At 39.0% G+C, this 72,089-nt stretch overlaps 1 protein-coding gene across 5 annotated transcripts; it reads right to left on the bottom strand.

The window, feature by feature from the left end:
- Positions 1 to 42,005: 42,005 nt before the first annotated feature.
- On the bottom strand, positions 42,006 to 63,790 carry MED32 (mediator of RNA polymerase II transcription subunit-like protein). Of its 5 annotated transcripts, none has more exons than XM_087373417.1 (4): positions 63,309 to 63,790; positions 62,993 to 63,138; positions 62,592 to 62,642; positions 42,098 to 42,852 (listed from the first exon to the last, which is right to left on the bottom strand). In XM_087373417.1, the coding sequence occupies exon 4, from the start codon at positions 42,814 to 42,816 to the stop codon at positions 42,370 to 42,372; it is 447 nt and encodes a 148-aa protein (XP_087229543.1). In that variant the 5' UTR covers positions 42,817 to 42,852; positions 62,592 to 62,642; positions 62,993 to 63,138; positions 63,309 to 63,790; the 3' UTR covers positions 42,098 to 42,369. The 5 variants fall into 5 exon arrangements, with proteins under 5 accessions (XP_087229545.1, XP_087229546.1, XP_087229544.1 ...); XM_087373416.1 differs by having other exon boundaries at positions 62,993 to 63,093; XM_087373419.1 differs by lacking the exon at positions 62,592 to 62,642 and having other exon boundaries at positions 42,006 to 42,852; positions 62,993 to 63,093.
- Positions 63,791 to 72,089: the final 8,299 nt, after the last annotated feature.

Here is a 72,089-nt window from a genome sequence, read left to right as displayed (position 1 = left end):
ACTGCCATTCTCCGCTAGTGGTAATCTAGACAAACTGAACCTATAGATTTACATTCCACTAATTTTATTGGCTGTAGTAGGATAATGGCAAAAGTGCCAATGCACATGTGAGTTTAGGATTCCTTCTGCATGTTTTCAGGTCATGGTATGAGATTGGCACCACTACCATTCTCCACTGGTGGCATTCTCCACAGAGATTGACACAATTCCATATGATCTCTACATAGCGAAGACAGTGATCACTACATAGAAGAATGCACATGTGAGTTTGATGATCTCAGTGTCATTATGTAGTTGCCAGCATGAGATTGGCATCACTGCCATTCTCCGCTACTGGTAATCTAGACAAACTGAACCTATAGATTGACATTCCACGAATTTTATTGGCTGCAATAGGATAATGGCAAAAGTGCCAATGCACATGTGAGTTTAGATTGGCATCATTGCCATTCTCCACTAGTGGTCCAATAATTTTATTGGCTGCAGTAGGATAATAGCAAAAGTGCCAATGCACATGTGAGTTTAGAATTCCTTGTGCATGTTTTCAGTTCATGGTATTAGATTGGCACCACTGCCATTTATTGGGGCCTAATAAGAGATTGGCACCACTGCCATTTATTAGGGCCTAATAAGAGATTGGCACCACTGCCATTTATTAGGGCCTAATAAGAGATTGGCACCATTGCCATTCTCCACTTGTACAAATGTTTACCCTATTATTCTAGTAGGGGTATTCCAGTGATCATAGGAGAGTGGTGTCCTATTCCATTCCACATGTGAGTTTCATGATCTCAGTGTCATTATGTAGTTGCCAGCATGAGATTGGCATCAATGCCATTCTCCGCTAGTGGTAATCTAGATAAACTGAACCTATAGATTGACATAACACTAATTTTATTGGCTACAGTAGGATAATGGCAAAAGTGCCAATGCACATGTGAGTTTAGAATTCCTTGGGCATGTTTTCAGTTCATGGTATGAGATTGGCACCACTGCCGTTCTCCACAGAGATTGACACAATTCCATATGATCTCTACACAGCGGAGACAGTGTGATCACTACATAGAAGAATGCACATGTGAGTTTATGATTCTCAATGCCATTTCTTAGGGCAAGCATGAAATTGGCATCACTGCCATTCTCTGCTAGTGGTAATCTAGACAAACTGAACCTATAGATTGACATTCCACTAATTTTATTGGCTGCAGTAGGATAATGGCAAAAGTGCCAATCCAAATGTGAGTTTAGGATTCCATATGATCTCTACACAGCGGAGACAGTGATCACTGCATAGAAGAATGCACAGTAGGATAATGGCAAAAGTGCATGTTTTCAGGTCATGGTATGAGATTGGCACCACTGCCATTCTGCACTGGTGGCATTCTCCACAGATATTGACACAAATCCATATGATCTCTACACATGTGAGTTTAGGCTTCTCAATGCCATTTCTTAAGGCTTAATAAGAGATTGGCACCACTACAGTTCTCCAATTGTACAAATGTTTACCCTACTATTCTAGGAGGGGTATTCCAGTGATCATAAGAGAGTGGTGTCCTATTCCATTCCACATGTGAGTTTGATGATCTCAGTGTCATTATGTAGTTGACATCATGAGATTGGCATCACTGCCATTCTCCGCTAGTGGTAATCTAGACAAACTGAACCTATAGATTGACATTCCACTAATTTTATTGGCTGCAGTAGGATAGTGGCAAAACTGCCAATGCACATGTGAGTTTAGGATTCCTTGTGCATGTTTTCAGGTCATGGTATGAGATTGGCACCACTGCCATTCTCCACTAGTGGCATTCTCCACTGGTGGCATTCTCCACAGAGATTGACACAATTCCATATGATCTCTGACAAAACATGTGTGCCTCAGGATCTATGGAACGCTCTAAGGTGGATTGAACCTATGTGGAAACATGATGAAGAGAGTGCTCATGACATGTATCTCAAGTCAATTAGGTTCCAAGATAGATTAGCTTGGACTCATAAAGAGAATCTTGAGATAGTGCAAAGTGCTTGATTGATATTCCTTCAAATGAACCTCCCTTTTATAGGTGAGGGTACTTATATCCATTTGCTTGCTCACATGTGGGATATCTCCTCCATGCCATGTGGCAGCTTATCCTTTGCTCATACCTTTGCTCTACATGTGCTCATGGCTTTTTCATGAAAGGGTCCGTCATGCCATCAGAGTCTGTGTTGGAGCAACGTTTGTTTGGAGCTAGGAGGTTCGTCGGTGCACTGGCCATGCAGAAGAGCTGTTCTCCATTGAGGCGGGTGAGCCTTTGCTAGACCCTTGGAGCTTCTCGGTGGTCATCGATGCTGGGCTTAGCATTCTTCAAGAGGCAGAGAAGGCGTTTGCTTGTTTATCGGGCTGGCATGAGAGTTTGTGGAGCGGCCGTCCGGGCTGTTTGGAGTCGAGGCCTGTGTGGCTGCTGGAGCATTGGCTGAACGAAGAGGCAGGCTTGTTGTCTCCTTGGAGATGCCTGGCGTTGGGAAGGTAGGCGCTAGTGTAGAGGCTTTTCGTCGATGGCGCGTTGGTCTGCGTGCATGAAGGCTGAGGCTGCCTGGGCTTAGAGCCTTAAAGATCGAGTCGATGAAGGTTCGGTTGAAGGCCTTGGAGCTGCAGACCGTGACTGAAGCTTTGATGGTCCGCTTGGAGACTCAAGGCACTGTTTACTGCTATCGGCTATGGAACCGCTTTTATCGCAGGGACGTTAGGGCTGTTGGCTCGAGTCTGCATTGGCTTTTGACATTGGATGGCTTGCTTGAGGCTAGATGCAAGCTCTAACCTCTCAAGACTTGCAGATGGTCCTTTTTCTCTCGATGAACTCTCCCTATATCCAAGCTTTGAAAGCTCTCACTCTTCTCTCAATAATGAAAACAATCAAAAAATCTGTCTCACTCTCACATGGATGGAAATCTCACAGTGGCGGAAACTTTATCTCAAAGACTCTCAAGGACAGAATTCCCTCAATGTAAATCAATGGACGGAATTTTCTCAATCTAAAACTAAAACTAACCTAGGTGAAAACATGTGCTCCGATGGCAAGCCTACAACTAAACTAGGAATGGGAGCAATCCTAGTGAACTACTAATGAGCTAAACTAGGAGAGCTAAACCTATGCTCTGATACCATGACAAAACATGTGTGCCTCAGGATCTATGGAACGCTCTAAGGTGGATGGAACCTATGTGGAAACATGATGAAGAGAGTGCTCATGACATGTATCTCAAGTCAATTAGGTTCCAAGATAGATTAGCTTGGACTCATAAAGAGAATCTTGAGATAGTGCAAAGTGCTTGATTGATATTCCTTCAAATGAACCTCCCTTTTATAGGTGAGGGTACTTACATCCATTTGCTTGCTCACATGTGGGATATCTCCTCCATGCCATGTGGCAGCTTATCCTTTGCTCATACCTTTGCTCTACATATGCTCATGGCACCACAACTCTCAACAATCTCTACACATGTGAGTTTAGGCTTCTCAATGCCATTTCTTAGGGCCTAATAAGAGATTGGCACCACTGCCATTCTCCAGTTGTACAAATGTTTACTATTCTAGGAGTGCTATTCCAGTGATCATAGTAGAGTGGTGTCCTATTCCATTCCACATGTGAGTTTGATGATCTCAGTGTTATTATGTAGTTGCCAGCGTGAGATTGGCATCACTGCCATTCTCCGCTAGTGGTAATCTAGACAAGCTGAACCTATAGATTGACATTCCACTAATTTTATTGGTTGTAGTAGGATAATGGCAAAAGTGCCAATGCACATGTGAGTTTAGGATTCCTTGTGCATGTTTTTAAGTCATGGTATGAGATTGGCACCACTGCCATTCTCCATTGGTGGCATTCTTCGCAGAGATTGACACAAGTCCATATGATCTCTACACAATGAAGATAGTGATCACTACATAGAAGAATGCACATGTGAGTTTGATGATCTCAGTGTCATTATGTAGTTGTCAGCATGAGATTGGCGTCACTGCCATTCTCCACTAGTGCCACTCTCAAGGACTTCTTATGAGGTCTTTCAATTTATCTCAAGGGATATATTTAAAATTAGAATTTCAATCTCTAAATTTGCCATTCAATCATGAAAATCAAATTTGAGATTGAAGTTTAACTTGAAATCAAAATTTGAAAACTAGAATTTCGGTTTTGAAATACAATTTCAAACAGAATAATTTCAATTTGAAATACAAATTGAAATTAAAAATATCAATATGAATTTGAATTTGAATTTAAATTCGGAGAGAATGGCATAAGTGCCACTCTATATATCCAAAATTCAAAAGGGAACAATGGCGGGAAGAGCTATATTTCAAAATTTTATTTATCTCAAGGGATATTGGCACTAGTGCCACTCTCAAGGACTTCTTATGAGGTCTTGGAGAATGGCACTGGTGCCATTCTCCATTTAAAATTAGAATTTCAATCTCTAAAATTGCCATTCAATCATGAAAATCAAAATTGAGATTGAAGTTTAACTTGAAATCAAAATTTGAAAACTAGAATTTAGGTTTTGAAATACAATTTCAAAAGAATAATTCAATTTGAAATACAAATTGAAATAAAAAATATCAATATGAATTTGAATTTAAATTTAATATTGGAGAGAATGGCATAAGTGCCACTCTATATATCCAAAATTCAAAAGGGAACAATGGCGGGAAGAGCTATATTTCAAAATGTGAATTATTTAGTAGTTTCAAACTATCACTTTTAACTTTCAATCTACATTTCAGACAAATCAAGACCTTTTCTCTCATTTCAATTGATGCCTTTCCCTTATTCACTTTCTATTCATTCCAAACAACTCATTTCAATTTAGCAGAATTGGAGAGGAGTCTCAGAGTTTTACTCACCACAGCTCTCAGAGGCAGGGGCAGAATCGACTTTGTGAAGTCCCTTTTGAGGTCGGTGACTTTGTGAAGTCCTCTTGTGGGATTTTACCACTGAGATTGTTGTGACCAAAGAGGTGGTTGAAGGACTTGAAAGAATCGGCTGAAAGGTCGAGCTGCTCTAGGGTGAGAACGAGAGTTTGCAGTTGGCGAGAACGAGAGCCTGCTACTCTAGGGTGAGAATGAGAGTTTGCAGCTTGTTACTAGCATTTTTTCTACCATCTTCTTCTTCTTCATCGTCTCTTTGCTTAGGCGGCTGATCTAAGGAGGCAAAGCTCCCATTATTTGGTTGCCTCCATGCAAGATGTTATGAACGGAAATCGCGTTGAAGAGCTCGGGCGGGAGAGTACCATGGATGCTGTTTCCTTGAAGAGCTCAAGCGGTGCAGCTGATCGAGCGCTCCAAAAGCATGGACCGTATGGCTCAAGCGGCGCAGCTCATCGACCGATCCAATTGATATGATGGCGCAGCTTTCTGTGGGATGTTGGCACAAGAGATGCCACTCCAGTAGCAAGGCGTGTCGTTGCTCACGAGAGCGCAAATCCCCACGAGAGAAAAGTCGATCAACATAGGGCAATGAGCGTAATCATGACAGAGAAGGTATTAGGGTATTTTAATTTTTTACCTTTCTAACCTTTTGCTTTTTGTTAAAAAACAAATTCAACAATTTTTTACCTTCATTAGTTTAAGCTTTTGCTTTTTGTCAAAATTGCATTCAAGGCTTCATACCACATTTTCCTAGCCTATAATTTGCCATTATTGCGATCCCTTTGCTGTTACTTTTATTCAAGTTTTATAACTCTTTAAAAATTGTGAGAATGCCTTAGTTTGTGATTTCTTTCAAGTTTTGGAAGTATCTAAGATCCTTTCACACTACATAGTCTTTCTTTGTATAGCTCAAGTTGTTGGAGGTCCTATTACTTGAGAGCTCTTTGTTATAGTTTTTCATAGCTCCTTGCTTTTTTGTTATCTTGGAAGCACCTTCATAGAGAGTTCTAATTGAGAGACACATTCTCTGAATAGCAAGGCTTTCACCATAGCGATGAAGCTTGAGCAACTAAAAACTGAACCTGCACTAAAGTGCCTTAAGATGTTTTCCAAGTAAATACTTGCAAGACTTTCTTTGGCAATTTCCCATTCCTTGCATTTGCATTCTAAGCAGCACATGCTTCAACATGTAATCCTTTGATAAGTCTTGACACATTTCTAGGGAAGCACTTTTTTCCAATCAGAGCTTGGAAGCACTTATTTTTGTGTGCAAGAGTGTACATGCTATCTTTTATCACCTGCAAGCTCGTTGAGTTGCAAGCACACCTTAAAGCTACATCGATTATCGAGATACTTGTCACCATCAAAGTATATGTTGCTTCCATGTTCTCTAGCAATTGCCTTTTTTGAATAATGTAGTAATGAGTATCATAGAACCAAATCACACTAGTTGTACAACAAACACGTGATCTTAACTTGAAAAGATGAGTATCTTAAAGCCAAATCACACTCCTTATTTTGTGAACCACCATGTGGTCATAACTTGGAAAACATGAGTATTATAAAGCCAAATCACACCCCTGATCTTAGACATCATAATGATCCCATATTTATTCTCTATTATGACACTAAAGCAGATACGCTAAACCTTAAGATTAAACAAGCACACACTCAAAAGAAGTACAAAGCCATTAGTGGCTACAAAGAATTTCCCAACAAAGCTTTCATTAATGTTAACATCATTGATAAATGAAGGCAATTCCTATTTTGTGATAGACGATCTGTTTCAAAGTTTTTAGTATATGCTTTTCAAGTTGCTTTTTAGTATAAACACCAATTAGCCAACTAATGGAGGAATTGGGACATATCTAACATTTATTTTATTTCTTTCATTTAACATATCTAACGTATGCATTTCTTTTATTTCTATTTTACATTGTCCACACTCATTTTCTTCCTTTTTTACATTGTCCTCACGCCTTTTATTTAACCTATTCTCATCTTCCTTTAAAAAAATCCATAGCTTGTGATCTAATGATGAGCATGATTACAATTTTTTTAACATGGAGAAAAATCACATTCTCATCAACTAATTCAATCTATACCTTAAAATTTTACATTACTTGGACCTTGATCAAGAAAAACATACTCTAATATAAAAATTTGTAACTTAACCAACCTAGCATAACCAAACTAACGTGGATAAACTCACATAACGAGCTAGGTTTCATAAAGTAATATCGATCAACTTTACCACATATATGAATAAATGGAAGTAAAATAATGTATGGTTTCAAATGAATACCACGTTCACACACACACACACACACAAAAAAAGTCTATGGTCTCAAGTTCTGGCATTGCAATGGGAGAATGGCACTACTGCCATCCTCCAATCTCCCCATTTTGCAAAGCTAAAAATTTCTAAATTTGCTCCACTTCCATTCTCCCATTACAATGTCCCAATTCAAAACATTGGCTTTGTAAAGGGGGAATGGCACCAGTGCCATTCTCCCATTGTGATTTCCTGAATCAAATCTTGGCTGTGCAAAGGGGAAATGGCACATGTGAGTTTGATGATCTCAGTGTCATTATGTAGGTGCCAGCATGAGATTGGCATCACTGCCATTCTTCGCTAGTGGTAATCTAGGCAAACTAAACCTGTAGATTGACATTTCACTAATTTTATTGGCTACAGTAGGATAATGGCAAAAGTGCAAATGCACATGTGAGTTTAGGATTCCTTGTGCATGTTTTCAGGTCATGGTATGAGATTGGCACCACTGCCATTCTCCACAGAGATTGACACAAATCCATATGAACTATACAAAGCAGAGATTGTGATCATAGGAGAGTGGTGTCTGATTCCATTCCACATGTGAGTTTGATGATCTCAATGTCATTATGTAGTTGCCAGCATGAGATTGGCATCACTGCCATTCTCCACTAGTGGTAATCTAGACAAACTAAACCTATAGATTGACATTCCACTAATTCCAATGGGAGAATGGCACCGGTGCCATTCTACCTTTGTGAAACCAAAATTTTGAATTAGGACATTCCAATGGGAGAATGGCACTAGTGCCATTCTCCATTTTCCTATTACAAAGCCAAAATTTTTAAATTTTAAATTTGCACCACTACCATTCTCCCGTTGCAATGTCCTGACTCAAAACTTTGGCTGTGCCATTCTCCCCATGCAATGTCGTGATTCAAAATTTCTACTTCACAAAGACAGTATGGCACTAGTGCCATTCTCCCATTGCAATGTCACGATTCAAAATCTTGGCTTTGCAAAGGGAAAATGGCACCAGTGCCAGTCTCCCAATGCAATGTCTTGATTCAAAGTTTGCCTTCATAAAGGGAGAATGGCACCAGTGCCATTCTCCCATTGCAATGTCCTAATATAAAATTTTGGCTTTGCAAAGGGAGCATGGCACCATTGGCATTCTCCCACGGCAAAGTCCCAAGTCAAAATTTTGTCTTCCAAAGGAAGAATGGCACTAGTCTGTTCTCCTCTTATGAAGACAAATGTTTTTCTCAAGTCAATGCATGGGGAAAATAGCACTGGTGCCATTCCCCTTTTCAAAGATGGGATATGCAATTCTCCATAGGAAAGCCGAATTCACATGGAGAATGTCACCAATGCCATTCTCCACAATCCCACATGGAGAATGGCACTGGTGCCATTCTCCCCCCGCTACAAGGACAACTTTGTTGGGCTTATGAAATTCTTTGGTTGTAGTTTGTTCATAATCAATTTACTGTCATCGTAATGAGAGGGGATGGCTACTATCAGATGCATGAATCAGGTCATGACGATGGTGAAAATAATTCATGCTTTAGAAAAAGTTTTATGAAATTGCTAAAATTTTTAGGGCAATAATTCATGCTTTCATGAAAATTTTGTATAGACTCATTCATGCATTCTAGAGATTTGCACCAATGCCATTCTTCCCCTCTAGATTGACATGTTTGATGGTCTTATGAAATTCTTTGGTTGTAATTTGTTCATACTTAATTCTCCATAATCGTAATGACAGAGGATGGCTATCAGAAGCGGGGACAAGGTCATGATGATGGTGGGGAATGAAGTGGTTGGAATTGGTGGAGTGTGTGCAATAGATCCGGAGGCCTACTGTAGTGGTGTGAAGATTGGGACAAAAAATTTATCGGTGATAGTGGAGAAGTCTATCAATAGTGAAATGCTCTTGCCATTTCCCACTATGGATGCAGTGCTTGTTGGTGAGGCAATTTGGAGCATTGTCAAGTGGCCGAAGGGCTCTCTAAAACATGTTGGTGATTCTTTAGATGATCGATAACTGAAGAAGCTGCACCAAGTGAGCCTGAGTGACCTTATGTTGAGGCAATGCCAATTTCTTCATTGGAAACTGACAATTTCATTCGTGAATCTTGGAAAGAGAAAAAAGTTGTCTTATGGGATGAGAGCAAAACAAAGACCGTGGGGGAAGGTGTGATCTTATTTGTTTTCCCGGGAGACTCTATAAACTTTGACCTATTGGGTAACGATTGCATTGGTGTGGGTATTGAAAAGAAAGAACAAATTAGAGGAAGTGACTTAGGGTCTTCTATGCAAGATGTCGGCTCTCTCAGCCTAGTAAAGTGGCCCATCAAGCAGATTACCTTACTTAAAGGAAGCCCATTGCAACAATATGTGCCCATGGACCACGTTGCTGGTATAGATGAGTTGGTCAATGATCAAATGTTGAAAAGGGATGATCCAACATCAAAGAAAAGAAGGTACACTTTCATTAACAGGGTGCCTAAACAAAGAGAGCCTCCAACACCAATGTACAAAATGTCACTAGATTCAGTGCAGCAGGTTTCTTCCATCGATTGTTGTGGGAGTAGGTGTTGCCAACATGCAGAGTGAGATCTCTTAATGAATCTAAGGAAGAACTTTTGGGGCAGCTCCTTGGAGTCTCGTACAAACTTTATATATGATGTGTTGTCAACGGCTTGGCATCATGACTACAGAGGGAGGATATGCTACAACTTCAAGATAAACGGTCGGGATGTCTGTTGTAGAGCATGGTATGAGATGCATGGAATTCCAAGGACATCATTTTATCGATACAAGGAGCAATTTGAGAGTGGTGTGCAGCGATATGTGCATGGCAATTCAGGGATTATGAGGAGGAGCAGGGAGCACATAGGTATGGGAAGGGCTCTCATTCAACACTTTGTGGATAATAGCACAGAGCATATGCCTCACAAGAGTAGAACCATCCAGGATGGTTCTAGAGAGACACAGCAAGTGATACCTGAAGTGTATAAGAAGATAGACATCCTACGTGAAGTCAACACTTCACTTAATCAACGTGGTTATCAAAGCCTATCCACATCCACATTTGGTAGGATTTGGAAATCAGACTTAAAAAATGTAGCCCTTGCTAAGACGAGTGAATTCTCTAAATGTAGCTTGTGCAGCCGGATCAAGGCTCAATTGGCAGCCACAAAAAGTCAAGATGAGCACAATTCGCTGATGGAAGAGAGAAAGATGCATATGATACAGCAACAAAGTTGTAGGAACTTATACTATGCATGGCGTAGGTACTCCGAGATGGATCCAAAAAAGTATGTATGCATAATCCATGATAAGATGGACCAAAAAAAGACAACAATTCCAAGACTTCGGGTGAGGTCCAAGGACACTGATTCTGCATGGCAATTACAGGTTTCACTCATTGGAATGATTACCCATGGGCATGGAAACGGTCATTATGGACACTTCACCCTCAATGGTTTGTGGCCATCTGATCCCAACCTGACGATTGGATCGCTCTCAATTTGTTTGTGCAACCTCGAGAGGATGGATATGCATGACCTTGGAGACCTTGCTACTAATGGGATTCCTAGAAGCAATGCTCGCCTTTTGAATGCTCTATGTTCAAGAAACGCTTTGGACTCCCATTATAGTTCTAAAGGTGCACATGTTTCCACAAGTGGAGCTAGCTTGTCTGAAAATGTAGATGTCATGATCACAGATGCAAATCTAGAAACTGTATCGGAAAGTGACCTGAAGTCTATCACGGAGGCCATGACAACTTCCATTGCAAGGGCTACAGACACATGTATGAATTTTTTTCCATCAAATACAAGAGAAAACCCACCCTCTTTAGAGGAGAGTGTTGCTATTGAGCCACCATTCCAAAAGTTGCCAGAGAACTTGCTACTCCAACTAGATAATTGTGGGTCTGAGAACAAAAATAGATACTTGTTTGCATAACTTTCTCTTCTTGTAGCAAGGGGCATTTTCAAGACAGTTCAATTGGGCTTCTTGATGGTAGGGCACACACATGAGGACATTGATGCAATGTTCAGCAGGTTTTCTAAGAGCTTGCGGGTGGGACAAACATTCACTTTCCCGCATCTGATGGATACATTCAAAAAATGTACATCATCTTCACCGGCACCATTTGTTCTTACACGGGTTCCTAACTTCAAGGATTATGTGGATGGCTACCTATGTGATGGGCAAGAAATGCTAGTTGGACATACAAAGCCATTACAATTTCGATTTTACATGCAAGGTGATAGACCAATGATGCAGTACAAAATCACCGAATTGGATGCCCATTGAAGGGGGAATTGAGCTATGGAAGAAAGATAGTGAGGGTCGATCATTGTTGCCAACAGGTTGTCCGGATATACTGCCAATGGCTGCATTTGTGAGATATCACTTGCAAGTAATATCAGGGATAAAGGATTACATTAAGTTTTTGGAGAGATGTGCAAGTGGAAAGAATGCATCCTATGAGTCCTACATTAGGCCAGTGATAGACTATTGGAAAACCATGATCGGTGAGCTCGAACAGGAAAACATCTCAGAGATAGGAGTGTACAGAGAGTTTTGGCCAAGAACACAATCTCCTGATGAGGAGGATGATATAGATGCTTGCATTAATGATTTCCAAGGCTATGAGGAATGGAATGATCACTATTGTGGGCCTCTAAAAGGTAAGCCGAGGGAAGAGTTTAGACCAATGGTGGATGTTAAGCAAGGTGACTTCGTCTTGGTGAGGCCATCAGATCCTATATACCTCATATGGCTTGGGGTTGCCATATCAAGTGCCGAGATGGATGCTGCTTCTCCTAATTTCAAGAAATTATTAATTCAGTATTGGGCACCATCAATTAAGAGAAAGGGGCTCAATGATGCAGATGCCTATGTTGATTGCTGGAACAAGTATCGGCCAGAGAATAGGTTGGATCCATAGGTATGGGAGTGTAATGATGCAATTGTCTGGTCATGGACATCAAAATCCATAAATAGACCCAAGAAGATCAAGATTCCACAGAGCGTATGTATCAAAGCATAGGAGAGCTTGCTTGGTATCAGAGCATAGAAAATGGTGTCGATTTTCTCCCTCTTAATCTCCCAAACTTCCATTTTAAGGTGTGTTCTCATGTGATGTTTCTCAATTGTTGTTATCTTGTCAATGGGTATTTGCATATTATTAATATGATAATTTTCAGAAGCTGACCTTCACCAACAAAACTGCTTTGTTTCTAGTGGAACTCACCATGCATGGTGTTTGTTAACACCACCAACTATGTTTATTAACACCTCAAGTAAAATATACATGTTGTCCCTAGACGGTGTTTATTAACACCACCAAATACATGATTTTCAAACTCTGCCACAAATGCTTTATTTCGATTTTTATACACAATGAACTGTTTCACAACAGATGAAGTTTTTCATAATCATTGGAATTCCAAATATTAGCTTATTCAATATTGGTAAAATTCCCACAATTAATGGAAATTTTCCCAAATTTAATGAAGCCTTTCCCAATTTTAATGAAATCCACCCAATTTCAAAATTCCCAAAATGCAACTTTTGTCCCACTTTATCTAATACTACTGTGTTGATAGATGTTTGAGCCATGGACATCTATGATCGAAAGCATGAATGACTATCCATGGACATCTATGATCGAAAGCATGAATGACTATCCAATATGAGTTGTCAAAAGGCAATGACTGACTGTTATTTCCCACCAATAACAAGAAAAACATCAAATTCAAGTCGATGAGCTTCACCCACATATAGTTTTATTCAAAGTAGCTTTTAATAGATTTTGAGTGCTCCTTATTAGGATGGAATACACTCTAGACTTCGAATGCTCCTTATTAGGATGGAATATACTCTATGAAAGAAAAATATCTAAAAATGTATAAATCAATTACATATCTCAATTTAATAACGTTTACAGATTTGGATTCTTTGAAAAAATGCAATTGAATTATATTCCTTGCAAGAAATACAATTCAATTGTTGCATAATTATCTTCAATTCTTTTAGGTGTATTTAGACTTTGGAGCAAGAGATATATGCATCTTTTCTTCTTTAAATAATTGTGCATGTTATCCAAGACAACCATAGTATGAGAGAGACACAATAAAATCTATGGCATCATAATTTAAGAAGGAAAGGTCTAACACAAATGTGAAAAGAGATTCTTTTGGTGCAATTAATATGTGTACCAAAGATAATAAATAGATATAACCAAGAAATAAACAGTAGGGCATTCATTCTCAAAGATCCAATCTTCAACAATGGTCATTATTAATCTTACAAAAAAATTAATCTACTTGCCATGTGAGATTGCAAGGAATAAAACTCTCTTGAAAAAAGGTGGATCTATATTTGACAAAGTATATTCCAACATAGACCATGTTTTTTATTGCTCTCAAAAATCACATTCTAAAAGGTTTAATAGTGTAGTGCTCACAAGTCCACAATTCAATGCTAACTAAACTCACACTAGCAAAGTTTACCTCACAAGTTTTGAAAGCTATTTCAACCATCCACAATGTGTAGTTTACAATATCTATAACTCATGTCTTGTTTGATCTGTCTCAAAAACATGGCTTTGAGATACAACTCCATCTACTGACCCAACATATGGGAACAACAGAACAATGAGCCCCCTTTTTGCTACTTCTAAAAGAATACAAAACACAGTGTAATTCAAGTATATAATGAAGCAAAAAAATTTTCAACCACCGCACTGGTTTCGGACAGTCACAATTTCAATCATTGGGCTGGTTTAGGACACATTTAGGACAGTCACAATTTCAACCATAGGGATAGCTTAGGGCACTATCATAATTTCAACCACCGGGATGGTTTAGCTTGATGAGCCATGAAATTGAGAAGTTGGTTTCCATGTACATGCCTATGATAGATATAACTATGAACGTTTTGTTCCAAGACCTTGATCCTCTAGTCCGGTCTCTTGCCTTCAAGTTGTGCCAACAAATGGCCTCTCTTAATTCTAAGTTGTGCTTGGAATGATTGGGTTCTTAAGATGTCAAAAAAATATCGTAAGGTAGAATGTAAATTGCTTCATATCAGAAGGGCTTCCAGTCGGGTTGATTAAAAAATTTCGTATCTAGAACATTAAAAGTACGGCGACATTTTTATTTGTTTTTGCCTAACAAGAGTTTTTTGGATGTGAAAGTACTTTGAAATGCTGAAGCTGCAACATTGCTTCTCTTTTGGGTTTCGAAGTATTCCATATGGTGTCTTCCCTACATGGTGAACCCTCAAGGGTTGCAAATGGATGAAGACATCTCATGACTTTCAGTGTCCTCAAGCTTTCTTTCTACAATCTACAAAGACGGCTAGCTATTTGAACCTTGGAGATGTCCCTTTTGTTGATATTGCTTCATATCCAGGAATAGCATCAGACATAAATGCACTTGAAAAGATAGGTGAACTGTTGAACCTAGAAAAGGTTGTGAGGTTATTTATTAGGATGGAGCTTGCAAAAATCTACTGATCAAGTACATGAAGCTATAGTTAAGAGACTCTACAAGTATTGCTTTGGTAAATGGAGGCCTAACACAATGGAAGACCAAAGCATTAAAGTGTGGTCCTACTCACCATGGGAAATCAAAGCATCTTGGACAGAAAAGAATGAGTGTGTGATTTATGAAGGAGGTGTATTTGCAGAAGAGATCATAGTATTAGAAAAAGTATACAATAAAGCATTGCTGAAATTCTTCAAGCAAAGCATTGGAATAAGTGTAGAGGCCCTTGTAGAGAAATATTGTAAACTTTGGTTGAATAAAGTGAGCAAGGAGGTGAAATCCAAGCATGAGACAAACCTAAAAGTATGGAATTTTTGGTTCAATGCTTTAAAAAATGTAAGAAACAATGTGGAATAAATTCCTCGAGCTAAGTTTGGTCCCATATGGGCACATAGCCATGTGAGAAACAGGACCAATAGTGCAGATTTTACATCCAAACAACATGGTTATTCTAAACGATATGGTGAAAGAGCACTTACTCACAAAGTAGACCCATGTCCTTCGTTTGCATGCACCCAACAACACAAAACTTTGCCCACAAAAGAAAGGAGGCATAACAATATTCGAGGTGAAATTTTTGCACACACCAAAAGTTGTGTTAACAATACCACCACCTCCTAACAATCACAGGCAATTGCTCCAAGATGCCCAAAATCTGCTGATACAAAACTCTAAAGCTGAACATTTGTGTTGATGGTTCAGTCCCCTCACCCATGGCTAACGTACAAAAGGTGCATGGTGTAAACTCAACCCTATGCTATCCTCTCGAAAAATGCCCTCTTGCAGCCCTTAGTATGATGTGCTCAGGTGATAGAATAGAACATTGACACTCAAAGTTTGGGGTTAGCTATTGCAAGAGAACCATATGGTGATATAAGAATATTGAGTTACACACACTCTTAAAGAGTACTAAGCAATTCATTAACAAGGACAAGTAATGGAATCAACTTGTATTGAATCCACTTATATTGATTTGTGTACAACCAAGGCACCTTAGCTTGCAATAAACACTTAGTCTCGCTCCCTATCATAGCAAGCTTAGCTTAGAGGAAGAGAACTTGACACACTACTCTCTTGTTCTCTTCTCTTCTTGTTACAACTGCATCATCTATCAAAACAAAACCACCTTCTAAGTGTGGTGGCACTTGGTGCATCATGCTGCTATTACTGATTGGTCAAACCACCACAATCTTCTGCACCTCTATTACAAAATGGGCTCGGTTCAAGACTCCACCACTTTTGAGCTCGGCACTCAATGACTACACTCTAACCTGTGGCTCCATGTTATCCTAACCTAATGGCTAAGATTTTGCCACGGCCACACTTAGTTGTGTCCTCATAGGCTAGCAAGGACTAGCCAGGTTGCTCAAACATTGGGGCTCTTGGATTGAAGCCATGTGGGCCATCGATGACAATGAGGGCCTTCGTCGTCGAAATGGGGGACAGGGGTGAGAGCTGGCAAGTGAGAAGGGCCAGCTTCATCTGTTATAGACACTTGAGGAGAAGAGGTTAGTGCTTGGCTTAAAATTTTTATCATCCTTGAGGCCATGGATATAGCGAGCTAACGTCGACAAGAGGCTGGTCGGGTTGGTGATCCAACAATTTATAGTCCATGCTTTGGCCATTGATTCTTCATGCAGTTGGTGATGTTCAGTGCCATTGCAAAATTTGTAGTGTAGCATTGGACCTGGGTTACGACCTGGGTTACCCTCTCCTACCACTTAGTGCTTGAATCCTTACACATGTCACATAAATTAGTTAGCATTGCCACTACCTCTATAACATGACTACTTATAAGCTTCTCGAGCTCTTACAAAATGTTGGAGTAATAAGAAGGGAGCTTGGGCATCATAGGCTTGGGCAATTGGTGAATCCAAGAAATGATCAACTGGTGCTCCATCTTGGAAATGTTATGGTAGCATTGGGCATGCTCTACGATAGAATGGTTTATGGTGCTCTTTGACAAAATGGTTGAAGGCTTTAATTGCTCAGTTGTATACAAATATAATGGACTTCACTGGCCCAAGTACCCCTTGATGTATAGAAACTCCATTTCCTCCATATACCAATAGACTTGATATCATATAGGCATCTCCTCTTGACCCAAAACTTGGTGCAAAACTTCTAGAGTTGCGATAGCCAGTGTTGGCAAAATGGGATTGGCCTCCAAAATCTACTTGATATGCACTCCCACGTCACTTATGTTCACCAAAATCTTAACTTGTACTATAGCATCTTCAAAATTGCAGTACATTTGTGTCACTACATTCTTGCACTCTGCTCAACCTATTGAGTTGAGCATTAAAAGAGTTTAGGCCGTGATCCCTTTTGCTACCTTCATCTATGAGCTAACTCCGCCTTCAGTCAACTTCTATTTTGAGGTGCCGACTTGGTTGCTTGGCTATGATGATTCATGCACACCAGCTTGACCATCTAACCGATCATGGTCTAGTGGCTATCAACAAGGTAACTTGTTTGGGTGTTTGTCGAGAGCCTAGAGGACACAGACAAGTGTTTGGAGTTTGGAGTATCACTCCAACTCCACCTATAAATGTGCATTCTCCTTCCTAAGGTCCTCATTCTCGAGAGCTATGAGACAATCGGGCAGTCTCCTTTTTGAGCATCACAACCTTGGCCCGGGTCACTTGGTATTCCTTCAATTCAACCTTTTGCACATTCTTTAATGCATATTGCAGGTGGATATTCTTCTTTGCAATGGCCACGAGCTCACTCAGACTTGGCTACAAGATTTTTAAATCTTTCAACTTTGCACTGGAGAATGTCAAAGTCTACTTGAGCTCGATATGATTGTTCTACAACAGGGAGTAGTTTCGTACTTCTTTCCTATTGTCCAGTTGTCCATGGAGCATTTTACAGTTTGCTATTAAATCAGCCTCGACCCATCTCAAATTGGCTATTTGCTCCTTGAAGAAACTTGTCATTTCCTCCTAGTACTATGTTTGTAAGAAGAGATTATGCTCAAGTACTTGGGGATGATTAAGAAAACAATAATGAGTCAAGGTGAAAGAGAGATACACGCATTTTAATACATGTATGCATGCATGCATACACACACACACACATACATACATACATATATATATATATACATATGTATCATACATACATTTACATATATATATATATATATATATATATATATATATAGAGAGAGAGAGAGAGAGAGAGAGAGAGAGAGCAAGAGAGAGAGGTGCTCAAACACGAAGATTAAAGTGAGAAGTTGTTAGTTACTCAACGTGAGATCACATGCACAAAGAAATAACATCCAGTCTCCATAGTGGTAACAAGAAATATGATTGCCCTACATTTCGAACATAGATGCATCTCTAACAAGTTCACACTAGCCTAAATCCCTAACATAGACAACAAAGCATGGACAACAAATTTTCACATCTCTCTCTCTCTCTCTCTCTCTCTCTCTCTCTCTCTCTCTCTCTCTCTCTCCATATATATATATATATATACATAGAGAGAGAGAGGTGCTCTTACACAAAAATTAAATTAAGAAGGTGTTATTGAGCTTGATATCATGTGTACAAAGAAATAGCATCAAGTCTCCATAGTATAAACAAGAAATGTGACTGCCTTGCATTTTGAACGTAGATGCATCTCTAACGACTTTGCATTGGCTTGCATCTCTCATGTAGAAAAAAATTCATGGACAACAGATGTTCACAATATGTTCATAAAGATAAAGATAAAGTGGAAATATCTAGATAAGAAAGAATGAGATAGAGGAATAAAGAGAGAGATAGTGAACAGGCAATAGAGAGAGAGAGAGAGAGGTGTACTAAGCACAGAATTAGTAGGTGCACTATGTTAATAGACAAATAGAAATTAGCATTCATAATAAGAAGCTCTTGTTACAGCTCATGCACTAAGTACAAATCCAAAATAAAGTAATTGAATGAAATGAATGGCAAGGAGGGAAAAGCAAAGGTGGTAGGGTCGTGGCTGGCCACCACCCTTAATTTCATGCATATTCATGCGGATGACCCATATTCAATAGTGAACCAAAATCAAATAATGGATAAAATTTGATGTTATTAATGCCATCCCAAATTACCATTCCTCAAGTTTTCACACATCAGCTAAAAGCAATGTCAACGAGATGCTTTTTTGTCCACCTAATAATATTGCTTCCACTTGCAACTTCAATGTTTGATAGTGGAAATATAATTACATATCTATAGAGATTGGTGAAATGATAGGTGGTGTAATGATATACCATTGGTTTGAAATATATATTAGGTGGTGTAAAGGTACATCATCCGTTTGAAGAAAAACATTAAAAATGTTATCATATACTTCTAAATCTTGTTTAGAGTCATCATATTTTGATATTGCATTTGAATTGATGGATCAAGTATGTCCAAATAATGTTTAAGATGTGTTAAGCTATAGTAGGGATTTTGACACATCTTTCAACATCATATCCATGCTTTTTTTTAATACTTTGAGTCATCAATTTCTATCAATGAATAATGCTATTCACTTACACCTTGTCACATCCTCTTGGTTTGGAATCCATTCACTTTTCTTTTGCAAGCAACCCTCACAACATTGTTTCATTGTATTATCTTTTGGGAGGACATTCAAAGGCTTTGCAAAGTTCATATCACTGACAAGAGAAAATCATCTTCCACTTTTTCAAATGTTTTCAAACCAACCAACATAGAGCACAAACCAAATATGTATCTTGCGCTCTAGAAATTATCAAGCTATATATGCAAAATGCAATGTAAAAACTCATCTTTGACCTTTTGTATTGCCTTCATGCTGGATGTTACCATTGTTTACTACTATCGTGTTCATGTAAACCATGAATCCATATGTCACAAAATAGTCAAATCCATGTACTAATACTCCATACAAGTGTGTTTCTAGTCCACATATACCCTCTATTTAGGGTGGTGTGTGCTTGTATCTTGATAATGATGCTATCTTATGATTCGTTCCTTTAATTTTGATGCAATTAAACTTATTGATATTTTAAATAGCTCCCTCCCTCTAATAAGAATGCAATATTATAGCATCATGTACAATGATGTAAATTGATTACTCATCATTTTATATATCTTTCTTAATGTTACTTGCATTGACTATGTTCAATGGCATTTTTTAAATCATCACTTCTTCAACGAAACTATTTCAACATCCTTACTTGGCTTTGGACTATGGCAATCTTTAAACCACACCAGAGGGTTGGCCTACATTCTAACACATGGCAAATAATACCTTACCTGAGTTAAGTAGTGTTGACCTTGGGTCAACCTTCTGGATAGGATTGGTTAACTACCTAACATGTGGTAGCCTTATCTACCACATCATCACTCTACACCCACATTGCCACATCATTTGCCAAGTTAGCATGCCACCTCATCTATCTACCATGTCATCATGACACGTGGAAATGACATATCATCATGCCATGTCATTAGATAGTGCCACACAGGCATAGCTTTGTAAACATCATGTCACACTACTACATCACCCTCCATCCACATCATCTTTTTTACCACTCTCTTGGGATCAAAGTTTGGCCATCCTTTCAGGAGCCATAACTTTTGATCTAGGAGGAATTTGGAGGTGATCCAAAAAGCAAAAATGGTTGCCAAATCATGCTCTATGTGCTCAGTATCTCAAATCTATATTTTGACTTATCCATATATCAGAAACATTAAATTCTCATTATCGAAACCACATCTTGATCCATGGCAACGTACTCAGCATATAAAATGAATGCAGATGGAATTCATTTGTAGTATTTTGTGCCAACATATAGTCTAGATCTAGACTAGAATAGCCATAGAGGAGAGTCAATTCCACCAAGCCAAGTAATCCATTGCCACATTCCCAGCACTGTCAGTCCCACCGGATCTATCATCAGTGTACACATTCGCACATCTCACACCAATTCAGTACTCTTGGCATTCGGCAATTCAACACTTCAGCATGACACTTGGCAGTGATCTTCCTTGAATTCAAAATTATTGCATTCTTCTTGCACATGCACATGCTATGCACGTAAAGTCACACATTGTTGACTATTTCAGTCTCTTGGCTATCTCGACACACAGTTGTCACTATTATATTATAGGCTTGATCTTTGGCACACACACAATTCTTCCATCACATGACTTGGTTTTGACAGTTTAGCATAAGCCCCTCAATGGGGCAGCTTTTACAGTGTTCTCATGGTGGGTAAACACTCTCATCTCAATACATGGGTAAACATTGTTGTCAATACACGGGTAATCCAGTTGCATAGAGCACCAGACCATCTCCATCATAGAGTTATTTTCACATCACCCAGTTGATGATATACTAGTAATGACTCTGGATGAGATCCCGTGAGTGGAAAGTGAACTCTCTTTGACCATTCATCCACAAGGTATGTACCAATTTATGATGATGACTCAAGTCTCATTGGGCTTGAGTGATTGGATATAGATGTTTTAGATATTAGCACGGATGAACCCACACACTGTGATCATGCACGTTTGAGAGTAAGTCCTTAGCACGAGGCAGTCTAATTGACATTAACACAGACTGATTCTTATGATGCACAGCCATCATCTTCATGCATGGATCTGACTCCATCTTTTGCCACAAGTGATACAGATGTATCACATGAGTTTACCAAGTGATCATACAAATTTACAATAGGAAGTCCTCAGTATGAGGCACTCACTTCTCTAGCAGCATGCAGAGATATATGCCATAGTGCATTCAACTCTTTAGGTGATTTCATTCCAGCATCCATCGCTAATGCTTTTGGTACCCTTGGATCCAATTATCACCACCTCTGATCAACAGATCATTCCTCAGCATGAGGATACTTATGCATCAGTGCAATCCTACCCTAGTGAAGTGGACATCATCAGGTTCAGCCATCGCACAACTTGGAAAACCTTAGTGTTTCAGCATGGACTTATGGTTGTTGTATACAGTCCGTAGTTGATGCAAATTAATGGGGCTGTGGGATTGGACCCAGGACTTCATATTAGTCTCGACATCAGCATTTGACACCTCCTATGCCTCATGGATATCTTATGTTTTCTCAGTTGTATTCCAAGCTTATAGGCCTTTACACTATGAGCTCCTTCTTGGGGAGCCCTTGAAAGATGCTACATCCTGTGTCGATGGATGTTTAGCCATGCACACAGGAGAAAACCTTCAATTCATTATAGTTGAGCATATAGGTTTGATAGATTGCTATATCTTGTCAGTTTTTTCGGCCTCCTCATCAACAGAGTAGTGTATCATACCTGTAGGACCTTTGGCTCTAGATTTCAGCCCCTAGATCACTCTTTCCACAATGACTATGTGGCCTTCTACAGTCTTGCATCATATGATAGAGATTAATCTCTACTGCAGTATACCTCCGACATTGCTGTCAATTCTTTTGGGTTGGTGACACTTTCGTACCGGATTCCTTCTCCATAGTTACATCGACTAGCCTACATTCAAATGCCTCTTGTCGAGAGCAACTACATAGTCCATGATGACTAATGACATATTCAACACGTAGCCATACATGTAGTCATGTATGCAGTCATCTTTTGATTGACTAGTCTTTGATCTAGGTGGACTTTATTGTCTGCATATTTTCTTCATCTTCCCTTCATCTATCATTTGGGCTTTGTTCCCAAAGGCGAAGGATGACTTACAACTTAAGAGGAGAAGTGCAGATTTATGTATAGGATCATAAGTTGTACTCATTGTACATGCTTTTGCTATGTAGTCACTGTGCTCACACATGCACATACTAATCTGATTCTTTCTATTTTCATTTTCAATTTTGGAAGCTATCATATGCACCAAACGAAACACAAAAAGATCTTGTACATGCACCCTCTACCTACCTAGTGTAATTTAAGATGGGGTGTTAATAATGGTGTAAATTGCACCATCTAGATAGGGCCTTAGGGGCAAACCCTAACCCTAACCCTAAGGGGGGTTCTCATGTATATATATATATTTATGTTTATGTTCAATATAACATAGTGTACAAGTAGTTATATCGTGTGCACTCCTCGCTCTCTGTGTCTATTTCTCTCACTCCCCACTTTATCAATGCAAGGTTCTTTAGCACAACAATATAAGATCAATATTGAAGACAATTTTAGTTTGCACAAAGTATTTATAAGATGAATTTTAGGGGAAATTGAGAGCAATGTTGAAGAGAAGATACATAAGCTCACTTATGGAAGGAGAGAAGTGGGAAAGGATGAAGATGTTGAGATGAAAGAGAGTGAACCAAAGAGTATTTACTCTAGCTCGACTGATAAGGATGGTAGCTCTACATTGGATGGATCTAGTAAGGAGTAACTAAACAAAATGCACACAAAGATGTGAGGGGATCAAGTGTTGCAAAGAGCCATTGAGGTTTCATTTAAGAGAAGGCAAGATTGAGGAAGCAACCCATGTTGTTATAGTCAAAGGTAAGGGAAGTATATAGAGGTGGAAAGATAAAAATTAATACCTAAAAGGGCACCAGAGTCCTTTTTGAAGGATAGGAAAGTGGAGAAGTTGGGGCAATTAGGGAGGTAGTTACTATAGTAGGAAGTGATGAGCTTGTAACTCAAATCTCCATGATTTGGTCTAGAGGAGCCTATTAGTCAAGAGCATATCAATAGAGAGGATGTAGAGGCAAATGTTATTGTAATGTCAGAGAAAGAGGCCAAGAAGAATGTTGAGAAAAGTATAGAATAGATGAACTTCCATGTAAAACAAATTTTGGAATCAATCATTCATTTATTGAGATTGTATTAATGTGTATGACTGTAGTTTATGCGTTTGGGTATATTTTTACATCAAGAATGGGTATATGTACTCCACCTTGCCATGAGAATAAGTCGTCTATTGATGTGTCTTAGGAATATAATTACACTATGGAATTGGATGCTTAACTATTTGATTCATAGCAAGTATTTGGTTATTTCAAGCAATTTTTGTTTTGAAAGATAACTTAAAGAATTATAGAAGCACAATATTTATCTTTTTTGAACTTTTCTTTAGTCCAATTTTGAAGTTAGACTCTAGACACATCCAAAAGTGTTGAATAGTCTCCTCATTGGGAGAATCTTTAGATATCTATTGACTCTGGAAATCCCTCTAGAATAGAAAATTCACTCTTCTCTTTTGGCTTTCTATTCATGGAGGGATTATAGCGAACCAGTGGAGGTTTGTGTTTGGGGTATATTGTACTTGTATTCACTGCCTTTCTACTAAGGCGTCTATTCAACATTGTTTATTGGACTACAAACAAGTGAGGATCATCTAAAAATGGATTACACCTTTATGCATTCTCCTTTCTTCATGACCTATTGTTTGGTAGCCTTTTGGTTCAATAACATTTGGTTGATACATGCTCTCTAGATGATTATCCTAGCCTTTATGGATGTGCAAAGGCCTTGGATGGTTTCTAGGTCCACTGTGCACACACATTGGCTAATATTTAGATAGATATTGTACATACCTTGGTGACAATTGGAGGAGTATGCAAGGATTTTCCCAAGAAGCCTCTACCTAGAGGACTATTTTCCTCAAGCGATGAACGCCTCCTTGTTCCTCTCGAAGTCAACTACAAGGTTGAGGTGGCACTTTTAGCCTCAACCTTGGATATTTTCTAGATCTCTTACAAAAGATTGATTTTGCCCTATTATTGTGTTTGTTTCCTCATGCCTTGCATGGCATACTTCTCCCTTGAGATTTTCTCTTCGAGTTTTTTTCATACTTAATAGAAGTCCTTTCTTTGACAAAAAAGAAATTGTTGAATGGTGTTTTTAATGTGGTAAGCTACATAAATATCTCAAAATATTACAAATAATTAACAAATTCATGTTGAAAATATGTTCATGAGAGGTACCCCCATGGATTTAATAGACTATGATTTTTAAAGACAAGTAATGAAGATATTACATTTGTAATCTACGTTTTAAATTTGAATATAATGAATTTTTATGTGAAGTACAAGGGTATTTTATACATATGAAATTGTTACATAATTTTCATTATGAAAATGCCTAAACTTGTCCAATAGTAAAATTAAAAGCAACAATGCACAATCATGTAATGAAACTAAAAGTGAATTGTATATATTCATCCTTTGCAACACTATATATAAAAAGGACTTGATTAGATAGGAAGGTGGAAAAATATTAGCTTTATGTGATATGTCATGATAAAATCAAAATGGAAGCAATGGCACAAATCAAAGAGTACAATTTGTGGGCTTCTACAAGAGTAAGGCAAGCATAGACTTCCTTTCTAACACATGGCAAATGAGTATTTGAACACAACTCATCTCCATCCAACTCATAAGAGAGGTCTAGTGAGGCATGATTGGCTTAGACTAGTCCACATGAGAGATAGAGAGAGGGGATGAATACACAATGCCTTAAATATAATTGGAAATCAACACATACATAGGATAGAATCTAGAAAGCAACACATATAAAAAATCAAAACCCTCCACAATTGATTTCCATCATTTAATAAGAGTATAGGCTTGATTGGAAGACTATGTGAAGGGGAGATGAGAGAGAGAGAGAGAGAGAGAGAGAATTATACAATTGAAAATTAAAGACCAAATGATTTTACATATAACTTAGCCCTTAGGTTTGTAGGGTTAGGGAAGCCCCATGTACCCTTTTAGGCTCTTTTAGGCTCCTCTCTAGACCTTAGTCTATGGTGCAATTTACACCACTCTTAAAAATTGGAAAATTGATGTGCTATATTCCTAACACGTTTCTTTCATTCAATCTTAACTACAAGCATTTTTTTTGTCCGTTCACGTACGAGCATTCAAACATATGTCTAACCTTGCCCACATGTATACAATCATTAACATGTAATTGTAAGCTAAAAAAAGTTACCACATTTTGTATAAGAATTCTATTTGTGATGTGAGCTTGATATAACTCACAAGAAATCTTATTAAAAGAATTGTCTTTCTTGTGAGCTACATAATAAGTACTGCAGTATCTATCCTCATTGTTAGTTGAATCCTTATTTTTTGACTATATAATATCTTTTTTATCTTTCGTGAAATATTATGTAGGATGATATACCCACCCAAAATAAGTTTGGAATGTAATCTATAGTGTGAATTCCATAATCAATTCAATTTATGGTTTGAAAATGCCAAAACTTGAGAACTATATACATAGTCCCTATATTTGGACAATTCATTCCTTGGTTGAGAATTATAATCTATGTGTCAACAAGTCAAGGAAATTGTTGGAATTTTGAGATTTAGGTGAGTCTCACTTGTTTTTGTGGGTTCCTTGTTTTTATTTTTTGTTTGATGTTTCAGTTGCACCCGAAATTGATGCTGTCTTTTAACTATTTTAATGTTGCTTCATGTGAGTTAGTTCCATTTCTTGGACTTTTGGATAGTTTTTTTTCCTTCTTTGGAGGAGTATAATTGTACTTGAACAAAGTTATATTACAATGTCACATTATATTCTCTATTTACGTTCTTCCTTTTTATAATGTTTACAACTTATTTTACTTTAATTATGTGATTGTGCATTGTCACTTTTAGTTTTGCTATTAGTGCTATGTTTTCTTTATTCATTTTCATAAATTTATGAATTTTCATAATGGAAATAAAATAACAGTCTCATTTGCACATAAAGCCTTTGTACTTTAGACAAGCATTCAACTACTAAAAATAAAAAACAAAAAAATTGATTGCAAATGGATTGTCTCCACTAGTTGTTTTCTAGAAACCATAATATTTTTGTGATCGCGTCCACTCCTTGTTTTCTAGAAATCACAATATTTTTGTGTATTTTTATTTTTGTAATGTACTAAAAATATGTGCTCTTTGTTAAATATTTATACGCTATTATTCCATTAGACTTTTAGATTATTTTTCCCCTTCTCTCCCTCTCGGATTCTCAATCGGGGAGTAACAATTTTGTAATATTGACCTTCTTTTATATTCATGTAGGCATGGAGGAAAAAGCAAATAAATGACAACTTCCTAGAAATGCATGGAATTTTATAGAAGAATAATTGAACAAGGAGCACATCCACACACTTAGTAGTATCAAGATTGTAAATGCATCCTATTGCACAAAGTATATGGAAAAGATGAATCAACAATATGAGAGAGTGAGGCCTCTATGTTTAGACAACTACATTTGTAACACCCTGCCTCCTACTTGAAGCTCATTTTCTCATTGTGCATCCAGTACTTCTACATCTATTTCTTGTCTCCATACTTATAGTCCTTTTCAAACAAAATGCTCAAAAGCATAGACACATATCAATACAATCTCTCCAAATACAATTGGCACCTCACATGGATATAAAGGCGGATTTGAAGCCAAAAATTGGGCAAAGATAACCTCTTGGAAATCTCATTACCTCACATAATCTCCTACACATTCATTGGCTTGAAGTTGTTGTAAACCCTTTCCCTAATATGATAGATATTGGAGTAGTCAGCCACATCCTCAACCTCAATGGTCACTCTCTCCCACAACTCGGTTCCCTCATGACTTAATTGTGGTCCACCTTGCCCCAACATGCTAGGTGTAGGTTCTATGGACTACATGTAATCTTGCTAAAGTAAGAGTGCTTGCACCTCTTGCAAGCCTTTTGTAAGCAAAAAATCGGTGAGAAACCCAATCAATATACCATCTATAAATGCATTGTTACCATATGTACTATCATGTACTGGCAGTATTAGCTCTGGAAACACTCCAATATAAAGATGGTATTTGGACTATTATAGTTATATTTACACCATTATTGCCAATATTACTCAAAACTATTGGTGCCCATCTCAACAAAGAATTGTTCAGATTACGAACCTAAAAACATTGCTTAATCACTATTTTGGACCAAAAATCACAATCATGAAGGATGCAACATTAAAGAAAACATGAAAACACAAAAAAATTCCCTACACAACAATGTGTGTATGAACATACAAGTCAAGCAAAGCAATTTGGACATCAAAAAATACATGTCATCATGGACTTTGCACTCTACTTTTGATGATGTGAGCAACCCTATCTCCACCTTTGTTAAAGATATAGCTTCCTTGATCAAGATACAAGAATAAAAATTAATAAAATATGCTAAGGAATCAACATATCATCAACTTATCAAGAAGACACCATTCATGAAATGTCAAAAATAAACATGAGTTAGTACTTCCACATGCACCATATATATTTCATCTAGCATAAGTCTCACAAAAAGAATGCATCGATATTCTATGTAGAGATTGAAGAAGCATATCAATGTCCTAAAGAAAACCATTTTCCCTTATCAATTTTTACTCTTTTCAACAATATGGTAACCTCAAGAGGGAGAAACGATGGAAATATGTATGCTTCATTTATTAGCATCCACTGCATAGTCACTATTCTCAATCACATACTAATATGATATTTTAATTTTAATTTCAATTCTTCATTTCAAAAAACCACTAGAATGCTTGCATATATGCTATACTAGTATTTATGCAGCATGACTAATAGAATGCTTGTGCATATGTTGAAATGCTTGCACATGTGATAGAAAGTTTGTATATAAGCTAAAAGTTTTTCATGTTTACTAGGACACTTATACACTGTTGCAATTTTGGATAAACTCTGGAGTGCTTTAGTGTATGCTCTAATGAAAAAACATGTCCTTGTGCTCATTACTTGGGGTAGACTACATATCCCTAGTCAAATCATGCTCAATAAAGTCCACAATGAATAAATGCTCCATCTTAAAGCTATCTTACATTGCATTTGTTGGCCACCTTTGACCTTAATCTTCCAGCTTCTTGGTCGTTCCATTATCTAATGCCCACACTCCCACAATGGATACTTGCAAAAGCCTCAATTTCACCTGCTTTCTAAACCTTCAGCATTGTGGTTGGGATTTGCATTGACACAATTACCTTTCCTTGCATAAGAGTAATGAGCATATAAAACATTTTTATGCCTTTATCAAATGCAAGCCTTTGTAGCAGCATGCTTTTGATGCATTGTCTTGCTTAGCCAAAGGTGTAAGAAATGATGACTAGTATCAATAACACTTAGATATGTTATCTTTAAACTAATTACTCTTCCAAACTTGTCTTTCTATTTATTTTATAGGTTTGAAAATGATGGCGGTTACACAAGTAAAATTCAATGGTATACTACTCAATGCACAATGTTATAAACAAAGACACAACCAAAGCAACAACCACAAATGTAAACAAACAAGAAAAGATGTAGCAGCCCAATGCAGAGCGAGAAGCAAATGCCCTCCAAGAACCGTGGCCACACACTTTTTTATCCAGCAGTGACACATGGCAGGCTCAGTCACCATGTTTTTTAGTAAAGTACACATGACATCATAGGCCTACCACATCATTGCCATATTAGGAGTTGGTTTCCATTTCATCATTATCTAATTAAAACTAGCACATCATCTATATAGTCATCAAGTGCCACATCTTACATCTATAATTTCATTAGCCACATCAACAAATGCCATGTCATCAACATAGTCATGAATTGTCATGTCCACATGGCATACTACCATGCTCATCACAATCCCACCTACGAATATTGTGCTACATAGACACACTTTCTTTATAGCATATGTACACATAGTGCCACATCACTTGAGCAAGCCACCTTATCATTTTTTTTCACTCTTCTAAACAAAGTTTTGAAATTTTTTCAAATGGCTCACACTTTTAATCCATGAGCAATTTTAAGGAGCTATAAAAGCAAAAATGCATAGAAAATCATGCTCTACATAGTTCTAACCTTAGATTTGACTTTTGATATGTCTACAATATAGTTTCATTAATTCTCCTCATCAAAACTACATCCTGATTCTGATCCATTGTAGCCTCTTCAAACCAGCAAATAAAATGAAGAAAGGTCAAATATTTTGCTGCATTTTAGGTATCGATGTGTAGTCTAGTAGAATAGTAGAGTCTTAGAGGAGATTGAACTCCACAATCTCTAGAAAGCTTGTCAATTTGAGTTTTGATGCGGGAGGAATGGTTCTTTGAGCTTTCTTAAAATATTGCGTAGAGTTCTTTGTGTGTTTTTGTAGAGAGAGATAGAGAGAGAGAGAGAGAGAGAGAGAGAGAGAGAGAGAGAGAGAGAGAGAGAGGGGGGGGGGGGGGAGGGTTTTTTCACTTCATGGAAACAATTTCAAGGAGCCAATAATGACTCATCCGAAGAAGATCTAGGGATCAAACACACAATGCACCCAACAAAAAGATCACAAAGTGAGAGAGAGAGAGATCCTCTTCTATCCCAAAAATGTAAGATGACTACAATCTATAACAAGTTGAAAAAAAAGTTATTTACAAATACAACAGCTATGCTACATCCTACAGCAATAAACATAGCAAAAACTCAAAAACTCAAAGAGTAGTGACAAGACAACGAACACACAAGCGCCTATACACATCAAGTGAATCAAGCCCAGTGGCAACATAGCAAGTTAACTCTATAGACAACGTGACTACAATGAGCTAGCAATGATGCACAACAATAGCACAAAGACACATGCAAGATAGTGGAACAAGAAAGTAGACAAGAAAAGATACATTAGAGACCTGCAAAAGCAATGTAGTAGTCCAAGTCAAGAAAGCATCAATGACCAATTCAATTCCAGAAGGCAAGCTAGCATTTGCAACTAGAATGCAAACAAATGACATGCAACATAGTATGACACTTCAAATTTGGCCTCAAAATTTTTTATTACAAGCTCATTATTAATTCAAAATGAAAGTCTTTAAGGCAAGTGATTTCTCAATTTGGCTATGGATTTGTAAAAGTGTTTTGGAGCTCTCACCATTAGAGCAGAGCCAGATCTTTTCTATGGCTTCATATAAGTGTTTTCGAGCTCTTATCATAAGGATCTTTGTAGGGCATACCATGTCCTTACATGGTTTAGCATGAGGACAGTCTACACCATGAAAAAGCTTAGTTTTGTCATTCCTCCTCCTAGAATCACCAACCACGTTTTTCCACACTAGTTGCTTTTTGCTCACTTTCACATGACTCGTTCTCTTACGACAATCAAATCTAGAGAGATCCTCCAAATGGATCCGAAGATCCACGGGAGACCTCTCAATTTTAAGGCGACGGTCCACTCTCACCTTGGACTATTTCGCTCATTAGGAAAAAAGGGAGCTCATTTTGGGGCCCTGTAAGAAATTCACTATTTTCTCTTTTCTCTCTCTATAAAAGCAAGAAAATATGGATACTTGCGTGAGAAATGTCAGTGTGAAAAGGAATAAATATATTCTTTCACATGCTTTACATTCAATGTTCATATAAGAGCAACACTTTTCTATGTAGAATTTGGTGATTCTGACACCGCAGACGCGTCCGGAACGGCCCAAAACCCCAAAAACGGCACTGCAAACGTTGGAATTGGACATCCGGAGGCTCGAAAACAGCCAAAAAAGGCCGAAAAGTGAGATTTGCAGCACAACGCGATCTGGCACCTTTTGAGAAACGCTAAAACCGGACATCCGGAGGCCCGGAAACAACCAAAAAAGGCCGAAAAGTGGGATTTGCAGCAAAACACGATCTGGCACCTTTTGAGATTTCAAAAGGTGCCAGATCGCGTTTTGCTGCAAATCCCACTTTTCGTTCTTTTTTGGCCGTTTCCAGACCTCCGGATGTCTGATTCCAGCGTTTCCAGTGCCGTTTTTGGGATTTTGGGCCGTTTCGGACGCGCCTGCGGTGTTAGAATCACCAAATTCTGCACAGAAAATAAATTTTTAAAAGATTCAAATTAGATCACCTCATTAATGTGACATGCTTCTACGAACATATAGTACTATTTCTTTTTCTAATTTTCATCTTCTTTTGTTAAATTTTCAACGTTACGTTGGCCCACTCCTGATTGGTTGAGAGCCTATTTTCTCTCTCTTCTAAAAGGTCCCAAAATGAGCTCCCTTTTTTCCTAATGTTAGAAACTTTGGAAAGTCAGGTGATTGTCAAATAAATCTTCTTATAACCCTTATGAATCCCACTACTACAACAACAATGGCAATTTGGTTCACATATTCTCGGTGCATATTTCCCTTTTTATCCTAAGGAAGGATAAAAATACCTTTGGTGGTGCAAATTTTGATGTGTTTATCATGTAGAACCTTTGGTATTTATCATGCAAAGTACTTTAATCTACACATTGAATGACTTTTGATTATCTCAAATTGGTCTAAGCTTTAGAGATTGGATCCTCTAGTGACTTTGAAGCATTGAATCCCCATATATGGGTCACTAAGTGTTGCCTAGTACTCTATGAGTCCCCTCCTTGGATTTTAAAAAGACGTACGACGTTATATCTATCTAATGACTTAGTGAAATTCTAAAACACTAGGAGAGAGCACATTTACAGTCTTTCAAACCAACAAGACCAATAATCTCTTCACTACATCTTTTCAAAAAATTCCTTCTAGAAGCTTCATTGAGGGCTTCTTGCAAACAAATGATGTTTATTAACAAGAGAAAATACTTCACTCGCAAAGTCTAGAAATCAATCCATAGGGATTGTCTGCTTCTTATGAAATTACTCTAATCCAAATGTTGAACTAATCAACATAAAAAGGTTTCTAAAAGAAAGTAACCTCCCCTGTATCTTTCCATCTCTATGTCCAAACCCCAACATGTTATATACCATTGAAAACCTTTCAAAGAGTAGGTTTCTAAATATGTTAAGCCCAACAAGTTTTGAGCTAATTTGCTAAACATTATGCATGCCAAATATTGGACTAATTTGATCAAGTATATCTTTATCATTCTTTATATTCAAATTTGAAAGATGTATATTGTAAAGAATTTTCTAAATTTTCCTTAAAACAATATACTTAAATTATAAATAATAAAAGCTTTTCATTTCAACTCTTCTCTCAATACATATATTTTTCAATATCATTATGCTAGACTTCTAGAAGCCTTATGATTCTTTCCATTAAGGTCCAATGATGACAATTTGATAAATACACATCTAGCAAGAGAGACCATTATTAAAAGCTATAAACAATAACCAAAAAACATATGAAAAGCATTAATTAACAACGTGATAATCTTTCATTATTAAAAGCTATAAACAATAACCAAAAAACATATGAAAAGCATTAATTGACAATGTGATAATCTTTCGCTTCCTTTCTTTATCTTTTAGTTTCAATTGTGTTGGCCTACAAATATTTTGTACCTTGGCAAATTATTTCTTCTTTCCCATTTTAAAAGTAGCAATCTTTAATTTCTATTTCTATCTAGCGAAATAGAAAGTTACCTAACTATCAAGTATTGTCACTTAGCATGTTCTCTAACAAATATGGACAAAACCATGACAACCATCTAGAAAGAACCCTCAACACTATTTTACATTATTAAAGGAAGTCTTGTGGATTTAAAATTAATATATTTAGCGTTAGCATGATGATGAATATCATATCCATTGGTATTTGAACAATGTCTTATGGCATGGTAATGTAAGATCTTCACTAAAATACCTAAACATGTTGCTTACCAATCAGATAATCCATCTTAAATTAATTAGCATATACATTGTGTACAAACAGAGACACTATCAAACCATTATAAAAACATGGTCATTTATAGTTCTTGCTAGACCATCTGATGGTTTCATTAGGTCACTAATCAAGTTTATTGTATGGCTCAATTATTGTATGTGCGTCCGCACGCATCAGTAATTGAATCATACAATAAATTTCATCAATTGAATAAAAAGTTTGAAAAAGAAAAACATACACAGAAAAAATGTTTGGGATATCTAAGTTTGAAAAATACAACTTGAGTTTGTAAAATTTTTTATCACAATTAAGAGTTTTCCAATAATATTGAGTTTACCAACATGATTTTAAAAAACAATATCAAATTCTCAAGCAATTCAAGTTTTAAGGACAAAGTCCACTGTTTACCATCATCCAAGCAAACTAGGTATTGGAATATTATAGTTACATTTTGGTAGACAAGGAATGCCTGTTTTTCCCAACTTGTTATCGCTTTACCTAAGAATATAAATAACCATATGGATTCCTAAGTGAATTTTAAGTCACAAGTGAAGTGAAGAGCGAATAAGTGCATGGGTTAAAAAAGAATTAAAAGAGATATGGGACAATTAGTAAGCTTGGTATGTGAAGTGCTTTTAAAAAAAGTGTAAATGAAAACTTTCACAAAGGTATATAAAAGAAAAAATCATAGTTAAGAAAGTAATCGTGTATGTGAGTTCGTGTATAAAAAAATAGGTGTCTGCGTGTGATACATTTACTAGTTAAATTAATTGTGTGCGTATGCATAGACGTCGTGCATGCGTGTGTGTTTATATGTGTGTTTCAGATAGGACATGAAATTCACTCCTGAAAACAAGTGATTCTGTCCTAGATAATAAAGAATATACATTAGTTTTAATGAGATTTTAGAAGGAGATGGTAGACTTTGAAAACACCATAAACCACATCTCAATTGTATTCTTGCAAAGTAATTATGACAAGGTTGCATTAAATAAGATTGTATACCAAATGATGCCCAACATAAACCTTTAAGGAAAACTCATAGAATATCACAAAATGAAAAAAAAGAATGTAATAGTTCTATAGTGTATCCTTTGAACTGCTCTAACAACATAGCTACCTCATTAAACATTTATTGTATTTCAAAGATATTATGCAAACAGCTAGCTGGGATAAGTTAGAAGATGTGAGAAATTTGCCACCATCAATCATAAGCTGCAATGGCATGCGTACGAAAAAAGGCGACTTGACATAAGTGAAATGAGTGGATTGTTGGGCTAGGACTGGGTATGCACAACCACCATTAATTGGTTGTAGGCAAGACACAACCCTCTGTAGATACGTACCAGAGTGGATAAAATCGCCATCAAAAAGAATGACCATGGATTCATATAATGCACAGACACAAACATGGCCCTAACCATTTTTTTAGAATATGGTTAAGCATGAGAAGACTATGCAAACACACCATCAAAGCAACCAAGACATTAACCATCTATGAGATAAAGGGGATGCCCATCATAGATCGTTATTATGAGTCTGAATGAGCAAACGACATGATCAAGAACTAGAGATAAAGTGTAGTGACCAATGTAATCTTATAAAAGCCTTAGGCCCAATTATCATATAAATCACACCCAAACAGCTTACAATCCATACGCATACGGACACATGCTATTTTCCATGACTTATTTAATCACGCAGTCATTCAGTCAAAATTCACCATCATAGCAAGCAACAAAGACCATGGGACTCCAGTCACTGAAGTCATAAAAAGAATGCAACCAATCCAATCAAAGGCAATTGCAGTCATGGTATCGTATTGCAAAGGAACACATGTGGGAATATACCTGAACACATGTGGGAATATACCTGCAAGGATATATTGCCAAACTCCAAGGAGAAGATTGACCATATCCACTTCGGGGGTGGTTTTCATCAAATAACAAGGGGTCCAAGCTGACTGACTTCTATTTTCTTAAACAACCGACATTGATAAAAACAAAAAATAACTGAAAGAGGAGTTTTCCTCTTCTTGGGATCCTTTTGAATGGTAAAGCTGATTGTGACTATCACTAAGTCCCCATATATAATGTTAAAAACAAGATTGTAAAGATTTATGAGTATTTATAAGGAGGTAGTGCTTCGCTCTCTCGATAAGGAAGGGCCTGTCACAACCCTAGTAACATGTCCAGAAAACTATTCATGGACCACTTGTATATTTCCTAAAAACCAAATGACTAATTTCATGTTAATTGATAAACTTGCTCAAAAGCAAAGTTGAGCATCTAATGATTGAAGCAAAGAACTAGCTGAAGGTTCGGTATTCAGAAAATAGATATAGCATGCATGTTCTTTTCAGCTGTAGCATCTACACCAAATGGTCTCAAGGAGACAATAAGAAACGCATCATCTCACCTTTCGCATCAAGTAAAGTAGATGCACTATGAACTGTCATAGAGCGTTGCTTATTAAGAACACAGTGTAAGACAATGGCAACTACAGAGAGCAATGCTAGATCCATTTTCTTTAAGTCATGATGGTTTAAAAAAGGCTAGCTTCACTAATCTTTATATGAAGAAACTCATTAGAGGATTCGAACAAATGATGGCAGCAACGTATTATTAATGGCGAGATCTAACTTATCACACAGAGATTATGCGACGATACATGTCTAGGAGTAGCGAGGAGAGAAAACACTATCCTAGGGAAGCAAGAGAGCCGTGTAATGCGAAAAAAGGGGGCCCTACTGGCATAAGCATGGGATTTTGCAAACCTTCTCCCGAAAAACACAGTGAGCTACGACAAGAGCGTTCCAAAGATGCCCGATTCAAAACAATACAGGTAATCCATCTCAAACCTGGTATAGAGACACCAGCGAGCAACGGAAGCCATCCGAGATAGATAATAGAAGGCAAAAAAAGCACGAAACACTCCATACTCAGACAAAATTCGAAGGCCCACGACCGTAGGTACTGCTCAGCAACTAGACTGCAGTGCAGTCGCCATGAATCAAGAATGATTATGGCGACCTGCATGCGAAGAGTGCCTGAGGATTGGAACACCTGAGAAAAAAATGAAACGTTGCGTTCCTCAGGTACATCGATGTCAGCAGCCATCGTCCGAGTTCTTAGTGCAACTACAAGGAGCAGGGCAAATATCACGCGAAAGAATAGCAGTGTAGAGACGGGGGATGCAGGTGATAGGTGGACGGGAGGAAGAGACTAGACTTTTAACTCAAAGAGGAGATTAGACGAATCTGCCATGGGGGAACGCAAGGGCTGAGAGCATAAGGAGGTGGAGGTGGACGATGGATAGGATGAACTAGCTTAGCCAACCAATTACCAGAGAGGAATTCAGAGATGGCTTGAGTAGCCATTCGACTTGAGACTTAGGATAGGGGACTTAGGGTTAGATATAGGATAGATTCATGTACTATGGAGGATCATGCCGTAAATGCCAATTCGGCCGCCAGCAAACTAACTTCAGTTACCATCCACTTATTGCGATTCCTAACCCATCTTTCTGGCAACCAGGCCGCCAGCAAACTAACTTCAATTACCATCCACTTATTGCGATTCCTAACCCATCTTTCTGGCAACCATATTAAAAACGTATTGGGATCCAAGGGGGTGAGAGACACAAATTAGTGCTATGACTCTTTCTTAAAGGATTTTGGTATCATCCTTTGAGAGAGAGTATTGGTACATGGATAACCGGGGGGGATTGACTAACGGTAAATCTCGGGATGTTTACTATATCCAAGGTGCGAACTTGGTGAAATAATAAGGGGGAGTAGAATTATACGTGGATGTATTAGACCCAATGCTAGTGATAAGTTGCAGCCATCCCTATGTAGAATTCTCAATGGCTTATGTAGGCCTGGAAGAGGGATAGTAAGTATGTGCACCTATGTAAAGGTATATGCGCTAATTAAACAAATAAATACTAACTCATGTATCTGACCATGCATAAGACTTGGTAACAAAATAAGATCGAGTGTGTGTGTGTGTGTGGCGTCCGTGCGTGCGTTTGTGTGTGTGTATGTTTAGTATTACGCTTAGATTCATGTCCCCTAGGTATGAGCATGTATTGAGGACATAGATACATGCACGCATGCATGTATGTATGTATATAGCATTAGGCTTAGATTCATGTCCCCTAGGTATGAGCATGTATTGAGTACATAGATACATCATTGGGAGGGAGCAAATGTTTTGTTACTTTCATTGATGATTATAACAAAAAAGTATTTATCTAGATTATACAAATTTTGATACAAGACTTCTAAAATGTTCAAGGCATTTAAGGCAATGGTAGAAGATCAATTAGCAAGAAAATTAGATGTTTATGGCAGACAGTACTTGTCACAGGAGCTTTTTAAGTTTTACAAGAGCAATGGCATCTTGAGGAAGACAACTACAACACATATTCTAGATGAAAACGAAGGAAACCTACTAACTATGTGGATGATATTAATGCTCAAATAGTTTGATATGGTGGATTGTAAACCAGTTCCAAGATGATACATTGTACTATCAAGAAGTTGCCAAATTGACTTATCTAATAAGAAGGACCAAAGTAGATATATTTTATGCAATAGTTTTAGTCAAACCATGGGAGCATCATTGGAAATTAGTGAAAAAGATATTCAATTACCCCAAAGGAGAAATTGACTAGTAGTTGTCATATTTGAATTATGTAAATCAAAAACCTTATCTTGTTAGAAAGTATCATGCTTTAAAAATATTTTACATACATAAGAACAAGAGATGCAAAAAATGAGTGAAATTACAACTTGCATTACTGATTGACATATGAGTTTAACATAATCTAATCTACTCCGACCGGGGGTAGCACGTGCAAGAGGGGGGAAGCTCAGAGAGATGGTAAGGGAGGGACAGGAAAAGGTTGAGAGAAAATAGGGGACCACCAAGGAAGGAAGAGGGAGAGGCTAAGTGAACTAGTGAGGAAGGAAGAGGGGGCCGGGCAGTTGAGAGGAAGAGGAAGAGGAAGAGGAAGAGGGGAGAGCCAAGCGACTGAGAGGCTGGGAGAGCAGAGGGTTGAGAAAGGGGAAAGGGGCTGGGAGAAAGCGGAGAGAGTGACAACAAGGGGGAAGGGATAGGGCTGTGCATGGAGGATTGAGAGACAGAGATGGTGAGGCAAAGGTGATAGCAAGGAGAGGGAAGCAAGGGCAACGTTTGTAATTTTTCTCTTTAGGGGGGATCCATATTTCAACCAACAAGATGGTGAGGTGAAGGTGATAGCAAGGAGAGGGAGGCAAGGGCAACGTTTGTAATTTTTCTCTTTAGGGGGGATCAATATTTCAACTAACATAGGTTATTTTTTAGGGGACCCCCCTTCTAACTTAGGTTAATCGACTAATTTTTGTCTTTGAAAGTTCGAGCAAGGTATACCATCTTATGTATGTATTCAATAATGACTGTGATTGTGAAGAGTAATTCACACACTTTTATATATGATGATCCCATAAAAAAAGAAAGGGGGGCAGAGGAATTAATTCGAATTTTGATTTTTCTATCGAAGGGGGCACGTAGTTAAAGAAGATGAAAAAATCATTGAGCAATCACTTGGCATCTCTATGCATGACCGTCAACAAGGTTGTACGAGTAACAAAATGAGATGTCACTGTGTAGTTCTCTAGGCTAACAGTTAAACAATATTTATCATATCAAGTTTGATGTATGAAAGAAGTATGGTGGGTTAGATTTGATGTAATCCAAATAATCATTTATGGATAGATGTAGAGGCAATTATGCTTTTGTTTTCAGATTATCTATAATGTACTTCTAAAGTGTCTTTAGAATGGGATTTCTTGATTTTGCACCAAGCCCTCATTATAGAAACGATTATCTTGTAGTGTGCATTTCAAGACCAAATCTTTAAACGCAACTTTTCCAATGTGATTTGACATGCTTGCTTCTCTGATAAAAACAAAGGACCTACTTTAAAGCGCAAATATCTACTTGGACCAAGGTAGGTCACAAATGAATATTGGAAATTCAAGTTTGTATAAAAGATTAAACTTAAAACATTTTGCCACTTATTTTAAATAAGATACAAACAACCTTATGAATGTAAGCACCAATATGTCTCATCAAATACGGGTCCTCATATTCCCATTTAGCCACAATGCATCTTTACCATATTCAACCTCTTCCTAAACTAGCACTCATAAATAGGTTGATCCTGTATATCTGAGGACCTATTCACTGGGACATATTCGAGCAAAACTAAGTGATTGTTATTTCAAGTAGCAGCCACAATATCGGCTTGCAATACATAATATTTATTTCTAACTATGACAAATATGTTGCAATGTTTAGAAATAGGTGTCTTATTAAGCCACTAAATATAGCATGTTGAAAGAACAAAGTAGGCTATCTAAGGCTTCATAGCATGAGTATTCTGTATCAAAATATTCTACACAAATTACCTTCTATGTTGAAATTAAATTAGTGGGACTGGAGACAGGCGAGGATTATTTAGAACGGGATCGCTACATTATTGAGCACTTTTATCAGTTCTCCTTTCATGGTAGCTTGATTTTCTCTTTCGAGTCCTCCGGTGTTTTATGAGATGCAAGACTCTTCTTATACTCTTTCAATTCAACAACACTTGGTTGTGTCATGCTCTCTGGATGATGTTCTTGGATCTCGACAACAAATGCCCTCTATGGATACATCGTGGGAGATTTTGGCGAGCATATCAACGTGGTGTATCTATAGATCCACATGCAAAGAGGCTTTGGACCCCTCCTAGGTCTACCTTGCGTGTTTGACATTGGAAGCAAAGTGCATGAAGATTTTATGTCATGAGCTATTTCTTGGCTTTCGCCCGGCCAAAGCCATAGAATGGCTCATGACAAAAAAAAATCATGCACTCTGATATGTACTATATACATATGTATTTATGATATACATTACACACACACACACACACACACACTTTATAAGACTAGAATATATCCAATCGTACAAATTTATATTTTGTGTTGTTCTAAAGTCCAAAAATCTACACAGAAAATAAAAGACAAAACGAAAGAGAAGAAAAAAGAGATAACAATTTGTTTGAAAAACAAAAAGGAAGACATACTCAGCAAGCAAAGCAACACTTACGTCATCATCAAGGCCCAAGCATAAGCAACTATACTAGGTTTCTCTCTTGGGCGAACCCAGTGATCAAATCACTACATTGAGTGATAAAAGACTCCTTGGTTGTACAAAGGCAAAAAAATCTATGGAATTGGGAAGAAATGACCCATTATTTGCCAAATCAAAAATGTTCAAGTCAATGTGAGGCATTTTTATAATGTGTAAACCACTATATTCAAGTTGTTCACGTTTATCATATAGATCAACCTCCTCCAAAAGCATAAGCACTTTTGTACATAAATTTTTGAAAGTCTGCAAATCTAGTACAGATAAATCATCTACAAAATGCCTAACTTAGCTAAGCTTATGTAAAAGGATAGATAGAAATAAGACGTTGCATAAAGTCAAATTCATAAGTATAAAGATAAAAGTTTGATAAAAAGACAACACAATTAGTGCCCAAAGCGATTCCTACAATTTGTGATGTAAAGATTATCTAAAAGAAAATCTATCAAAGAGCAAACGTCTTCAACACTAACTACAACACTTCCTACCTTTGCATATCTTTTCTTTTTAGAATCGATGTTTAGCCACAAAAAGTCAAACATAACATTGTTTTCTCAACTTTTAGCACTTTACATCTATCTTTGTCAAATCTCAAATCTCAAATCTCAACTTCAAAACTTCAGCCATTAGCTTTTTGATTTCCAAACTTCAGATCTTCTGACTCGATCTTTATATAAAGCATAGTAAAATCATATGTTTGAAGGAGAATAGGAGACTCGTTTTTCTAAATGCTTCGAGAGGAATTAAAAACTTTTACGATAGAAATCACTCCTAAAGAGTCGTTTAGGGGACATCTGACTCCTTTAATAAGTCCCTCCAAAGTTCATGGACACTAGGCAACATGGCTTTGCAACAGTAGCTTAGCCATTTAGACACATCTGTCAAAGTAGTCTCACAAGCAACTGCAATAAATCCTAGATTTTTTGGAGTTTTGTGATGCTTCCAAGCATCACAAAGAAAAGGGATACTTGGATTGCAAACAAACCCTGAAGACTCACAAACACTCTGGCGTTTTAAGATCAAATCCTTTTGAGAAACTAGAGCAAGTGCATAAGTTTTGGTAGACGAGCTCACTTCTCTAAAACAACATATAACTCTTATATATTTTATATATACATGTCTTAATTTGAGATAAGAATCTTTCAATTTCTTTTAGATTTATCCCAAATCTACCAGAAGGAATGTTTTTATGAGGGAGTGGAGCGGCTTTCTATTCTTCTCGCAATCTTCCACGAAGTTGAGGTGGTACTATCAACCTCAACCTTAGAAATTTTCTAGCTCTTTGGCTCTACTCCATTAGGGTTTTCTTTCCTCATGCACAGCATGTCGTACTTCCCCCTTCTTGGAAGTTTATTCATATTAATAGAAGTATTTACTATGCACACCCAAAAAAAAAAAAGACCGACTGTATGTAATTTTTCTCCTGGAAAGGCATCTTCTCAAATACTCAGCTGCAGTTGATATTAGGCATAAAAAATGGCCTTGTGGCACATACCTCTCAAAGGGAAGAGGATGGGTTTTATAAAAGCATTTTGAAATTGAAATAGAAAGTTGCCAGTCAACAAATACAGATCATAGGGCATAGCAATTTAATATATACCTAGATGAATCCAGGAACATTCCCAAACTCATCCTCTAAAAACACAACATAGTGCAGTTTCAATCTCACGATAATCACTCATAAGATTGAATATAGCCTTCAATAAATCAGCTCTGCATATAATTTAACACGTTTCACTTGCTCTCACAGAGCAAATTTGCATAATTAGCATACCTCACAGCATGTAAAAGAGAAGCTACCTCTTATCCCTACAGAAACTCTTTTTACCTTTTCTCTCTACAGTTTTAAAACAGATTTCCAATGCACACATTCTTTGAGAAAAAGCCTATTGTGCTGCATCTTCTAGAGGCCGTCCTTCAGCAGTTGAAGCAGTCCCTGTAGATATCTGGCTTGGACTTATTCCAGATGTAGAAGAACCATGTTGCAGCTCAATCACAAGCCATCGCACAGCTTTGCTCATTTGTTCAAGGCGCACAGCACTCAAGGGAGGAAGTCCTGGTCTGCCATCTTGTCCAGTTCGTGCAGCAAGAGAGCCAGTTGCTTCATCAACTAAACATTCGGAGCCAATTCTCTGTCGAACAGATTCGACAAACTCTTGAGCCTGATCACAGGCCACATGGAATAGCTGCCAGTTCTGCAGAAATTTCTCAAGGGCAGCATCAATACGTAGGGTGCGCTGCCCATCTGCTGCCTCCTTTTCCTCCAAAACAGATGCAGCAGAGCCCAAAAGCACAGTATACGCATGTTGTAGAGACTGTACAGTTTGCTCCATTGGGTGAACGCCCTTGTTGATCAGACCACCTGCAGTCTGCTCCATTTAATAAACATTATTACTGAACAGCATGCATGAATGGACTGAAGAATTGACTTTGACACACTCCAGTCCTATACTTTTCTGTAAAGCTTAACAGGGATACTTCCCCGTCTGTCATGACTTGTATTGCTTAAACAAACAAACTAAACCTCAAAATTTTCCTGTTTTAAGGCAAATCCAAGCATGCACTATCACATACCAAGTTCAATGATTTGTGTAAACATAGACACATACCAACAATTAATACGCCATAAACTTCTATTTTGTATATTGCCGCCCCAAAATACTTTTCTGTAAAATCGTATTATCATGGACTTTCTTGGGATCCAGATTCTATTAAAGTCCACTTAAGTACAAATCAAAGATATATCTAGATGATACAAGAACACATGACACACAAGACATTGAAACCCGCAAACCCATGCATGCATAGCAGAGACTAGCTACTATGACATCCCACCAATGTCATCCGCTAGCGCCCAATAGTAGGTGTAGACAAGTCTCACACACACATTCTTGATATAACATGCAAGGTTCATGGGATACTCTCTCGTGCTAAGTACTAGTAGCTGATCCTCTAGCTCTTCCACGGATTGCGTGTTGTCACCTTCCACGAGATTTAGATAGGAGTTCTATTAAGTACCCAACTCCTCATCCACAAATTGTTCCTTGCATCTCCACAAAAGATGTAACACATTGGCTACTGCATGGATTGGCTTATCAAACCAATCTCGTCGTGTTTGCCAGATGTCCTTAGTCTAGTCAAGCCTGTATACACATTATACAGCAGCTGCCTTTGTGCAGCAAATCAGCCGACTTTCTCTCTCTCTTTCCCTCATTTACTTGCTGAAATCACTCTCTCTTTCTGGCGGGCTACAAACGACATACCTCCCCTTGACGAGCCTCACGAAGAAGAGAAGGAAATGGATTTTGGGGATCAACAAGAACTAAAGGCTAAATGAATGAAATACTTCGACAAGCAGATGAAGGCCTTGAAAGACATGGTGGGAGCCCAAAATCAGACTGTAGCAGTGCTACAAGCCACAGTTACGAGCTTAGTAGCAGGAAAGGGAGGGACGGCTCCAGTTGCACCTTCTTTCACCCCCAAGACTTTCACCGGCGAGAAGAAGGAACACACTCCCAAGTGCATCGATGCTTGGTTGAACCAGTGGCACGTGCACTTTTCTTTCAAGGGATGTTTAAAGGGAAAGCTTTAGCTTTGGTGGAGGGAGTTCAAATTGAAACCAGATACTTGGGCTGATTTCGGAAACTTGTTTAAAGAAGAATTCCTTCATCCTGAGGATGAGTTTAAAAAGAAGCTTGCACCTTTGAGTATGGAGAAGATACCATTCTGCATTCTACATGAACGTCATGATGCTCTGACCGCATGTCATGCACAGGTTCAACAAACCTATGATTTAGTAAAACAGACGTTTACTAGCCTAAAATGAAGGCTAATATTACTGACTAATTGGTAAAATGCAAGCACTATCAAATAAATAAGGCACAATGCCTTAGGGATGGAGGATTGTTGCATCGTCTAGACATCCCTAGAAGTAAATGGGAAAACATTTCCATGCAATTCATCGTGGGATTACCATGGACCCAGCAAGGCCATCATGCTATTTGGGTTGTGGTAGATAGATTGGCAAAGATGGCTGGATTTTTACCCACAAAGACAGCTGTAAAGGCCCCTGAACTGGCTCATCATTTTGTTCAGTAGTTGTTCAAGTTGTATGGGTTGCCTTGCGATAAAGTCAGTGACAGAGATCCGAAGTTCTCTAGAGAGAGTGCTAAATTCCCCCACTTTTTAAGGGAAAAAGCACAATAAAGTAGTGCCCCAATTAATGAAGGGCCCACTTGAGCTAAAAGCATAAAAGGTTGGAAACTTCGGACATCGCGTTAGAAACTCAACGATGAAGCTGGCAGTTGAATCACAGTAGAGAGAGAAGATAAGAGAGAGAGAGCGAGAACAAGAACACAACACTAGGGCCCAAAAATAAGGGCTAGCCCCCCTCCGCCCCCACCCCCCCAAGGTCTTTATTGCAATAGAAATCTCTTTGTACAAGGTGGCTCATGAGGTAGTAGACTCTGGGTATAATTCTCAATACAACTGGGAGCCTAGAGGCCCTTATTTTATAGACTAGGCCAGCCAACTAGAAAGCATGTGCTTTTTTAAAGCTTGGTCCGCTTTTCTTGCCTTGAATAGGCGCTTTTCTCTAGAAAGTCAAGCTTTCTCTAAAATCTTAGGCTTTCTTCAAAAGCAAGCACTTTTCTCCATAGAATGGGGCACATCCAGACAAGGTCTACCCACATCTGCGATTTGCCCCAAAGTCACGCGTTTCATCCTTCTTGCTGCGATTGAAGCTTCCAGCCAGTTCCAGGCTTGCTTCCAAGGTGCGATTTGACTCTAGCAACTGCGTTTGGTTCCAGGATGTGAGCTTGTGGTGCAGTTAAGGTTTCGGTGGTATCAGAGCACAGACTTGCCACATTTCTTGGTGGCAACAATCAAAAGAATTATCCATTTGAGCAAGGCTAACAGCAATTTCGAAGAATCAGGGGATCTTCAGCCCACAAGAGAGTTTGTCGATGTCAAGATTTGGAACAGGAGCCCCTAAGTTGATCGCAATCTAGTTCAAGCAGACCATATACTATATTATCTATTTTATTTGGCCGGGGTTATTTGGGCTAGAGCCCAGACCAATGGTTGATTCATACAACCAAAAGGGCCGGCTCCCGTCTTCACCCGTAAGCGTTTACCTCCTTGAGAAGGGTGGGTTTTGTAGTTGGCCGATTTTGGCTCAACCAAGCTTGATTCAATTTGCGTCCGATTTCTCATCTCGTACATGCAGTTCAGCTTTCCAATGGCCCAATCAGAAAGGGCCTATAGAACCTAATGGTGATCTTGATGAAGACTTTGTTAAGAATAAAATCCAAGAGTTCAAATTTTGAAGGAAGATTCCTCGAGTTCAGCAACTGTTCGAAGGCCCCCACGTGTCTAAGCTGGTGACTATTCATAAGGAAGTAAGCTGGCGCCGTTCTCCTGGTCCAATAAGGGGGAGAAGTCTGCATCCAAGAGCAAAGCGAAGTAGATCTTCTACTTCTCAAAGTAAGAAGCGCACAAGAAAGTCATCAACTACCAATTCCAACACACTTAAGTTCCTCTACTTCTTCACATCAGAAGCATTCAAAAAACCCTCCAGCACCCAAGGCGAAGAAGCCTAAAGGAGGTAAATCAGTCCGTTTTGTCACCTATAATGAAACCTATGGACACTCAGACAAAGCTATGAAGTTTATAACCTAGCGAGATGTGACCTTTCGTGCTGAAAATTACGAAGAATCTTCTAAGCTTCCCATGGTGAGTTTGCATCTCACCGACACGACCAATGCATAGTGGAGCGCGCTATTGACCGCCAGCAAAGCTCCCAAAACTGGAGAAGATTTCAAGAACATGTTCTATCGCCACTTCCTCCAAAAACAGTTCGTGGAATCGTGGAAGAAGTGCAAATGACCTGGGACTGTATTCACATGGACAGAGACAAGCCTATCAAAGTTTACAACAAGGAATTTTGGGATACCTATATGCAATTTTCTAGTTTTTCTAAAATCTCTGACGAGGTACAAGTTTGAAAGTATAAGGCACGCCTACCCATCTAAGGTACCAGGTTATGTGAGCACCTTGTCTCATACAAAGATTAAGGATGTTATGCATTCAGCTTCCCTTGGGGTTATTTTGTACATCAATGATCATCCTACCTTCGAGAAAGCAAAGAAGGGAGGACCAGAAAAGAAGAATGTGGTACCAGTCTTCTATCCCACCAACATTTGAAAAGAAGTAATCTCAGCCTAAGAAGCCGAGGGGTCAACCAAAGCCCTATAAAGGAAAGTCTAAATTCACTCCAGAGTAGATCGAGACCTTGCGAAAAGAGGGGAAGTGTTTTGGATGCAGGACTGAAGGATACTTGGCAGTCCAATGTCCTAAAAGATCCAGAATTCGAAGGACCAAAAAAGTCAAAAGAACCGCCAAAGCCTTTGGTGGGAGGAGTCCTTGGTGTACTAGGGAGGGTGGCCAATCCAGAGGCCACAGAACTTTCTCTCTCATGAGGCAAAGAAAGAGACCAAAATGTTTTGATCTTGTTTGATATCCATTGATGTCGGATAGATTTTCCAAGGAGAGCAGTACCTATGATACCAATCATTGGAAAGCTCGAGATCCATATTCAGGACTACGAGGATCACAAAGAGTTCATGGTTTCACCTTTGGAACAATACGATCTAGTTTTGGGGATGCCTTGGTTCTATCAGAAAAATGTGCATCTCATGATGCCTGAAAAGACACTTGTTTTGAATCATAGAGGCAAAGAACATCACACTGTTGCTAAAGGGAAAACAGAGATAATTCCTATTGTATCTAGTGTTTCAGCTGGAAAATTAATAAGGTCTTCAATTTTAGTTTATATGATTTATGCCTAGGAAAAAAAACATGAAATACCACCAAAGTGGCAGGAGGATCATGTTATCGGCTCATTCCTAGAAGTGAGCCCCCAAATCGTCCACGGTATTGAGCGAGTGCAGCCCAAACCAAGGACAGATACAGGACTTGCTGTCCAAAGAGCTCATTCGACCTAGTTCTTCTCCTTTTTGCTCACCCGTGTTATTGGTTCAAAAGAAGGATGGGTCTTATCAGATGTGTGTGGGCTCTAGAGCCCTCAATAAGATGACTCTCAGAATAGATTCGCGATCCCAAACATTGATCATGTGTTAGACCAATTAAAGAAATTCCTGATCCCACATGTATTAGACCGATTAAAGGGAGCCACTATTTTCAGCCGGAATGTCACATGCACCCCTGCACTTGGGTGACACACTGGCTACATCGACAAGTGCATTATAGTTCCCAGATAGGAGATTTTGTCGTATGCTGTGACCCCTTTGTGAGCCCTTGTCCAGGGACAGTCAGGCACAAGCTATGTAGGTCAGTCTCTCAGCCTTAGGTCAAGTCAATAAGTTAGTTCTTGTTCACTAGTACCCACTGGAGAACAGTAGGTTAAGTGTTTCCATCTTATAGTTTACGTCTTAGCCTAGGTTAGGAGTCCCTTTAGGGTCCCCAAAGGCTGGACAGGTAAGCAGGGAAGGCAGCCTGCAAAGGCTGCCCAAAAATTCCCAGGCCAACCAGTCTGTAAAACAGACTGACTCAGTCTGCTGTTTACAGACTGGGTTGGCTCAGTCCAGCCCTATAAAAGGCCCCTTGGCTGCCCTGTTTTCTCATTCAGTGCTCCAGCCTTCAGCTCTCCTACAAGCTCCACTCCAGCCTCCTTGTGCAGCCCCTGAGATCCTCAGTTCTGGCCCTGCTCTAGCCTCAGTCCCTTGGCCATCAGTTCAGCCTGATCTGAAGGTGTCCACGCAGCACAACAGTCGGAGGTTTGGACCAGCAAACGGAGAGAGGTTTGGGCACTGTTTCCTCAGCTTTCTCAGCTCTCTTTTACAATTTACACAGCTCACTCTCAGCTCTATATTTCAGTCATCTCTCAGTTCTCTCATAGGATCTATCACGTCTAGTTTTCTAGTTTTCACTCTCTCACTCACGCAGTAACCTTGCATTCCGGTAGACAGCACAAGCCTCTCCCTTGCCTTGCAGAAGCGTCCTACATCGTCAATGTGGACATTGTTAAGGTCTCGGTACTGGTCGGCGTTGCCTCTCAGGTCTTTGGGTCTGCTATACGTGTGCACAGTGAGCTCTTCAGAAGCGCGTTCCGTGCTCTCTTGAAGAGTGTTCTTTGTATTTCTCAGTTCTCCAAGTATAAAGCAAATTCTCCCCTGATTGGGGGAGGGGGCCCTCAGTAGGTACAAGGACCCAATCGGTTGTCGACTCTACTCTCTCTCTACCCTCATCTCCTTTCTCTCTCTATGGTAAACAACGCTCATTCCTCGCTAAAGGTTTAAAGGTGGTCTTGCTGTGAATTACACGATCTGATAACCTTCACCCCCAGACAAATGGTCAAAGTAAGATTGTGAATTCCACGGTGCTAGATCTTCTAAAGTGTTGTGTCCAAGCAACAAGCTGAGTGGAAAAAGTATCTCCCTTTGGTGGAGTTTGCATATAACAACACTACTCACAGTTCCATAGCCTTAGGAAAAGCCATCCATGGGAAAGTGATTTTCCCACCTATTCTTCAAACGAAGGATGAGATTTTTGTGGCCGATCCATATGTTCGGATCTTCAGACAGCTTTTTCTCAAGTACCGACAGACATCCAAAGATCTCAAGAAAAGCATAAAAGAGCAGCAGATTAGCATGGAAGGGACCTAAATCTTCAAGAAGGGGATTGGGTAGTTCTTGAGTTTGAGAAAGCCAGATTTACAAAGAAAAGGTACATCCAAAGTTATCAACCAAATATTAATGGACCTTTTCCAGTTAGTGAGCCAATAAATATCGATGAGAACTACCAGAGAATTGGAAGATCCACAATGCTTTCCATGTGAGTCTTTTAAAGATATATCAAGGACCAGAACCCACTGAACCAATTCAAGAAGATTTAAATACCTTTGTAAGATTGGAATATATCCAATCATACAAATTAAGTTTTTTTGTTGCTCTAAAGTCCAAAAATCTACACAGAAAATAAAAGAGAAAACGAAAGAGAAGAAAAAAGAGGAAACAAAAACTTTTTAAAAAACAAAAGGAAGACATACTTAGCAAGCAAAGCAACAATTATGTCGTCATCAGTGCCCAAGCATAAGCAACTATACCACGTTTCTAAGAACCACCGGAGTCTCTTGGACAAACCTAATGCTTACTAAATACGTCAAAAAAACAAAAGAGAAAGAAAAAAAGAAAGAAAGAAGGCGACTAAACAAGCAAATCACGAAACAAAATCTTCCCAAAAATAGGTAAAAAGCAGGAAAATGGGGTGCTTACAGGGATGGCAAAGTGATTATCCGGGAAGAGCAGACAAGGGAGAGAAGAAAGACGGGGAATTTCAAGACGATTCACCAGAGGTGGAAGTGTTAAATTACACGGCGCAGCGAAACAAAAACTTAACAAAGAATAGAGAGTACACAGCAAATTGGAGACGAACAAAATTTTCCTTCAATACTGATGTAGCACAGATAATGGCTCCATCCACCCGTGCGCTCCCACAGTGGAGCTTAGATGGCGATCTAGACAGATACTAGGTGAAGACTAGCCGGAAGATCTTTGCTGGAAGATCTGATCTGGTACAATGGACTGAGGAGGTCCCCTCTTTATAGCTATGAGGGCGGTAGAATCAACGTAGTCGATGGAACCGACCAATCAACCTAGTCAGTGAAGCCGACCAATCAACCTAGTTGATGGAACCGACTAGTCGTCCATGGAATATTCAAGGAATATTTCCTATACCGTCGCCTCAAGGGCTCTCGCCCCCGAACCCCCACCAGGGGCCGCAACGGCCTCCCTGGGACCCCCCAGTTGCGGGCCAACTGGCCCCCAAACCCTAGCAAGAGTAAGGGGCTCCCACACAATCACCTTTCTACCATCAACAGTCTCATTGATGAACCTCATCTAACATGCAAGTCAGGATCCATCTAGTGTCCCGGGCTCACACATCTCATATGGGGGCCTTACAACTTGAGCACCTTGGACCACTGGTGGTTACCAAGAGGGTGGGGCATTGAGCATATCTAACAGGAAGAAATGGAGGAGATCCTCCAACCAGAACAAATTGTTTCACACATAGAAAAAGGGACCCAGAGGCAAGGTTACCCATAGGTACCTTATCAAGTTCAAGAATTTTTCGGTAGTTGATGCCAAGTGGGTGGATGAGGAGTTCTTCTTCAAGTAACCCCAAATTCTGCACCTATACCAAGAAGCCTTTCAGTTGACATTGACTGTTTAGAAGCCGAGGAGACGTCACAAGTTTGTAACTTCTCCCAAGAAATAAAGAGAAATCTTTAAGATTGACTTCAATCAAAGAACGTTGGCCTACTAGAAAAAGTTTTATTTTCCTTTGCGTTGCATTGGTTAAATAACATTGTGGGGATGCCCACAAGGGACTAGGATTAGTCCAAGAACTACTGATGAGCTAAAGTGTTGGATATTGTTTGTGCAAGGTGCAGAACTTTGGAGAGTGCTAAATTCCCCCACTTTTTAAGGGAAAAGCACAAGACAAGTAGTGCCCCAATTAATGAAGGGCCCACTTGAGCTGAAAGCGTTAAAGGTGCCCCATTATATGGAGAAAAGCGCCTGCTTTTGGGAAAAGCCCAGGATTTGGAGAAAGCTCGAGTTTCTAGAGAAAACCGCCTATTCTAGGCAAAAAAAAGTGGGCCTAGCTATTAGAAAGCACATGCTTTCTAGTTGGCTAGCCTAGTCTATTAAATAAGTGCCTCTAGGCTCCCATTTGTATTGAGAATTGTACCCAGACTCTGCTCCCTCATGCGCCATCTTGTACAAAGAGATTTCTATTGCAATGTTGTGCTTCAACTGCTAGCTTCATCATTGAGTTTGTAACACGCTATCCGAAGTTTCCAGCCTCTAGACGAGGTCTACCCGCATCTGCGATTTGCCCCAAAGTGCTGTGTTTCATTCTTCTTACTGCAATTGAAGTCAAGCTTGCTGCCAAGGTGCAAATTAACTCTAGCAGCTGCATTTGGTTCCAAGAAGTGAGCTTGTGGTGCGGTTAAGGTTTCACAAGGGTATCTCATTCCTGGCCTCCTTGCTGCTGGAATTGCACCCTGTTGTCAGGCTCTATCACTGAGTTCTCTAGACCTCCCTGCTGCTTGAACTGCGACCCAAACTGAGGCACTAGAGGCTCTACACTGGAACACTGAACTGCCCCTCCAAGAGCCCTTTATATAGGGCTGGAATCGGTGTTTCCTTTCGCAGAACCCCCTGAAAAAGGAGCGCCTAGGTGGGCTGTCGGTGATAGCCTAATATGGACGACCATGCTCTAAACTTGGTGGAAAAAAATTAGCCATAACTTCATTAAATGCTTATTTCGATGCATGTAACGTTACTAAATGCTGCAAAAAACTTGGTAAATATCTAAATCATGTCTTCCCATTTGATTTGATACGCTACATGACCCGATTTGGATTTGTCAATCAGAAGCTATAGGTTGTCGAGCTGCGCACTCAAGAACAGCCAGCTAGGTCTGTAAACTAGACTGCAGACCCAAGTCTATTCCAAATCTACAGCCTAACTGCCACGTGGACGGCAACATGGCAGTCACCTGTTGGTCATAGTTGCAAGCAAAACGTTTGCAGCTTGCAGTTAGTACTTGCTAGCTTGCTAGTCCTGTTTGAAACAAAAATGGGCACTTTATAGACCTATAGATGCATTTAGTATTTCACCTCTACACTACTAAAATTCAAACATTCTCATTAAAAAAACTGCTATCAGACTGCATGTGAGGGCTGAAGCCTGCAGGCTGCAGGTCATCAATCATACTCAAGTCTCATGGCGTCTGTCATTTCATCCACTCCATTGTTTGCATGTGAAGCATGCCCAAAAAAATAACAAGTTTGCAAACACGCTTTTAGCAAATGTTTAAAAACGTTTGCTAAAGCATGCAAACGCATTTGTTTGCAACTATGCCATTGGTCCAACCTGCTGAACTACTCTGACATGTTGTCTGCAGGACCTATATCATGGCCATGGCAGCCCATGTGTGCTACCTTATGTGCATCCCTTGCAGAGCCTTCTGCTCCATACTAGTCATCACTAGCTGGAATTATCATGCACATAAACATCATTTCATTATGTGCCTTTGGTGCATTATATGTGGAGGCCGTGTTATGTGCTATGGTCATCTTATGCAATTGTGGTTTTGGATGTGGGAGCTACTTTGTCAGTGTATCCCTTCCCCATTGAACAAACTATCCCACAGCCTCCTGTCTGCTCTAGCCACTGGTATGTGCTGCTGCTGACCAGGTACAGGCCCTGGAATTACCCCACACTATCTATACTTGCTGCTGCCCTTCCAATCAGTCATATCCACTGCTCACATGGCAGCCAGCATGCTGCCCATGTGGCAGTCCTCCCGTGGCAGCCTCTCTCTATGCTCATGTGGCATCTCTCTCTCCCAACAAATGTCGCTGGTATACCTCGCTTGTGTCCTCCTCATATGGGGGCTCACAGGTGGGGGGTGACTGTGATAATCCCACTTCATCTCTCCATCCAAAGATAATATAGTTTTAAGTATATGACTAAAAATAATGTTGGCTCCTATTAGTATTTTAGTTAAAGCATTATGAGATCCAGCAACTATTTGATGAAAAATAGTTTCTAGCTTCAAGCCTACACAAGAAAGAACAAGTAAATATTATTCTAAATTTTGTTTTATATTATTATACACATAGGAAAAGAAAACAATAAAATTGATCTCAATGACAAATTACATTTTTGTTTTACAGTTTACCTTTCCATACATTTATTTGCTTTTCATAATCATTCAACTCATATCAAAAAGCAAGAAGGATACAACGTTTTCAAGGTTGTTCTTTTAGATATCTTACTTTCATTTATTATGATCACATGTTTACTGACCACGTGTGAGTTTTCTTTGTGTGAGTTCTTAGATAGGACATCACATCCCCGCCGGTTATCTTCTACAAATCTTACGCGCATTGTTATTCACAGTTCAGAGCTCTTACCATGGCTGATCGTTTCATTTTAACTTCTGTCACCTCAGCATGACCACACACTATTTAAGTAGCACATGGCACCTTCAGTGTGTCCCTGATACCTTCAGCGTGTTTATGTCACCTCCAGTGTGACTCTATGACCTCGAGTGTGAGTCTCTCTCATTTAGAGTGATTTCTCATGTTGAATATGACTTCACCATCTTCAATATGGTCTACTTCTGCCATCGTTTTCAACATGCCATACAAGATTGATGATGCTTCACATATCCACAAGGGTTTTCTAACACCCGTGGATGTAAGAAATCCTAGATTTACTATATTTAGAAATGTGCTAAGGAACAGAAAGGAGACTGAAATAGCAGAGAACAAGGAATAATTATATTGCTTGAATGTCTGTAGGGTATCTGTAGTGTGTCATCCATACAACTGGGCCTCTCTTATATAGAGAGTGAAGAGTCACACGTGAAAAGGTGTGTACTCCAAAGTGTATGTGCATGAAGAGGTGTGTACCCCTTGTGAAGGGTGTGACCCTTGATGAGAGGGTACATTACAATAGAAATGTCTCTTCGATAGAGTGTCTCTTGTGAAGGGTTGTGCCTCATAGGAAGTGTCCCATCGAAAGGGCAAGGGTTGTGCCTCTTAGAAAGTGTCCCCTCGAAAGGCCATACCCTTCCACAAGTGTCCATTCATCAAACCATCCATAAGTCTAGAAATAGAGAAAGGAATACATCACAGATCGTGACATCCCCTCCCACTCAAAATAAGACCCTGGTGGAGATAATGAACTGATGTAGAAAATATCACGGTAAATTCTGAAAATACTGCTGTAAAATGTCAAGATACTGCTGCAAGTCTTCATCAGATTGCCAAGCGGAGTCGTCCAGATCTCGCCAAAGAACAAGGAATTCCGTGATAAGTCGATGTCGAGTCTCTCGTTGTCGATGCTCCAGAATATGCTCAGGAATAAGGAGAACATAATCGTCTTCGATTTCTGGAACATAATCACCTGCAGGAGGAACTGCTTCATCGCCTGGAATGTACGTCTTTAGCCAAGAAATATGAAATGTTGGATGGATTTTACCCCATGATGGTGGAAATTCCAATTTGTAACTTAAAGGTGAATTTTTCTTGACGATCCGGAAAGGTCCATAGTATCTTGGTCGCAACTTAGGAAACACAGACTTAACCGTCATATAGCGATGTGGGGCTACAAATAATAGCACCATGTCACCAGTGTTAAACTCTAGGTGACGTCTATGTTTGTTGGCACACCGTTGATACCACTCTTGCGCTTTTCGCATATGATCCCTACTTCGAGTAGAATGTCTTGCATTTCTTGAACCAGTTGATCAGCTAGGGCCACGCAATGTTGAAGTACAAAATTCGTTGGTACAATCGGAGTGTGTCCATAAGCTGCTTGGAATGGAGTCATGCTGATGGCACTATGGAAAGAGTTATTATAAGCAAACTCAAGGAGTGGTAGATACTCTTCCCAAGCTGCGAGGCGTGACTGAATATAATGTCGAAGCATTTCTTCCAGAACTTGGTTGACTCTTTCAGTATGGCCATCTGATTCTGGGTGGTAGACTGAATTGAACAGTAGAGTTGTACCCAAAGATTCGAACAGTGAAATCCAAAAGTGACTGGTAAACTTAGGATCTCTGTCGGATATGATATTCTTGGGCAATCCATGGTGTCGGAAGATGTGTTGTATAAAGAGTTTGGCTATGTCCAGAGCCTGTGCACTGCTTTTGCAAGCAACAAAGTGTGCCATTTTGGACAATCGATCAACAATTACCATAATCTGAGTGTTACCTCTAGAGGATCGTGGTAGTGTTGTAATGAAATCCATGGAAATACTTTCCCACCTTTCAGTTGGAACTGGAAGATGCTGAAGAAGTCTTGTTACTGGAAGAGGCTGAAGAAGTCTTGTTGGAAGTCGTCGGCTTGCTTTCATTTGTTGACAAGATAAGCAAGAAGTAACCATTTTGATGACGTCGCTTTTCATCTGAGGCCAGTAGTATGTTGCACTGACTAACCGATAAGTCTTGTTGATGCCTGGATGGGCAGCATAAGAAACTACATGATGCTCTTTTAACAAAAGATGTCGAACATCCTTGTCATGTGGTACACAGACGCGATCTTGATAGTACAGAAGGTTGTCCGTATAAGAATAGGATGAGAAAATCTTCTGCTCGGAAGTCGAAGGTTGATCTTTTGAAAGAACCTGTACTGTTGTGTCAAAGTCTTTATCATTGAAATACTTCCCTTTGAATGAATTCGGAACATCCACAGATAATGTAGAGATTACCATAGCTGATGCTAGAGGCAACCTGCTGAGAGCATCTGCAACTACATTGCGTAGTCTTGGAATGTACTCAATGATCATGTGAAAGTTGGCCAGAAACTCAACCCAGCGTGCTTGTCGAGCGTTCATGACTGGCTGAGTAAAGATATACTTTAAAGAGTGATGGTCTGTTTTGACCACAGAGTCGGCTCCCATGAGATAATGTTTCCAAGAGCGATAAGCATGTACAACGGCAAGAAACTCCTTATCATAAACCGGGTATCGGGTTTGGATATCAGAATGTTTATGGCTGTCAAAAGAAATAACTCTGCCTTCTTGCATCAAGTCTGCTCCTGTAGCGATGTCGGAAGCGTCAGTCATGACCTCAAATGGAAGATTTGGGTCAGCAATAGCCATAACTGGTGTGGTAGTGAGTGCTTGCTTGAGTTGTTGGAAACTATACTCTATTTCGGGAAGCCACTGAAAAACTGTTGTGCTTTTCAATAATTCGGACATAGGAGCTGCGATTTCGGAAAACTGATAGACCTTTGTATGGTAGAAGTTTGCCAATCCGAGAAAAGAGCAGACATCATGAACATTCTTAGGAGTAGGCCAGTTTCTGATTACCTCGACCTTCTTGGGATCCACAGAGATGCCTTGAGCTGAAATAACATGTCCAAAATATTCGAGTTGGGTCTTGAAGAACTCACTCTTCTCAATGTTGATGTAGAGAGAATTTGCGTGGAGAACTTCAAAAACTTGGTGAAGATGTTGTTTGTGCTCATGTAGGGATCTGCTGAAAACGAGGATGTCATCGAGGTAAATGATGACGAACTTATCGAGGAAAGGCCTGAAGATGTCGTTCATGAGTGTCATGAATGTGACCGGGGCATTGTTTAACCCAAAGGGCATGACCAAACATTCATAGTGTCCATACTTTGTTCAAAAAGCTGTCTTGTACTCATCGCGTTCTCGTATGCGAATTTGATGATAACCTGAACGAAGATCAATCTTTGAGAATTGTGTTGCATGTAGAAGTTGATCGAAGAGGTCATCGATGCGAGGCAATGGATACTTGTTTTTAATAGTGAGCTTGTTGAGGGCTCGGTAGTCGATGCAGAGGCGCATTGACTTATTTTTTTTTTCCACAAGTAGTACAGGAGATCCGAAAGGGCTGCGACTGGGCCGAATATGACCTTTGTCGAGTAGCTCGGTCACCTATCTTTGGATTTCTTCATTTTGAGTGTAAGAAACCCGATTAGGAGGTTTCGACGGTGCATTACTGCCGGGAATAAGTTCGATTGGGTGATCCACTGGTCGTCGAGGTGGTAACTGCTTTGGCAATTCCTGTGGAAAAATATCCAGGTAAGGCTGGAAAAAAGGTTGGTTGAGGTATTCAAGAGGATCCTTTGTTGGTGTCTCCTCTACTGCCATAACCAACAGAAGTGAAGTCTTTACTTGACGTTTACGAACCCACTTCTTTACTTGTAGGGCAGAGGCAACTGGGGTTGAAGGAGAGTCCCTAGAACCAGTTAGCTCAATAAGTTTTCCCTGGTGGACAAACTGGATAGTATGGCTACGAAAACTGATTGATGGATCATAGTCGTAGAGCCACTGTTGTCCAAGTATGACATCGTACCAAGAAAGAGGCATGATGTCGAAGTTCAACTTGCCTGTATAATGTTGGATGCGAAAAGACAAGTTTTTGATCCTAGTGTTGCACAAGAAAGTAGTTCCATTTGCGAGTTCAATCTGATAGTCCATGAGACTAGGACTGGTGGTCAACCGAAGTTTGTCGACCATCGAACTAGCTAGGAAATTATGAGAGCAGCCACTGTCGATGAGGATAGTGACCGTTGTTCCACGAATCGATCCTTGAACACAAAGTACTTGAGTGGCCAGGGAAGATTCGGGTTTGCTGGCAAGGCTCAGGTGGATGGTATTTGCCAATCGAACAACTTTGCCTTTCTTGTCTTGTGCTGGGGTAGCATCTTCTCTCTGGGAAGTACTAGGTTCCATATTGGAATTTTGCTTTGGTCACTTGGGACAATCGAACCATCTATGGTCGCCTGTACAGATGATACAAAGTCCTTTTGTGCTGGAGTTGTTCTTCTTGTCAGTGGCCGCACCTTTATGTTGGGGATGTCGGTAATGACTTTGTGAAGAAGAAGAGACGCGATCCTTGGAGGAGTGCTTCTGTTGGAATCCAGCATATGATTTCTGAGTCTTCTGGGGATCTTGAGACTGTCGCTGACCTTGATTACCGGAGTTTTTTCGAAACCTGGTGTTATCTTGAGGGCGAGCACCTTTGGCCATAGTAGAGTTCTGTGTGCGATTAGCACTCTGCTTCCCTGTGTTTTGAAAATCTGTAATGCGCTCTGCGTAAGCAATAGCGCCAGCTGTAGTGGTGATGTTTGCTTTAAGGACGTCAATGCGTAACGAGGAATTTAGGCCTGAGATGAAAGCATGAAGGCGATCATCCTCAGTTAAACCATCAATCTCCAACACAAATGTGGTGAACTGAGAGATGTAGGAAGACAGGGAGCCCGTTTGCTCCAACTGTCGTAGTTTTGAACGTGCTTGGAAGTCTGCATTGGCAGGTATGAACTGCTTACGAAGCACGTGTTCAAAACGTTCCCATGTTAACACACTTTTGCTGTCCTTTAAGCATCTTTGCCACCATAGAAAAGCTGTATCCTTGAGGAGGGAGGCTGCCAAGGCGATCTTTTTGCCTTCAGTGAGGTCAACAGTATCAAAATACATGGGCATTTTTGCGAGCCATTGGTCAACTGTTCGGCGATTGCGTTGACCAGTGTAGGCTTCCGGAAGTTTGATGTCAAGTCTTTCAGTTTTGGAAGCTTGAAGTAAACGGTAGAGGGCACGTAGTTCAGTGTTTTCTACCTCTGGTGGAAATGAATCCGCATAGTCGTCTGGTTGCGTCACGCCATCCTCTGTATGTGTGGTACTGCGAGACTCTTGAAGTTGTTGAACTTTCTGGACCAAGTCGGAGATGTTGTCCTGAAGCTGGGTGTCCTTGAAAGGCCGGGTGAATTACCAGGGATTTCCATGCTTTAAGGGAGCGTCTTTCATTTGCTGTAATTTGATAATGACAAGAGAATCCTTGAAAGCAGAATGGAAAGACTCCACCTGGCAATGATTTAATCTGCCAAATTGTTGCGTAGAAGATCGCAGATCTGGGCGTGGTATTTAACAAACTGTCTTCATCGCGATAGGAGGCTGAAACTGCTGCTGATCTGGCAGGAAAATGTAGCGAACCAAGGAGAGCAGGCTATCAATGGCGCAACAGGCTGCAGGTACCCGATTCTGGATCGTAATAGGGGCTGGCGCACCAGGCTGCTGCTGTCATGGGAGACTGGCGAAACAGAAAAGGGGCTGGCGAGGCTGTCAATGGCGAAAATCTGGTTGCAGGCTGTTTTGCGACCGAAGGGCTGGCTGGCGCTGTGCTCACGTTGCAGGCTGGAAAGGAACAGGGCTGCAAAACCAGCGGGGCTGCAAGGGCAAGGTAATTGGCAGCGAAAAAGGCGAGGGGCTGGCAGCGAAAATGGCACGGCTGGCAGCGAGATGGCGCGTGAAGGCTGGCAGCAAGATGGCGTGGGCTGGCAGCGAGATGGCGAGGCAAAGGTTGGCAGCGAACCTGCGCGGGCTGGCAGCGAAATAGCGAGGGCTGAGGGCTGCTGCTGCATGGAAATCCGTACGGTGGAGGCGAACCTGCATGCAAATCCGTACGGACGTCAAAAAGTGCGCCCCTTTTTCGTTGGGGGCTACCTAGGTTGGTTGGTTGCCCAAAAATTAAATGGTGGGTTTAATTAACCCTAGGGTAGCTAGGGTAAACCTAAGGTTTGGGGCTGGGTTTTCCATTTTAACCCCTCTAGGTACCCTTTTATAGGTGCTTGGTGCCTAAAAGGTGTGCCTATTCGAAGGGGTGTGACCCTTGGAATAGGTGCACCTTTTCATGAAGGGGTGTGTCCCTGTTTTTAAAAGGGGTGTCCCTGCATGAATAGGTGTGTCCTTTTGTCCACGATGGGGTGTGTCCCTTGGGTGAGGAGTCGAGACTCTTCATCAAAAGGTGTGTCCGATGGTGGAAAAGGTGCGTCCCTTGGTTTTGGGACAGCCCAAGCACCTGAAAAGACACGATTTTTGTCGTGTCCATTCACATCAACTCGTGATGTGTGGGAGATGGAGAGGCCATAGATGACTTTAGGCAGGGTTGGAGCGAAAAATTTTTACGCTCATCCTCTCCATCTCTTCCATGCACAATGTGCACGGATATCCTTCTAGCGAAAAAGATGTATCAGATCGGCGCTAGAAGGTGGGGGGCATTTCCTACAGGCAGGAGCGAATTTTGCTCTGATACCACTGTAAGAAATCCCAGATTTACTATATTTAGAAATGTGCTAAGGAACAGAAAGGAGACTGAAATAGCAGAGAACAAGGAATAATTGTATTGCTTGAATGTCTGTAGGGTATCTGTAGTGTGTCATCCATACAATTGGGCCTCTCTTATATAGAGAGTGAAGAGTCACACGTGAAAAGGTATGTACTCCAAAGTGTATGTGCATGAAGAGATGTGTACCCCTTGTGAAGGGTGTGACCCTTGATGAGAGGGTACATTATAATAGAAATGTCTCTTCAATAGAGTGTCTCTTGTGAAGGGTTGTGCCTCATAGGAAGTGTCCCGTCGAAAGGGCAAAGGTTGTGCCTCTTAGAAAGTGTCCCGTCGAAAGGGCATACCCTTCCACAAGTGTCCATTCATCAAACCATCCATAAGTCTAGAAATAGAGAAAGGAATACGTCACAGATCGTGACAGTGGATTTCCAGTACCCATGGTTTATTCCTGACACCTTCAAACTGGCTTTGGTGGTGAGCTTGGTGTGTTAGGCAATGATGCTTCACTTAATAAGGGCAAATCAAGATCACAGTGTGTTTGACCGTGAGGCTGATCTGATCTTCAGAACCCCTAATTTTTTAGTGTTAGGTCTAGCACCTTGATCCCTCACATGCACATTAATAGAGCACGTCAAGGTCTAAAGGATGAATTCATTTTGGATAAATTCGGAGTTGTCTAGGTCAAGTTATGAGCCTAGCAAACCTAGGATGTGCATTTATTCTGGGCCTATTAATTTAATTAATTGTGTGCATGGGTAGAGGAGTCATGGGGCAAAATTTTAAGAGACCTAATTAAAGGATTAAAATAACTCCTAAAACCTATTCTAACCTAGAATAACCAATCAAATACTACAATTAGAAAACAAGATATTAGATATCATTTTTTCAGCTTTTTCAGGCTGCTTTTTGTGCTTTCGCAGCTTTCTGTTGGCACCCTTTCCCTACTGCTCTCCTTGCTAATTCGCCCTCTCATCGCTAGCTTCCTTGCTATCCGCTTACCCTTTGGCAACTTCGCTTCACTCTTTAACTATATCATGATCTCCTTCTACTGTCCAACTTGGCAATTTGCTGCAATTCTGCTTTAGCTTGCAGTCTTCTCACACCCAGAACAAGCCTCAAAGTAAGTGTAATTCTCAAGATGAAATTGTGATTCAATTTCAGGCCATTTCAGGCCATTTTTTCTGTTACAGATTTCGTTTTTCATTACTTCTAAAAGTGAATTCTTTTATTTCTAACCTACCTGCCTTGAATTCTAAGAGCTTTGGTCATGTTTGGGATGAAAATAGTGATTTCAGATTTGATTTTTCACCTGTAAGCCCATTTAAAAGTGATTTTCAGATTTCGCTTTTTGCCTGTAGGCTTTCTAAAACGAACTTTATTAGTTCCTAACATATATTTTTAGAATTCCAAAGATTCTAACCATGTTTACGTAAAAAATACTAACTATTTCTTATTGGAACTACATTCAATAATTTCATAGATCTTTTGCTGAGACCATCGGGTTTCAGATTTCTCTTCACTTTATTTTTATCACGGGCTGCTAGTGGTTACTTTTCTACAGTTTTATGTGTTAAGTTCTTCCACTTTTCATTCAACAGCGAGATCATTGTATATGTTTTGGACTACTTCTTAGGATTTCTACGTTATCCCAAGTTATGCCCGAGGGTCTGCATTACTATTGTAATTGAAGCTGAGCATCCTTGCAATAGCAAAATATACATGGGATCAGCCCAAGTAGGGGTTGTACCTCATTCACACCCCATCGGGTGCCAAACACTTTTCCCTTCTGTTCCCAAGTTTTTAGATGAATCCAGGAACATTCCCAAACTCATCCTCTAAAAACACAACATAGTGCAGTTTCAATCTCACGAGAGTCACTCATAAGATTAAAAACCATAAACTCCATCACGCATAGCAGGGACTAGCTACTATGACATCCCCACTGACATCATCAGCGCCCAACCGTGGGTGTAGACCATAGTATAAAAGTATGCTCTCACACATACAAATCCACACACCCACACACACTTGAGCATCCATCTATACAAAGTCTTCGTACTGAGTTTCTGTCGGCACTCCGGAGGTGAAGGGCAAACTCAGCCATGACGAAGGCTAGCACTAAAGGAGAAGGCATGTTCATCTCAAAATAATGGCTATTTGAAATTCTAAGTTTATTAAGTAATTTAATTGAAAATTACGCTTCCACATAAACAAATCTAAAAGAAAGACAAAATAATGTTTTAAAGGTTATTGTTTTCATTTTTTTATAGATTTAAGAGTTTAAAAACTTGAGAATAAGTGCATTAATTTGAAAAGCATATTTTGAAATACTTTAGCATATATCCATATCTTGTAACTATAAATAATAATAATCTTTTCAAGATACAAAGCACAAAAGTGATAGATTCATAAATACCTTGTAATAATCAATATTTTTCTGCACTCTTCACACGACCATGCTCACCACCTAGAATAGAAAAGAAAATTTTCCACATAAAACCCATTCGCATTACTGCAGAATAGAAAGCTCAGGTTCCTTTAGTCTAGATGCCAAGAGCGAAAGGCCAACTTGGACACTCGGAATGCAAGCCAATTTAATTAAACAACCTACAAACTGGCCTTGAGAATTAACCCATGGTTGATGTGATGATAAACCAAAGCTAGGCGCCAATGGTACTACAACATATTTGAAAGAAGAAGAAACGATGCAACCAAAACATAAGTACGATAGTGGGAAAAAACACAGGAACCAAGAGAAGAAACTAAGAAACAAACAGCTCAACTACCATATGCTACAAAGGAAAGAAGAAAGATTACCCAAAAGAGGGTCGAGAAGCAGCCAAAATAGCGTCACACCAAAGACCGAGACCACAAAGAACTACAAGTTTCGAGCCTCGAGCTTTGCCAGTACTAAGGCACTGAACAGATCCAGCTCAGTGTGAGCTACTAATCTATTTGAAGTGCTAGCAGAGAAACATACTGTGACTTTTCGATGAGATGAGAGCGCAGAAAAACTGAGATAAAACGAAGCTGCTAAAATCGACGATTTTGAGATTACTTAAACCACAAGCTGCTGCTATCAAGGAAATATCGCTCATGTCAAACGGTAGAGACAATATCCGTTTATTCTCACCGAATATAGGCTAGCTTAACGGACATCCTTTGAACTCCTATCCTGGAGCGACTCTGAAGCCTTTAATGGCTCTGAAGGTGCTTCTGACTGGCTGCAGAGTGCTGCTGGTCATTTCTCATTGGCAACGCCAGATGGCAGTTCACGATTGAATGCGAGTCTGGTGCCCGAATTCTTCAAAACCCTCGACCAGCCTCGCATTACTAGGACCGTGTGAACTGGCTCTAAGAAACGAGAGCAGAGACTCTAAGCAACAAACAAGATGAATTTCATTCATGTGCCTGGAGAGAGAGAGAAGAAGAAGAAGAAGAAGAAGACAGAGTGAGAGAAAGGGGGAGAAAAAGATGGGACTCAAATAACAAGAAGAAGAGAGAGAAGAAGGAAGGGAGAGCGAGAGGGGGAGAAAGATGGGATGCAAATAGCAATCGTAACAATATTCATCGGGCTTGCCCTCTCTCTTTGATCGATTAAGGAATATCTTCAAATGTAGTGTTTTAAAATTGAGTGATCTGTCCAACAACCAAAGTTTGTCCTTTATATTTTATTATGGCTTTCATTATCAATTGTCAATCCATATATTGCTGTGTTTGTTTTAATAATTTGGTGCATGTTATATTTTTCCATGAATTGTTTTAGATCTCTTAATGCTTTGAAGTTAATGTTGAAGTCTCCAAGAACGTATGTTTCGTATTGTAGTTTTGTTTTGCAAAAAATATGAGTTGGGTTTTCTATCAATGAGGTAGCTGTCGATCCTGGTGGTTTGTAAATTATTAATTAAGTTGAAAGTTTTTGAGGTTATTGTTTGAAAGACGGTTAGTAAGCATTGTGCTCCCTGTTTGTGTATGTAGATTGTCTGTTTAAGTGTGATGTTATTTTTGTAATAAGTTGCTAATCCTAGTCCTTCGTGTTTGACAACAAATTGGAATCCTTTAATTTTGATGTTGTCCTTTGTACGTGTATGTGTTTCTTCTATGCACACGATTATTGATGCAATGATGTTATCTGTTGCTATTATGTCTTGTTTATGTGAGTGTAGGTGTGTTGTGTTGAATCATTGGATTATAATTGTATTTTCCAGAATTGATGTTAGGTCCCTTTGGTCCATGATCCATGGTGATTCCTTTCTAAGATGGTGTACTTCTTGTATGACGATGTTGTCCACGTTGATGTGCTTGTTTTCAACGTTGTTTAATAGGAACAAATTATTAGGGTCTCTTATTCTTGAGAGTGTTGTGTAACTAGTCCATGTGATTTGATGTTTGAAGGATCGAATGCTAGGAAGTTCATCGATAGTCCTTGAGATCAATGAACTGTCCTTGCAGCTGCAGGCTGAATTGGAAATTGGGTTCTTGTTACTGTGTTGAGTTGGTTTTTTTGATTTGAAATTCCCTTTGTATTTGAAGTATTGGTGTCCAATTTGTTGGTGTATCTTGATTTCCTTCCTACTTTTTGGTCATGAAAGAATATCCATACCATGGGTTGATATTCATTTGTGCCATGGTCCATGAATATACCGTCAACACCGTTTGCTAATCTGTCACTGATGTCTAGATTCCCAAAGCATTTTTCAACAATCATTCCTACTTTTAGGTTGAGTTGTACATGCAACCTTGCTGTAAACTTAGGGTCATCTGGTATTCATACTTTTTTGTTGCATTGATTGTGTCTCCTATCTTTTGCTCTTATCATATGTGGCTTCCCACCTAATTTTTGAAATACATTGTTATTGTGTTTGTCTTTAAGTAGAAGTAGCATGGGACAAGAAGATTGAATATCCTTAGTACTTGATAAATTATAATATACAAAATGTTATGCTTGGACAATTGAATATGGTAAATATATTTAAGGAAGAATGGGATATGTTTGCAACCCTATATGAGTCAAATAATAATTCTAGAATTTTAACACTAAGGAATCAAATCAATCAGCTTCCAACATAATAATGAAACTATGCATACCATTATACTAAGGGTTGAAGACATAAATAATGACCTTGCAATAGCAAGAGAGAATTTGAAGTTTGAAGAAATAGTCCAAGTCATCCTCAATGGACTTGGGAAGGATGTGAAAGCTTGGTTCAAAGCATAGCAATTTAGAAGCAAGTGCTAATGTTGGAAGAATTACAATAATTTTTATTGGGTGAAGAGTTAAAAATCAAGCAAGTTAAGCTAGGAAAGAACAATCAAGTGAATAAGCCTTTGCAACCTTAATTAGAGCTAGCAGAAGAGGCAAATCACAAATAAAAGCCATGGACATCAACATCAACAAAAAAATAGAAATTAAGGCAATCATCAGGTGAATGAAATCATGAAGAAACAAACGTGACCATCAATAATTTTTCAAAATAGTAGAAATAATTCAAATAGAGAATATTTCAAAGGTAGAGGATAAAATTTCTAAGGTAGAGGAAGTTCATCAAGAAATGTGCCAAGCCGTCAATGCAGCTAGTAACAAAATTTGGGCCTCATGAAAGAGAGATTATAGAAAGAAATAGTATGATCAAGGTGGTTGCTATAACAACAATAGAGAAAATTTCAAAGGTATCAAAAGTACAACAATAAGAAAGAGCATTGTGTCATATGATAGGTCATAAGGATTGGTTCATAGAAATGATCCCTTTGGAAGGATCCAAAAAATTGTAATCTATACATTGATAATACACCAAATCCTATTCAAGAAAAGGGCAAAGGACTCATTGATGACTTTTTAGGACATAAAGGGATTGATAGATTATGCTTTATTTCTAAAAAAGGATTGACCTATCAAGTATTGAACGTTCCAAAGCTCTTCAAGAATCTCTTATTAGTTGGTTAGATGATAGAGACAAAATTTGGAGCTATTTTTCATGGAGATGAACATATGATCAAACATAAATTCAAAGAGAGAGAATTGACACCCAAAGTGGCCTCCAAAAAGTAAGAGAGGCAACTACGTTGAAAATATACCATAGAGAGCAAAGAGATGGAGACTCAAAATGTAGCTTCATGGTGGAACAAGGAGTGATATTTCATTCCCTAGTACAGTCACTCAATAAACAAGGGAAAGAAATGAATGACTTTAGTCATTCATAAAGCCTACCCAATATGTCTCCCTACTCAACTTTAAATCTAAATTCCGATTAATTAATTTGTGTGCGCGAGCATCACAAAAGATGTGAGCGAAGTACAAAGGAACTAAAATAGTAAGGTGAGAATCAACCAATAGATGCAATTCCCTTTGAGGAGAAATTATCACTAAGCCATTTCCCCTCATGGAGCAGGCAAAAGACATGTAACATGTGTGAGTGAGCACACATATTAAACACCCATACATTTACATTTTTTACATTTTTCCTGTATTTCCCCCCGTTTTCCATAAGTATACATGTTGAAATTTTGAATTTGAAATTTCCCTCCATATATACATCATACTTACATTATATAACTATTCTTTAATCCCCCTCCTATTCATAAATGGTGCGTGTCTTGTAAATCCCCCAAATTAAAAATCCCCTTCTGTTAACAAACCTATTGTGTTACATGTTATACAGATTGACCACCATAGGTTTCATGCAAGTACTCTTTTGAACCCTAATAGTTTTTTGTAGAGAGGAATCATAGGCCTTTTATATTGGAAATGAGGTTTAGGAATGACCCTTGGATATGCATGGCTCAATATGATGATGATACCAATCAATTAGATAACTGTTGCAAAAATGATTGAAGGGCATCTTCACAAAATGTGCAAAGCCATCCAAATAATGGTTCGCTTCATCTAATCTTGAAGAAATAAATTCATGGGATGTATAAGGACCTCATAAGCACCACAGAGGAACCCTATTGTTGTGTGTGCTCGGCTATGATTTGGAAACATAAATTCAACAACATGAAGATACCCAAGAAAATAAGATTTGAATTATGTGCATAAAGCAATGCATTTTGTGTATAAAATCTCAAGGCAAGAAATATCAAGGTCTAAGGAACAATTCTTATAGTATGTCTTCGGTGTATTTTACAACTAGGGCAACCAAAGTCTACAAACACATGGAGAAATGCAGCTAAAAGAGATACAAAAGAGGGTAAAGCAGCATGATGATAGATATATTATGATTGTCACTGATGCTATGGAGTAAGAAACGACCAATTTAATAGAGGAGGATTTTATACAACATCAAGTGGTTGGTTTTATGACAATTGTGCATGTAACCACTTCAAATCTTAACAACAATGCAAAACTTATGGTGACAATAATGAATAATGACTTGTATATGTGATCGATGCCCTTTGCACGTATACTATATGCATACTACTATATTAGAGAGAATAAAAAACAATTGGTATTCATTTATCGTTCTATAATTGGATTCTTCGATCATATTTATGATCACATTGATCGAATATTTAATAGAATCTTTGTTAAACTTTGATAAAAGAAGCTTCGGTGGAGGACAATGCTATTGTCAGTTGCTTCTTCCTTTGCCATGACAAGGTTGCAAAGCCAAGGTTGAAGCAATATCCACTGGTGGATCTTCAGTCATTACACTTCCTATTCACAGAATGGCGATTCCCTTCAGATTAGCCTTTGTACCCAAACCATGCTTTTCCAATTGCATGAAATAGTTGGCTTTAGGTGGTTTGTATTTGGTTCATAAGGAATAAACATTGTAGTGCAAAGCTAAACTATCAAATCATCCAATAGCAATTCAAAATGAAGAAGGACATCACTATAAAAACTTTGTTATGGATAAAATATATCCATTTGGTTCCATATGGATTCCCTCTAATGGCCTTCCATTCTTAACGTCCATACCTAATAGGGAGCTTTTTAACTATAACACAATACCATTGAAATCTCATGGAAAAACTTACAAATCATTACACATTACACAATTGTGAATGTAACCACTTTAGATCTTAACAACAATGCCAAACTTATGGTGAGACAATAATGAATAATGACTTGTATATACAATCAATGTCCTTTGCAAGTATACTATATGCATACTAATGTATTAGAGAGAATTAAAAAAAATTGGTATTCATTTATTGTTCTATAATTGGATTCGTCGGTCATATTTATGATCACATTGATCAAATATTTAGTAGAATCTTTGTCAAACTTTGATAAAGAAAGCTTTGGTGGAGGACAATGCTACTGTCCGTTGCCTCTTGCTTTGCCATGACAAGGTTACAGTGAAGCAGTATCTGCTGGTGGATCTTCAATCATTACACTTCCCGTTCATAGAAGGGTGATTCCCTTTAGATTAGCCTTTGTACCCAAACCACGCTTTTCAAAATTGCATACAATAGTTGGCTTTAGGTGGTTTATATTTGGTTCATAAGGAATAAACATTGTAGTGCAAAGTTTAACTATCAAATCATCCAATATCAATTCAAAATAAAGAAGGATGTCACTATAAAAACTTTGTTATGGATAAAAATATATCGATTTAGTTCCATATGGATTCCCTCTAATGGCCTTCCATTCTTAACGTCCATACCCAATAGGGAGCTTTTTTACTATAACACAATACCATTGAAATCTCATGGAACAGATTATCGTGCTCATGTTTTGTAAATGTTCATTAAAAACTTAAAAATCCAAAATCTGGTGGTATACAAAAAGTCCTCTTAAAATATACGCATCTATAATGAAACTTGCAAATTTATTATATCACTAGGCTTTGCAATATTGTATTCCTCTGCTTATAATGAAATTAGTCTCATTATTTTCATTCCCTCCAATGTATTCCTTTCATGAGTTAGCATGTGAATCGTACGAATAAAGATTATTGCAATGCATTCCATTTACGAGCCAAGTAGTAAACTCTCCATTAACCTTGGTATCTATATAATGCTGACTAGGTGAAGAATGGCCTTACGAAGTAAGCTCAATGGAAATTTTGAAAACAACAAATCAAGCAATAGAGTTTTATATTCATCTTGTTTACACACAAAATACCTAAAAGTAAAAATGGACATGCAAAGTATATTTGTCCATCCTCAGGTTTGGCTAAAAGCAGATCATAAAGATAAAAAGAGTGTGATACTACCAACTATATGTTACACATTTACAGAACATGAGCATGATAATATGTTCTTATAATACATTGAAAGCATCCTCGTGCCCTCATGTTGTATTGCACATTTCAAGAAACATGTTTTCGATAAGAAGCTCTTCGAATGCTACAATTACCATGCCTTCATATTGCAATTTCTTCCACTTTACATTTGCCACTCCTTGCTTATGAGAACATTCTTGGCTACTACGATGCCAAGCCTTGTTCTATAGAGGGTTCTTGTAGATGTCATTGATTCTTAAAAATATGCCTCGCTATTCAGAGATAGTGTGGTGGTGCAATACAAGTTAGAGAGGGTGTTTTGCCCATCTTTTTTTGATAGCATTGTACATTTGATCCTTCATATAGTGCAGCAAATAAAGTTGTGTGTGTTGAGATTTTTACATGATGAAGGTGATGAGAGGGGTGTAAATGTACACCAACATGATTGGTTGTTATGGATCATGGATAGTATTTGGTTTGGTGATGGAGAGTTGGGGGCATAAAAGAAAGGTGGCACCTTGTGTATCTAGTGTCACAAGGAGCCCTGCCATTGTAAGGATGATGATCAATGCAATCCTTTTATGCTTTGGCTCATCTTGTATTTGAGGTCTTCTTGATCTTACCCCTAATCCCACATTATGGCTCTAGCTCTCTCCTCTCTTACCACCATTCTGACATGGTATCAAAGCACTGACTATCTTCCCTTCCTTTCTTCTTGTCATAGTCTTTTCTACTTATTGCTTGTCTTTGAAGCATTTAAGCAACCAAGCAAGCAGTCTAGAAGAAGATTTCAATTCTCTTATGACCTTTCTCTTTCAACACTATATTGATCAAAAGGTTTTTTTGACATGTCGTCAACTAACTCATCACTACAGCTACTACTAGTTGCTATTTAAGCTCTACTAAGAGTTCTTTCTATGTTGTATAAGCAATGATAACTCTCCCACTTGTAAGTAGTACTTCGTATCTCTCCAATCATATTTCTCTATGAAGTGCTATTTCACCACACAAAGGTTTCATTAACATTTTTCATCGCTTCTTCTAAGGGAAAATAATTTGTTATTATGGACACTCATCATCTTGAAGTATTGATTTAGGACACTCTTGTTGAAGGGTATTGTTGCTTCCAAAGCAATTCTACCAAAGAACACCACAAATGGTTCACTGGTATTTTGTTATTTTAGCACTCTCTAATGGTCACTCTCTAATGGTCTTCCACTTATGATAGACAACCACGGTCTCTCTCTAATGGTCTTCCACTTGTGATAGACAACCACGGGCTATTTAAAAAGAAGCTATTGGTTCCATTTGGTTTGTTGCTATTTTGATGAATTTCTCAATAGGTCTCCTTATCACTATTTTTCTAAGGGTATCTTTGGTTTTTTGCATTTCTCAAAAGCCGCCAGGGATGTCTCATACATGGTGCTCTTGAAAGCATCAAAGAATATCTTTACCTATTTATATGAGGCTTCTCTGTATTTCCATAACTTTTTTCTATAAATTTGTATCTCGAGAAGGTCTGATCTCTCGATGAGGCCTTCCTATATCACTGTAGCTCCCTAGTGCATGCTCGAATGGGCTTCATCCAAGACCTCCACAGATTCATCCTCATAGATGCAGCGATGCATTATAATATCCTTCCCCATTCGATAAAGTTGACGGTTATCTTGCACCCTTTCTCTTAGCTTTTCACTGATTGCCACTATGTTGTGTTTGTTTTGCCCAAATATATTGTGCGATGACACACCCTCTTGCCGATAAATGTTCCTCTATCAAAGTTTTCCCTTTTGGTTGCTAAGTTTCCACTTCAATGGTAAAAATTAAGCAGGTTTAAAACTTGGGTCACTTATTCCTTTTACAAGGTTCTTTTAAGCTAAGTCAACCACTTAGTTGACTAAGGTTTTTGAGCCCCTCATAACTGTGTTATCAATTCACAAGGACTTAGTCTTTCCATCACTCTTTGGTAGTATTTTATTCAAACTATGGGGCTCCGTGGCACTTTGGCAATATTTTATTCAAACTATGGAACCCAAAAAAGGTAAAAAATATTGATGCATTATCATTGAAATCATAAGCGCCCTCTTTGCAAATTTTGTGGTTTATTTATCCTTACAAGCATTTGGGTACTTGTTGAGGATTCGTTTTAATTTTTGTTAGTGCAATGGCCAATTAAACTTCCACCATTGAGAAATTCAATGGTGAAGGATTCCATTCTTAGCAAACACAAGTCAAATACTTGCTCATGGTTAAAGCCTTATGGACTATGATAACGGCAAGAAGACTCTAAATCTTGCCAATGTTGATGAAATCAAGGATGCTAAGCGAGCATAGGCAAGATTTAAAATGGATAAGCTTAAGTGGGATGAAATGTAGAAACTATACAGTGCCAAAGGAAAGATTCCCAAAATTGCCATAAGCTTGAGTTCACTCGAGGTGATCTTGGTGTTTTTATTTTCATGCACGAAGGGTCTTATGTGCCAACCGGCTTTAGTAAAAGCTACAACTAATGAGGAGGATGCAATTGTAGTGCTCTCAAGGTTGTGACCATACCATACTCTAAATTGGTTACCACATTGAAGAATGTGCCCAACCTTAATGCTTGATGGGCTAGTCTCTTTTCTTCTTGATGAGGGGAATTGGAAAAATTCCACTAGGGCATCTACATAGGGCACAACAACCTCTATGAATCCTCTCTTAAATGCTCTTCCTATAAAAGAAAGGGCAAACTGAAGATTTGGATTGGG

The sequence above is a fragment of the Dipteris shenzhenensis genome, chromosome 4 (genome assembly GCF_047967505.1).
Source record: "Dipteris shenzhenensis isolate YYH24624 ecotype China chromosome 4, Dip_SZ_1.0, whole genome shotgun sequence".
Taxonomy (NCBI): domain Eukaryota; kingdom Viridiplantae; phylum Streptophyta; class Polypodiopsida; order Gleicheniales; family Dipteridaceae; genus Dipteris; species Dipteris shenzhenensis.
Note: the sequence above shows the minus strand (reverse complement) of the source record. Positions and strands in the feature narration are given on the sequence as shown.

Excerpts from the sequence above, each read along its gene's own strand:
- MED32 (XM_087373419.1), bottom strand. The coding sequence starts at position 42,816 with ATGGAGCAAACTGTACAGTCTCTACAACATGCGTATACTGTGCTTTTG.